We start from the raw sequence: 72,089 nt of genomic DNA, 5'->3' as shown, positions 1-72,089 counted from the left end.
CATTATCAGTGATGAGGAGATACAGCGAGAGCTGATGGAGCAACATGGCCATTGCCATGTGGTCAGCTACAGTGAAAACACAAAACAGGTCTGCAGTTCAGGTACATGTCTGTATGGGTTATGTACGGTTCTAAGGGTACTATACAGAAAGTGATTTATGGAAACAGCTCTTGGCTCTCTCTTCTTATCAAGTAGAATAATACTGGGGCATTGGTGGCTTGGTGGTGGAGCGGGCGCCCCGTGTGCAGGGCTGTTGCCGCCGCGGCCTGGGTTAGATTCCAGCCTGTGGCCCTTTGCTGCGTGTCACTCCCTCTCTCTCTCCCCCTTTCACACTTGTCTGTCCTATCCATTAAAGGCTTAAAAATGCCCAAAAAATATCTAAAAACAAAAAGTAGAATAATACTGAGTAAAACAGTGCTAGACCAACATTAGCACTGCATGCAGCCCTCTCATTCATTTCAGTAAGGATACTGCTCATGCAGTCCTGACGCAGATGGCCCCTTCAAAGAACCAGTGGATCCTCCTGCAAAAAACCTCTTATGTGAATGGTGTATTACTAGGCCAATGGTGAATCTACTGCATTATGCTCAGTGGATGAAATGAGTTATAGAGTCCTGTCTTGTAATATAATAACCCTGCAGACAATGTTTAATCATTTGAAACAAACTCATGGATCTACACTCAAACAGGCCTGTCTGGTGTGTATTTCATTCTCTCACGTGTGCATAAACATTCTTATTCAGTGTGAACACCACCTGATAATGGCTGAAGCCACAGCAGGAGTTCAAACCTACCTAAGAAAGAGAACATTTCACTGAAAACTACAGTAGTATGACAATAAAAACCCACCTATGCCAGGCCACACAATAATTTAATTTGTTACAATGGTCATTGTGTTAGATAAGGCAAGTATGAATCATAAATTCTTGCCTCTTTTGGCTGAAGAAATATGACAGACAATACGTTTGTCCCCAACCAGTCATTACTAGATGCGTGTGATGCCATCAGTGAGAAGGTGCTTTAGAAGAGACTTGCAGGAACAAGAATATAAACAAACAGTGCAGTCCAAGCATGTGTGTAATATACTGGATGTTTTGTGTCTGGAAAAGCCTAAAAACTGAAAGAAAACTGACTGTGAACCCATTCTTTGAACACACGGAAAGGACAGTATGGGTTGTCAACCCTATGACACACTACAATGGATAAAACAATCAATTGTCTTGCCTGATGCCCATTATTGTTCTTGACACAACCCAACACCCAATGTCTGCTGCGTCCGACTTTAATCAGGCCAAACCATCTTTAGATTACAGTGACAAATGAGAAGAAATGCTTGTTAAGTGCACTCAGCTGGGGCTGTCCATTCAGCACCACAAACCAGACATAGTTTTTCTTATTTTTATGTTTTCAGGTTGTTCGTCCGCCCATTCACCCATTCATTCATTCTTTCATCCACCCTACTCTCATGGATGCAAAATCTCAAGAACACCTTCCAGAATTTCTTCAAATTTGGCACAAACGGCCACTTGAGCCCCATTTCCACCAAACAGTTTCGGTATGGTACCTTTGGAACCAAAAGTAACCCTTCAGACATGGTACTTAGGCCTTAGCATTTCCACTGCATGTCACTCCCTCTCTCTCTCCCCCTTTCACACTTGTCTGTCCTATCCATTAAAGGCTAAAAATGCCCCAAAAAATATCTAAAAAAAAAAAAAGAAGTCTGCACCTCATCCACAGACCAAGGTTGCACGGCAACATTTTTCAGAACAAAATAAAACAGGCTGCAGTGGGAGTCTCTCTCCATGGGATTTTTAAAAATAATTTGTTGTTAGTTAGTACACTGAGTCCTTCTCAGGCAAGCTTGGGGGTTTAGTGATGCCGTACCCTGATGCTACGCGACCCTTTTGTTTTCTCCGAGTGAGGATTAGAATATATGCCGTTGACATAACCCACTCAAAATTAATAAATATAAATGTTTGAAGATCCACTCATTACTAAAAGTGTATGCATATGAACGACTACGCAAGAAAACCGGTCTCACAGTACACATCCTCGCCTACAAAGAGCACATGCACCTCTACAAATCATCACTCAACGAAGCTCGCTCTGTCTACTACTCTGGCATCATTCACTCTGGATCCTCCAACCCACACACTCTGTTTTCCACCATAAATAAACTCCTCAAACCCCAGGACAACATATCATCCTCATTCACCCCGGAGAAATGCAACAACTTCCTATCTTTTTTTCCACTCCAAGATAGAAAGCATCCACAACCAGCTTGCCACCTCCTCTGCCACCACCCCCGACACGGAACCCCCACCCCCTTCATCCCCTAACCACCGGCTTTCCCTCTTCTCACCCATAGCCACAGCGGACATCTCCAAAATACTCTCCACCATGAAATCATCCACCTCCCCCCTGGACCCCATACCCTCTGACCTCGTCAAAGCCTGTTTCACCTCTCTCGCCCCACTTATCACGGACACCATCAACTCCTCCCTTACCTCTGGCATCGTTCCCCCACCTCTTAAGCTCGCTGCCATCACCCCCCTCCTTAAAAAACCTGGCCAAACTAAAGTAATGGTCAGAGTTGTCATATGGAATATTTCAGGTGTGTTGATTGAGTCACGCCTTCAGCTCGTGCATTGAGTAACATTACAAGTTAACGTTCCACATTAAAAATCTCGGCAGTCAGCCTAGTGAATAAAGTTATTTTTTTCTCCGACACCGGCTGCTGCAAGAGGCAGCAAAACATCCTTATATTATATAGTTACAGTCTAATAACTAAACTCTCCTCGATATGAACAGTGGCTTCTGACTCAAAACCAGCCACAACTCAGCCCTGAGCAGAGTTACCGTCCTCTATTGACCAATCAACGGACTGCAATGTTCACAGCTCCACCTTTTAATACCAGATCTGTGTGCTAGGTACCCCAACAGAAGGGATGCTGAAAATGAGATGGCACCAATCGGTTCCATTGATACCATCCACAACTTTTCAGAGTGGACACAGAAAAAAAGTGTACCAAACTGAACCGTACCATACTGCTTGGTGGAAACGGGGCTTTGGACTAAAGCATGAACTGAGCGGTCACTGTGACCTCACCAAACGTGTTTTAGGCCATAACAGAATACATACATACAGGTCAATTTTCACTGTGACATCATAATGATCTACAAAACACAATCCAGTGTCATATCTCAGGAACTGAATAACAATAATAAAAATACATTAGATTTATATAGCGCTTTTCAGGATACTCAAAGACGCTTTACAAAGAGCATCAACAGCAATAAAAAAAAAAAAAACTGAATTGGTGACACTAATTTTGAGTGACCACCTTGAAAATGTGCTGATTGTATCAATCTTCTGTGCTGCCAGGGGGGAGATGTGTGTGAAGCAACCATGTTTAAGAATTTGAAGCTTCTTTGCAGCAACATCTGTATTTGAAGCATTGTCAGCTGTCATGGCTAAATTTGAGACTGGACAGACATGCACATAAAATGTAACTGCGAGTTACCTGGTTCACGGAAGCAGACAATCATGAACTTACATCAGCACAATTTGTTAGTGTTGATATGAGCTATATCTCTGTTCATGTAGGTGGTAAAAGAGATGTGTCTGCTGATCTTTACCTTGGCTGGAAACTGAAAAGAAGGTAATGTCAAGAAGACAAATTTGTCTTTCAAACAGCTGGATTGGATTGATCCTCACAGATGTGCACCCCCAGGAATTAAGTGCTGCTCACCCTCTCTACAGCAGCACCGTTGATGGTCAGTGGGGATGGTTGAGTGTGTTCTCTCCTGAAGTCAATAACATCCTCCTTGGTCTTATTTACATTCAGGAGGAGACTGCTGTCCCCACACCATGTGGCGAGCTGGCTAATCTCACACCTGTAGTTAGTTTCATCATTGTTGGAGATAATACCCACCACAGTTGTGTCATCCACAAACTTCAGAGCAGTTATGGGTCAGCAAGGTGAAGAGGAGGGGGCTAAGCACACATCCTTGAGGGGCCCTCATGTTGAGGATGATGGTGCTAGGTGTGGTGTTGTGGACCCGTACTACCTGTGGCCTCTCGCTGAGAAAGTTCAGCAGCCAATCACACAGGGAGGTGTTGAGCCCCAGCTGGGCGGGTTTGTTAATAAGCTGAAGTGGAATGATGGTGTTTAATCCTGAACTGAAAGTCTCAGAACAGCATCATAACGTATGAGTCCTTCTCAAGGTGTGTTGGGGCAGGATGAGGAGCAGAGCAGATTGCATCCTCTGTGGATCAGTTGGCCCGATATGCAAACAGGAAGGGGTACAGGGTGGGGGGAGGGATGGATTTTATAAGGGTCATGACCAGCCTCTCAAAGCACTTCATAAAGATGGGGATGGGATGGGATGGCCTGGATACCCTGGCTCTGTGCGTTTTTCCATGTAGTCGCGTTTGGCTACCCTGATACCATGGGACAGGTTGGCCCTAGCTGTTCGCAGGCCAGCTTCATCCCATCCCAAGCTCTGAAGTCAGCATCTCTGGCTTTCAGTAGTCTGTGGACCTCTCCTGTGACCCATGGTTTCTGGTTAGCCCGAGTGGTGATGGTCCATGTGTGTGTGACGTCAGTGATGCATTTACTGATGTATGAGGTAACAGTCTCTGTGTACTCCTCAATGTCTGTGTGGTTCTTGTGTGTGGCAGCTTGCTTGACCATGTCCCAGTTGGCGTGTCAAAGCAGTCATGTAGAGCAAAGATGGCCCCCTCTGGCCACACACAAACCTTCTTCAAAACAGGTTTGTTGATTTTCACCTTGGGTCTGTATGCTGGTTTTAGCATAACAGTGAGATGGTCAGAAAAGCCGATGTGGGGAAGGGGGAACGCCCTGTAAGTGCCTGTGTGGTTAGTGTATGCCAAGTCCAGAGTGTTCTTTCCTGTGGTTGGGAAATCAATATGCCGGTGAACCTTTGGGAGGAAAGACTTCAGGTCTGCATGGTTGAAGTCACCAGTGACCATCATAAATCCATCAGGGTGTGCTGTCTGTTCTTTGCTGATAGCTTGGTGGAGTTCACTCAGTGCTTCCTCTCTAAGTGCGTTGTTGGTAGTGGGGGGGATGTAAACAGCGACCAGCAGGTTTGATGTATATTCCCTCGGCAGATACAAAGGCCGACACTCCACATGCAGTTAACAGTGTTGACAAACCACCACAGCATCGAGGCACCAGGCATGATTTATGTAAACACACACTCTGCCGCCTCTAGACTTTCCTCACCAGGCCTGTCCATTTGGTGGAAAATTAGCCGCTCGAGCTGAATAGTGGAGTCCGGAGTGTTGGTGTTGATCCATGTCTCAGTAAAAACATAAACACAGCAGTCACTCACATCATGCTGGGCAGACCACCACAGACGTATAATCTCCAGTTTGTTGTCCAGTGATCGTACGTTTGCCAGGAGAATGGTGGGGATTGCTGGTCGATACAGGTTAGCTGCTAGCCTAGCCCCGAACCCCCTCGCTTGGCCCTCTTCTGCCTCCTCTCACACTGCTTGTGGCGCAGCAGTCAAGTCGGTTGTTGTCGCAGGCCAGCTATGCAGTAAGAGTTTCTGTGCTTATAGATAGTCCAAACTATACCGTACAGTATCGTTGATCTGTGTGTGGCGAGGGAGTAGGAATATAATATATATATTTAGATTGCTTCTCCCCAATTTCTCTTCAAGAATTGACTGCAGTGATTTCTTCATCTAAATCATCAACGTGTCTCTTAGACCCCATCCCAACTAGGCTACTTAAGGAGGTCTTACCTTCAGTTAACACTCATATATTAGATATGATCAATATATCCTTATTAACAGGCTATGTACCACAGTCTTTTAAGGTAGCTGTAATTAAACCTCTCCTAAAAAAGCCCACCCTGGATCCAGAGGTGTTAGCCAACTGTAGACCAATATCTAATCTTCCCTTTCTTTCAAAGATCCTTGAGAAAGTAGTCGCAGACCAGCTGTGAAATTTTCTCCATGATAATAATTTATTTGAGGAATTTCAGTCAGGATTTAGAGTGCATCATAGCACTGAGACAGCACTAGTTAAAATTACAAATGACCTTCTGATTGCTTCAGACAAAGTACTCATCTCTGTACTGGTTTTATTAGATCTTAGTGCGGCGTTTGACACTATTGACCATCAAATTCTACTGCAGAGACTGGATCACTTAATTGGCCTAAAAGGTTCAGCACTAAGCTGGTTTAAATCTTGTTTATCTGATCGTTTTCAGTTTGTTCACGTTCATAATGAATCATCCTTACGTACTAAAGTTTGTTTTGGAGTTCCGCAAGGTTCTGTGCTCAGACCAATCCTATTTACTCTATATATGCTTCCTTTAGGTAACATCATTAGAAATCACTCTGTAAATTTCCATTGTTATGCGGATGATACACAGCCAGAAGAAAGTAATCAATTAACTAAACTTCATAATTGCCTTAAAGACATAAAAACCTGGATGAGCACCAATTTCCTGATGTTAAATTAAGACAAAACTGAAGTTATTGTTCATGGCCCCAAACAACTCTCTTCTCTAGATGGCATTGCTCTGGCCTCTAGCACTACCGTAAGAAACCTTGGAGTAACATTTGATCAAGATTTGTCTTTTAATTCTCATTTAAAACAAACCTCATGGACTGCATTTTTTCATCTGCGTAATATTGCGAAAATTAGGCCTATCCTGACCCGAAAAGATGCAGAAAAATTGGTCCAGGCTTTTGTTACCTCAAGGCTGGATTACTGTAACTCTCTATTATCAGGTAGCTCTAGTAAGTCCTTAAAAACTCTCCAGCTAATTCAGAATGATCTAAATGATCAAGCTCCGTCATATCTTACAGAGCTCATAGTGCCATATTATCCCACCAGAACACTGCGCTCTGAGAATGCAGGGTTACTCGTGGTCCCTAAAGTCTCCAAAAGTAGATCAGGAGCCAGAGCCTTCAGCTATCAGGCTCCCCTCCTGTGGAATCATCTTCCTGTTACGGTCCGGGAGGCAGACACCGTCTCCACATTTAAGGACTGACTGACTGTCTGTCTCTCTCTCATTACTGTTAATTTATTATGCTGATCTGTACGACATCTATTGCACGTCTGTCCGTCTTGGAAGAGGGATCCCTCCTCACTTGCTCTTCCTGAGGTTTCTACTGTTTTTTTCCCCATTAAAGGGGTTTTTTTTGGGGAGTTTTTCCTTATCCGCTGTGAGTGTCCAAAGGACAGAGGGATGTCGTATGCTGTAAAGCCCTGTGAGGCAAATTTTGATTTGTGATATTGGGCTTTATAAATGAAATTGATTGATTGATATCTTAGTACTAGTGGTGAGTAGCCAGACAACACCACCTGGGGAGTTTCACCCAAAGAAATACTCTAAGGTAGCTGGAAAATGGTTTATGAAGTTCGATGTTAAGGCACACCGGTTCGTTACTGAGGAAGAGGGGAGACGTGTAGTCACTTTTAAACTAGAAATTTTATTTATAATCAGCAAAATAATCAAAGCAAGAAGCAGGGGCTGGAGCTCCAAAGAAGGAAGAAGAAGATTAATAACAAATGAGAAACAACCCAAAAATGACGGTAGATAAAATTACTTTATTACAATTTATGCTAAAAAAAAGGCCTTATTATAAATTCTAAAAAAGTGAATGATATAAAAGTTAAAAATCAGCCCAACTTAAGCAAAATTGAAGTAACTAAGAAACTGAGCAGAGGCCACTTGTCGAGAGGTAGACTACACAGAGGTGTGCCAAGGGGTGCTACCACCACTCACCACAAGTGGGCACAGCAAACAATACAGCAATCCTCAAACAAAAATGGTGCAGTCTATGGTGTTCCAGTGCAACTGCTCTCATGCAAAAGTGAAGGGACCTCACCATGGGTGCCTAGCCTCTCACCAATCTGGCGCTCCACTCCTGAAATAATGAAAACTCAGAGAATAACTTAGAAAAACAAAAAAATGTATCCCAGCTGGCTCAATAAACGCAAAAATAACTCAAGGCTGAACTATGAAACTCAATGGGGATGACTATGACAAAATAAGCAAAAATGGGGAAAAAAATAAATCACAAGCCAATAGTTCGGCAATAATCAAAGCAATAAGTGACTGAGGAACAAATTAAATAATTAAGGGCAAACAACTAAACTAATAACCAACAAACAATGAAACAATAATGGCAAAGCAATGAACAAAACAAATGGGCAAAGCAACAGTGGTCAAAAGGGCAGGAGAACCTAAAAGAGGAGAAACCACAATTAGCCGAGCTCACCAAACTATATGCTTGGACTCTGATGAGGAAGCCTACTCACCACCACAAGCGTGGGCTCTAATAATGCAGGAGGGCAGTCAAATGGTACCCGGCCAACCAACACATAATTCTTGCTAGAACAAAGGTAGCATTGCAATTCAGGTAACATTGTACACAAAAATAGATGCTTTTGGCACATACCTGGTGCAAACAAACAAAAGCAACCACAGCAGGGACAGGGCATGAGGCAGGAAGAGGGATAGCAAAGGCCTACAGGTGCTATATATTGTCTAGCCCTGATTAGGAGGTTGGCCAAGGAATGAGTCAGGCCCAGGCTGCGTTCACCCTACACACACATGTTCTCCTGCATGAGTTAGAGTATTCCCACCACATGTATCAAAGTTGTCTGCTGTACTTGTACTGGTGTGTGTGTGTGTGTGTGTGTGTGTGAGAACAATTTCAGCAAACTCTCTCTTGAACGTGCAGTAGTAGTAATAGTATTAGTAAAAAAATTGAAAAAAAAGTTTAATATTTTTATTTCCTTCCCCCATTTATTACAGTTTTATTTCATTCTTATTTTTTTCCACAGAATAGCCTACAGCCACAGAGTGCATGCACAGAATACAGTAAACCTACATTTAAATGAAGACGAGTATGAGTGCAGATCTGTTGGGGCTGGAGGCTTTGACAGCCTGTCTTCATCACCGTGATCCTTTTTCAACAGAACTTGTCAGGTTGAGGGGTTACGGGGAAAGTTATATTACCTCAGATAATCATTTCTATCCCTTCAGATTCAATTCAGTTTAAATCATATTTTCTAAGGGTGTGGCTGATTTAATTAAAATATCCATCACATGTGTTATAATAAATAAATATGAAATAAGATGCAACAGAAGTCGTGTAGGATGTAGTAAAATAAGCTGAATGCTTTAGAAAACCATTTTTTGCAGGGTGTGGTGCATCACCTTGTGCACAAACACACACACACACACACACCCTCAAAGGTACACCCAAATTTAATACTCTACGAATTCAGAAGTGAGGCACTGTTGAATAGAAAAAAAACTATTCATCTGCCCTCTCCCTGTTTTATTCATTCATTCAGCCCATCATTTCTTTCTGTCTTCTATCGGCCAGCGGGTGGCTGCAAAATGAGAATGGGGTCAACCCCTCCTCATTTACCTAACAAAGGACTGGAAAAAAGAGAGAGAAAGAGGAGCTGATGGCTGTCACAAAGAGAAAGAGAGAGGGGATCCAAGACAGATGACCTGCAGCTTCACTCTGAAAAGTTTCATTCCATTACATCTCACACAATCCACATCATGTCAGCACCTATCAATTACTGTCTGCATCAAACAGCACAATAGGAACTCTAATCATCACAGAGCATTTGGAGAGTGATCAATAATGGCTTCCTACCTTCCACCACTGAAACAAGAGGGATGACAAGATCATTAGGTTATTCTGGTCATAACGGGACAGTGATGTGTGTGTGTGTGTGTGTGTGCTAATATTACAGTAGCCTATTCTGAATGCCATTTGCTAGATTATTGCCAGTTTTCATCCCTAACTTCACACAATACCAGTAAAGACTAGACATGATGAGCTATTGGTTGACTATATAAAAAGTTGGTAGTAAATGCACATTGGTGAAAATATGAAGGAAAACCCTTCATAAACATAAACATTGGGGTAGCTTTGGCTCAGGAAGTAGAGCAGGTCTTCTTATAATTAGAGGATTGGTGGTACAATTCCCAGCTCCTACAGTCCACATGTTGAAGTATCCTTGCCAAGATACTGAGCCCCAAATTGCTTCCAATGGCTGTGCCATCAGTGTGTAAGTGGGTCTGAATCTTTAAAAAACTGAGTAGCAGGTGGCACCTTGTATGGTAGCCTCGACCACCAGTGTATAAATGTGTGTGTGAATGGGTGAAAGTGACATATAGTGTGAAAACGCTTTGAGTGGTCGGAAGGCAGTGTGCAAGTTAATTTACTATTTCCCATAAATTAATTAGTAGGATGTTGTTCCACGACGGTTCCCCAGACAATTAATAAAATATATTTGTCACAGCCCCGGCTGTGAACTTAAGCCCTGTTTCCACCAAACATTTTTGGTATAGCAATTTAGAACCTAAAGTAACCCTTCAGACATGGTACCTAGACCCTAGGTCTGTTTAGCATTTCCACCACAAACAGTGCTGGGCGGGGTTGTTGTCACTCTGCACTCCGGCACATGCTGTATTTCCTTATCACAGGTAGTAGTCTGCACCTCATAACTTCCACAAATGAGGCTGCACGCCAACATTTTCAGAACAAAATAGAACAGGCTGCAGTGAGAGTCTCTCTCCATGGGATATTTAAAAATAGCATTTTTATGCATTTAGTCCTTCTCAGGCAAGCACAGGGGTTTAGCGTTCCTGCAGCCCACAGGAAAGACACTCTGCAACGTTTTTTGCCCTCCAAGTGAGGATTAGAATATATGCAGTTCACGTAATCTGGTTGAAATTAAGTTTTAAATGCTTGAAGATCCACCATTACTAAAAGTGTATGTCATCCAAGTGAGACAAAAAACACTAATGGAATGGTTGTCATATTGTAATTTAAGGTGTGCTGATGGATTCACGTCGTCAACTCATGCATTGGGTAACATTGCAAAGTTTGCCAGCAGTCGGCCCATTGAATTGAATTATTTTTTCTCAGTCTACAGCTGCTGAGAGGCAGAAGAACATCATTTCATTTTATAATAATAGTTTACTAATATATGTAAGACTTGCCACAGTATTAACAATGGTTACATAAGCCTCGAAACCAGCCACAGCTCAGCCCTGAGCAATTGTGACCATCCTTTATTGACCAGTCGACAGACTGCAGTGTTTCTAGCTCCACCTTTTAGTACCAGATCTGCATGCTAGGTACCCCAACACAGGGGTGACCAAAAATGGAGACGGTAAGGAACGGTTCCATTGGTACCATCCACAACTTTTCACAGTGGAAACGGAAAAAATGCATACCGAACTGAAGTGAACCATAGCAGGCTGCTTGGCAGAAATTGGACTTTTCCTAGTGTTTCCCTGCCCCCCCTCACATTTTTGTCTCTGTGAGTATGTTGATGCTTCTCAAAGTTAAGGAACCTTCCTTGGTAGGAAGAATTTGAGGTACTCTGAGGCAAATTGTGATTTATGATACTGGGCTTTATAAATAAAATTGAATTGAACTGAATAATGAAGTGATGACATTTTATATCCAAAAGGTAAAAGGTCAAAGGTCAACATTATAATGTTCTGCATAAAACACATAAAACACTGGGGAAACATTTTGTCAGATGCTGAATTGGTAACACTAATCTTGGGTGTCCACCTTCAAACTGTGAAGATATGTGTGAAGCATTCATTTGCACAGACTTGAATGTAAATTGTAAGAGAAACTTGACTGGATCACAGAGGCATACAACTGCAGGGCAGTAATTCTAGTTTTGAATATTAATTCCATGCATATGCATCTCCCACTTTGCAACACAGTATGATAAAGTGTTCATGCCATTTATTAGTTTTTTAGAATAAACTGAAGATGGGTAATTGTGATATTATGAGATGCTATGGGCCAGCAGGCGCTCCCAAAGGCCACTCTGGTTGCAAGAAGATGGAAGACAGTATTTCTCCAAAACAGCTTTAGTTTTTTTTCTATTAGATTCTCTAAGTGTGCGTAACTCTATTGGAGGGATAAACAGCATCCTTCAAAAAGACATTCCCATTTGGAGTTGGTGCTCAAGGGCAACAACCAACTTCCCAGTGTTGATGTGCATTAATTCTCCAGAAAAGCAGCAATTTTATCCTGTTCACTTCTTCCAGCCACCATACCTTAACTACTTCTGTACATCTGCATGGTGAGTTCAGTATTTGACAGATGTCACATGACACTACACAATGCAGTGTGGTCTGTGTGTGTTGTAGTTAACACGTTGTTCCAAACTTTCCCAAAGGTGTTTATTGGATTGAGATATGGTGACAGCGATTGCTATGATTATTTTCAGTAAGCCCCATATAGAAGCATTCAAGCGTTCAAGCTTTCAAGCGTTTTCCTTTTGTTTGTCACCTGTCTGAAGGTCTATGTAAACACCATTCTTTGTATGTAAGTGTTAATTGGTTCACTTTTCAATGGTTCCATGGACATGGGACGAAGAGGTCCTGAAAGTGATGCAGCACTCCCTAAAATCAGGAATTATAAAACAATCAGATTAAAATATTAAAGTTTTAACTAATACTTTTCCCCCTTTTCATATGTACAGAGCTGCATCACTCCCTGTTCCCCCGCAAACCATTCTGCAGGTCATGGAAAACAAGGCTGTATTTAGAAAACTCATTGCATTGGGCAACCTTGTCATCATATCATAACTTGTTAATGTGTTGGCACAGTGCTACCATTAAAAATCTTGAAGACAGCAAATAGCAAAAATGCCTTATGTTGTTGTCCATTGAGTTTATGTGCACAGCATCACTGGCTAGAATGGTTCTGACTTGCCTGTGTTGCTTGGGCCTCGCAATCTTCAGTGTACTGTGTGTTGGTTTTATTCTTTGCTTGTGTTGGTTTTGTTTCACTATTTTGTCAAGTTAAGTGAAACAGCAGCGGGCAAAATGGTTAAGTTACAGTTAATTTCAAATCCAGGGCTGCACAGATCTGTCCCATTCATACCACTTTGTATTAAAATCCCCTGCTTATATTAATAAGGGTATGATGATATAGATCAATTAAATAGCCTAGACCTTTTAAAGGCCTAAAGAAATACCTTTAGACACAGGGATGATCAAAGTCTGATAATTATGAGACATAGATAAATATCTGTGGGCCTGTGATATAAAACACAATAAGCAAATGTTGAGGTTAGTACAACAAACAGAATGGCATGTGATTAAGTCACTATGATGAGTGAGAATTAAAACTCCAGAGCTGGAAGACCCACCTGCCAATTCCCAGTGTGCTTGTCAGCTACAACAGCACCAGAGAGAGAGTTATGCATAAGAACGGCTAGTGGATGGGTCGACGTTCAGCACAGCAGTGTTTACCTCTCGTATGAATGTAAAGCCAAACCCTCTTCTTTTTCCTAAACAACAACGTGCATGTGTTGTTGAAGGGAAGAAATGTCAATTCGTGGTGTTGTATGGGCGTAGTGGGTTAATTTTGAAGGAGACTGTATGTTAACAGTATGTTTCCTTTGTAAACAGAAGTGTGTTTTGAAAAAAGATAATGCATGTAACAGGCTAAATTTGACACGCATTACAGAAGTCGGAGTGAGAATGTATTGTTGTAGATGTTGCAGGTGTATTAATGGAAACACACTGAACATGATAACACACCATACAGCATCACCCAGATGTCCTGATCATCGGCACCCTTCTATAATGTTGTCTGTAACGACATGACAACACATAACAACCTTTGGATATTTTTTCTGGTGGTGTACTGGTGGAAGTAGAACAGTGTGGATCAGTGTAGATAACTTAAAAATGAAAACAATCAACAGTATATTTCAGGTGGTAACACGTTATGTGACATTGTAAATGTAATAATATTACCCCATATCCTGTTACTAATGCGTTATGTTACTTCTTTTCTGCTGAAACGTAATAAATTACTCAGATACATTACTTTTGTAACATGTTACCCCAACACTTTTGATGGGCATGCTGACTGACTGCTCGGATAAGGAAATACCATCTTTAGCTGCTTTTGGTGTCCAGCATTTGTCCCTTTGGGCACGAAGCATGGTTCATTTTTGTTATGCCACTTTTTGGTGAGAATGTATTCATGTTACTCTGACAACCTTCACAGGCTTTCTTCTTGGATGAGCTGTATAACATTTTTTTAGGACTAAAATGAAAAAAATAATTATCTTCTTATCTTATCTTACCTTGGTGACTTAATATCTTCACAGTGCAGATGAAACTGTGTCTTTATAAGATGTTCCACCATAAACCTCCAGAACAGGTTCACTGCCTTTTGTCACAGATTCACCAGGGATGGCTCAACAAATGAAACACATGCTATATATAAATCCTTAACAATAGTATTGAATGTACCAAGGAATATAATTGAAATAACTTTATTATGGAAACCCTCCCAGATCACTGGAGACGACAAATACTTTACACTTTAAAATTAGAAACAGATTTACATCCCAGACACAATCTTATGTTCACTTTTAATAAACTAGCAAAGTGTTTGTTCTGCATCCAGTCTTTCAATAGTTGGTTTACTGTTGAACCTCTGGACAAAGGAGCTTTGGAATGAAAACAAACTAGACAGACATAGTTTTCATAGTCAATGAGTCCATTCTGATTAGCAGATCAAATGCAGGTCAGGGTTTTTACAATACCAAACACATATCACCAGAATCCACATTCCGAAATTCTATACACATACTCCAGGCTGGAGATTTTAGAATCTGCTGATCAAACAAATTCACAGCAGATAGTTCATTTAAGTTCTTCCCTTTATGTTTCAGTCAACATATTTTTGCTACAAATACACCAACATATAAATTAGGAACTGAAAGTGGAGGTAATATGTCTGCACAGAATGTCCAAATGGACACTGAGCAGTTTATTCCTGTCTGGAGTTTAGTGTTACCAAAGGATGGGCAACCTTCCTGAGCATCCTGAGTACAGCTCAGGCTAGTGCTTTTCATTCTGGGCTTGTGCCAAAGTGTCTCCACCAACCAGACTTTGAATTGCAGCTGGAGATGATGTGGAGACAGAACTCTCTGTATATTAAAATCCTTAAATCAGAGGAGTGCTCAAACTTCTGTCCTCCTTGTCTCAAGAATTTGGTTTGAACGTCTTCTCGCAAACATTAATGAGAGTATTTCCTTCGTATCCATTTGCTGAGGTGCAGTCTGTTTCAGTCACTGGCAGGTCCTTTTTGACATTCAAGCTGTTAAGTAGGTCATTCCTTTATGTCCAATTCAGTCCAGTTGCAGCAGTGCTGGTGATCACTGCAGGTAAAAACAGTTGCCGTGAAAAATGACATCACTGCAGGCGTGGCCAGTACTGTGACATGTCCGCTTCATTTCCTGGAACTTGGACTGGAACTGAGACACCAGGGGAAATCAGGCCTGGTTAAAAAGAGAACAAAGAGGTCATTAGAGCCAACAGATATGATGACTCAACAAGGTTTAAAGGTGTGTTTTGAGTGACCACAAAGCACATTTTAGCAGCAGCAGCACTTATTGCAAATAAAGAGGAGATCTAAGTTTTTCTATACTGAACTCCATACAAACCATTTGTACTAAAGATACTGAGCAGATGTCATAAAAAGAGCTAAGAGAAGGCCTACATGAGGATGCAACATAGGTTGCAATCAAACCAACACTCAATAAAAATAATAAAAATAAATATAAAAATAATAATAATTTAAATCTAATTTTGTAAAAATGGTTTGTTTGCATCTTTTATTTATAATCTGACCTCTGCTGGACCTTTCATTGTCTAAAACTAACATGTTAAAGCTAAGCATTGTCCAAACCAGTGGAACTTCACTTTAATTACTAATGGAGGTTCCAAGGTTTCCAAAAAATACCAAAGACGGTCAGTGAATCTTGGGGAAATGTGTATAAAAAGATGCAACATTTACAATATTTCCATTGGATGGAATGCAGAACATTATATCTTGTACTGTGGGTTGGCCTCCAAGTCTTCCTTTTTGTTAGTAATTTGTATTTGGAGCGACCAGTGGGTTGCCGGCTCAAGTCCCCATCCGGATCAAATATGGAGCATGGAATAGTAGCTGGAGAGCTGCCAGTTTGCCTCCTGGGCACAACCATGGTGCCCTTGACCAAGACACCAAACCCCCAACTGCTTGGTGCATGTTCATGGGCAGCCCCATGGGCATCTTTCCATTTACTGCATGTATAGGTCCTGTTTGTGCATGTGTATGTATTTTGGGTAACAGAGTGAAAACTTTGAATTTCCCCTTGGGGATTAGTAAAATATGTCTTCTTCATCTTTATGATCCATTCACTGACTGTTTGCTGTTGACTTAAAAAACTGAATCACTTGAAGTGACAGTTCAAGATATACAGTTGTTTAAGAGTTTAGGAGTTTTAGGAGTTTAACTTATCAACCTTTAATGTTCTCAATGGGTCTACCAAAGTTTGCCTATTCCAACAATCCTTTCGCACAGTGAAATCGTTAAACCCAATTTGATCATTAACAGAAGCCTATAAATTTCTGCATTGTCTCATTTAATTAGGTATCAACATGCACCTTATCAACAAAGGCAGAGGGACAGTTATATGGAGAGTCAAACAGTAGTTGGTAACTTCCTACCTGTTGACGAAGCTGCAGAGGATGTCATTGACTGGCTGTTGATGTGTGGCTGCATGTGTGGAGGAGTATATGTCTCATAACTTCTTCCATTTACAGTGGGGCTGGTGGGCAGCATGCAGGAATAAGAGGTCTGACTGGATGCCTGGAAATATAATTTAATATAGCAGAATTTAATAACCTGATGGGCTTTTCACCCAGTGGTGCCATGCAAGATTAACAGTGTTGTTATATGAGCTGCAGCCAACATTCATAGAATTAATACAGCAGCAAACCACTATTTGCTATGAAAAGATATAGTGTAGAAACAGCATCCTGAGCAGAGAATGAAGTCACACTCCCTGTGTGTGTGTTGTAATCTGAGTTTCTCTATGGATTAAGTGGTGGCCATGCCAGCAGTGCATGTTGGTGTGCTGCTCTGCACTGACATTTTGGAAGCATAGTGCTGACCCTCCAGTTTCCCCCGTAGGCTAACAATGTCAGCTCCGTCAGCAACGTTGCCATTGTTACTGCTGCTTATGGAGGTAGCACAGTTAGCTACTAGCTGCTGGCTAGTCAGCTCCATGTTGAAAGCCATGTGAACTCAACACAGCCCCCGACTCCACCACAGATATGCTCTGATTGCTGAAAAAAAAAGCTCCTTTCTTTAACGTTACAATCAATTTACTTTAATACTACCATTAAACTTCAATTAAAGGCCTAGTCCAAATTAAATGTCCAGTCCCTTTTACTAGCCCAGTGTGGCTACAAGTTTTAAAAAAACAAACAAACATCTGTCTCAATTAATCAATTAATCAGCCTAGTCTGGTTGCCAAGCAGTTCATTTTTTTTTGTAGAAGTTCTTCAGATGTATAAAAGCTGGTTGTTGGCTACCTCAAATTATGTGTCCATTCCTTGATTACCTGGTAAGTTATTCATATTCGCTTAGTCTGAAAAGGGCCCTCAGATCAAAAGAATCAAAATGGGTTTTCATAAAAAATTAAGGATAAAGTGGTGTTGAGTTGGTATGCCAAGTGCCGCAATCCTCAAGTGGCGTGACTCTCTCTCTCTCTCTCTCTCTCTCTCTCTCTCTCTCTGATGCACTTTCTGTCGGAGCTAGATTAAATGAATGATTCATTATTGATGTATTATCTGAAGCCTAATTTTTATACAAGTAATAATTATACTCGTTTAAATAAGCAATTTGATTGTATTTCCATATCTTTCCAGAGCAACAGTTTTGTGAAAGGAATTAAAGGCCTGTCTCATATAGACACCTGTCCCAAACACAGGCCTGTTGATTTCAGTGACTTATGCAAAAAATAGCCTGGGCTATTAATTGAATTTTCATGGTAATTACTCAATTCATAGCAATTTCCCACAGGAGAGGTCATGGTCGATTAGCCACATTAGGGTAAAGAGGCATTTTATCATGCTTTAATCTGACACTTCCTCTGTATGTTCAATGAGATCCAACATCACTCTCCAAAATAAAAATGAATACTTGTATTTCCGGAAGACATTCAGCTCTCAGTCCGATATGCCTTCAGCCATGTTGGTGGTCTCAGATCCTTCCAGAATACTAATGTATAAGACACATCATGTAGATTGTCTGGCTCCATAAAGTAGGTGCTCAGACCAAATACAGCCCAGTTAAAAACATGCAAGGTGTTGCTTTGGTATGGGCCTGTGGCTACAGGTCAGGCTGTTCTCACACACTGTTTGTACTTATAGCTATAAAAGTAATGCACTGTAATTCATACGTAACCCATATAAGTATGAGCCAGGGGGCTGTGATCAGGTGACCTTTTTGCTTCAGGCTATCGTCCCCCATATGACAGGAGCAAAGGAGGATGTCATGGTATACAGAGCACCAAAGTGCACATAGAGAGATTGTTGGGGTGGCAGATGGGTCAAACAAATACAGGACTATCACCCAGGAGACAGGGTTTGGGTCCCATCTGAAACCAAATGTCAACGTTAATATGTATGTTATGCACATAACGTCCCGTTGTCACCGCACATCATGTCGTCACATTGTCGTCACGCTGTGATGTTACATTAAGTTTATATCGTGACAACGTCCAGTACTGATTCTTTTCCTAAACCTAAGCTGACTGGAGGAGGTGCTAGCTTCTGAGATATACAAGCAATGTACATAACTTTTTATAAAATATCATATCAACTGCTGTATGAATATATTTTTTACACAAAGGGCAAGTTCTGGAGCTGAAAAATGAAGCCAACATGAAGTGCCATAAACTGCAGTTCCTCTAATGTCCACTTGAGTCTGGCTTTGAAAGTGACTTAATCCCCATAGACCCCCATGTTAAAATGCCCAACTTTACAGCAGAAATAAACATGTTTATGGCCTGGTAAATAGTTTTGGTCTCTATGGCTTATTTCTCTGTTCATTACAACTGTACAGGGTGTGAATTTTGTACAACTTATCCATTTAAATTTTATTAAGGCTTAAAGTTAATCATAATGGAAGGCGTGGCCATTTGAGTGACAAATTGTCTGCTAGGCTTTAATTCAGGCTCTCAATAAGATCCATCCCTCACTCTTCCCAGCTCCACCCCCTCATTCATATATGGTCACTTCTAGCTCCAAAAATCCAAGATGGTGACGGCCAAAATGCCAAACTCAGCGCTTCAAAATGGTAGATCACAAACCAATGGGTGACATCACAGTAGCTACATCCGTTATTTTCAAACAGTCTATGGTTGCACAGGTACAGGGGAAAAGATGAAACATGACCCAGGCAGTCTAATTTGAGATGTGCTGTACATCAGCTTATCAGACACCAAAACACTGCACAGCGGTGTGTGTGAGAATTTTACAACTCTGGAAATTCAGCCACATTTTTTTTTATCTTCCATCACAATAGCTCTGAGTTAATTGGTAGATTCCCTGTGCAAGAATTCCCTGTACCAAGAATTTGGGCTTGCTCATATTTATTTGGCCAATGCAATGCATTCCCACAAAGTCATATTACAAAAGTTGAGCCAGGCTCAAATCTTGTGCCTGGACTGTCTGACTCTGAATTGGAGGTTCATGATGAGCCATGTCCACCACAAACACTCCCTAAAAGATGTTCTAAGCAACTGTAGTCATCAACAGTTGACAAATATATCAGCCAACCTGAGCTGAAGCCAGAGACTGACACACATTAAGATGCCATCTCTAACTTGAGGTGCTCCGTGCTTGATAAGTTGTCTATTGTGCTGTCTTGTAATATAATCTTACTTGCATAGGCAGGCTGGCAGCCATACTGAAGCTGGGCATGGCTGGTAGACTGTAGCTGTTGGACAGAACTGGGTCCGACCTTCCCAACATGGATCCAGATGAGAAGGACACTAAAGAGATAAGGATGGAGAAATAGAGAGATCAAGGAGATTTGTAAGGTATCTCAGACAATATACAGTAACTCACCATATAAGCTAGTACAATATGATATTGGTGGATGAAGGAAGATGGTTGGTCCACGTGATTGTTTTGATGACGTGATTGTCACAAGTAAATCTCAAGTTATCAAACTCAAAACTCTACCTTCTGAGCTCAAGTTGTGGAGCAGGTAACCCATTAATTGTGGGGTTCATGGTTCTGACTCCTGGCTCCTCCTGACCATGTGTCCAGAGCCAGACACCAAACCCCCAGAAGTGTAAATGGGGAAAATTACAAAAGCATCTGCTGAGTAAATGTAATGCAACTTCATGACTCTGGCCCTTATCAAGATCAAAAGCAGCTGTGTAAGTCCTTAGAACTCCACTACTTAACCCTAGTGTCAGAAATGTTATTGGAATTCATGGTGTACAGTACTTTTACAATACTTTTACTACTTTTATAGGAAAGGTTCTTTTCAGAGAAGTTTATGAGTATGGAGCTCTAGATCTGGTTTCCTCCAGGAAGACTGACAGCTAGAAGAGAGTGAACTATCAATGATGTGTAAATATAATGCAAACTGTAGCAAACTGTGTTTGTGTGACCAACTGTCTTATATAATTAAAAACACACAGCGAACACTTTTAGCACATGCAGTTAGCCAACATCACTGAACAACTGCAAGAGAGGTCCATTAGACATTCTGCTACCCATGCTTTGTATTTAGCTATTTTTAAACATCCTGGTCTCACTCCTAAGTCGTTGAAATCCAGCACTTGGTCAGTGACTTCTGGCGTGAGACACTGACGAAAAATAATGAAGTAGTGTTGTGGAAATAGCCATACAAGAACTTTGAAATACATTCTAAAACTGGCAACATGATGATGTGAATAATCTACCCAATGAATGGGTATGAATCTGATCAGACATGTGCCTGCTTCTGGTAATTCACATTTTTTCTTCTATGTACTGTTTATACTATGTGACATTTTGGTTGGTGCCAAAACAGACAGAATGAAAATGGTATCCAGGCAGTCACCACAGTCACTACAGGAATCCACATTGTGCATGATAGCTCACTGTCATACTGCCCTTTACTGGGTTTATTGGGAAAAAATTCTAAAAAATGTTTTTGTGAACTAACAATTAAAATTAGGCTAATAGAGGGTGCAGGTCAAATATGCAGTATATGTATTTGCAGCACAAGTCCTTGCTAGTACCTGGAGTAGTAGGTTGTGGTATAGGCTGGTAAACACTGGTGTTGAAGCTGCTGCTTATGGGAATGTGGTTGGAGGAGCTGGACACCTGTCGACGCTGATTTCTCAGCTTCTCTTCTCTTCTCCACTTCGCTCGTCTGTTGGAAAACCAAACCTGCACATGCCAGATAGAAAAGAAAAAAAAAACATAGGTTGGTATAAGGTTAAAGGGTGGGTTCACATTTTCTCAAGTCTATCTTATGTAAAACAATGCTGACATGTCCACATGTAAACTGGCTTACAAGCCATACGTTATTACAACACACACTCACTGACTTGTACGTCTGATCAGTTATATCTAGCAAAGTTTACCTGTATTCTTGCCTCAGGGAGGTCTATTTTGTTGGCAAGACGTTCTCGGGCAAACACATCTGGATAGTGAGTCCTTTCAAACTCTGGAACAAAAACAAATTGTGTCATTACAAGATAACATTAGTTGTGCCATGTCAAATTATTTGCTCTATTTTGTCAGGTGGACATATTTTAATTACATATTAAATTTCTATCCAACTGAGTCAATTAATCCTAACATGAACCAAAAAGTGCCATTTATGCAGGTCTTATTTTTATGGTTCACTTATACCATTTGTTAACTTACTTTTTGGCGTTTCTTTGTAGTGATCTCATTAGTTGTTTTATATTGCTCATTTTAGAGCTTTTTTTTCATTTTGTATTTTTGTTCTGCGTTGTCTGTCTGCAATTTATGTTGCTGTCTGTCATGGCCAGGACACTGAATTGAATAAAAGATTTTTTTTTCTTTTTTCTGGTTAAATAAAGGTTGAATAAAAAAAAAAAAAATCACATAAAACTGAGATGGATAGACTATGAGAATTTATGTAACTATTGCTAATTGAATTTATGTAATTTACTTAAATAAAGTGAGATGGACAGACACAAAGTGGAAAAGTGTGCTGTGGTCTGATGAGTCCGTCATGGAAGTTGTATCCTCTGGGCTAAAGTGGAAAAGGACCATCCAGATTGTTACCAGCTCAAAGATCAAAGCCAGCATCTATGATGGTATGGGGGTGCCATGGTGCTACGTACAGGTTTTGGAGCAAAATATGCTGCAATCAAACAATGTCTTTTTCTGTCTCCTATTTAAGGTGAGTGATACATTATAACCACAAAATATGACAATAGAGGCCCCGAACTGTTGAGCAACTGAAGTCATATTTAAGTAAGAATGGGAAAGAATTCCAATTACACAGCGCTAAAGCCCTCTTTCCACCAAACATTTTCGGTATGGTACCTTTGGAACCAAAAGTACCCTTCAGACATGGTACCTAGACCCTAGCGTTTCCACTGCAAACCGTGCTCTTAAATGTGGGCAGGGTTGTTGTCGCTCACTTCTCCGTCCTGCACTTGCTGTATTTCCTCATTATCGGTGAAACAAAGAAAAGTCTGCACCTTGTTTATCATCCACAGAACTAGGCTACACAACGACATTTTCAGAACAAAATAACTCAAAACAAAACAGGCTGCAGTGAGTCTCTCTCCATGGGATATTTAAAAATAGTGAGTTTGTACACTTAGTCCTTCTCAGGCAAGCTCTGGGGCCCTATTTGTCACAGCAAGAGGTAGAGCACAGGTAGAAAGTGAAAGCAACATGGCAGAGAAGCGGCTGAGACACGGTTCAGAAGTGGATCCTACCACAAAGAAAAAGCCTGGACGTTCGGCTGAAGGTCTATTAGCAAAGAAGGAAAGTGACCGATGGAGAAGGCAAACAAGGATTTGTATTGGCGTTGCTTTTCCTCGGTGGAGAGCCCTGAAGGAAGAAACTGGGCTGAGGGCAGACACGGATGTTGCCTTGCTGCTGTTGGATAAGTAAGTGACTTGGTTTATGATTATATTACGAGTACTGTGTGTTGCTGTTACATGTACTGGACCTAGTACTTTATTATTTTCTTGGAAATGGTGCTATGAACGTAATGTAATGTTAGCAGCCTGGTGTTCGCCACGTTGTGTAGCATTGTGTACACGATGTGAAGCGAGTGTTACTCTGTGTACATGGTGTGTGGCAACTGGCGGGTGTTACTTTGTGTACACAGTGTGTGGCGAGTGTTACTCTGTGTACGTGGAAGTGCCGCCAGCTTATTAGTTGTAATAATGCATTATCCGCTGGGAGGCGACAGAAGTTACGCACTATAGCTTTAAACAAGTTAGTAATATGCATCTCTAGGCGGGTGCACAACGCACGTGCACTCTGCTCAGACACACACGGAGCAGCCACACATATGCAAACGATAACAAATAAAAATATGTTTACAATGTGAAAGGTTATTATTGTGCACATTAAAATATTTATCAGAAAAACGTCTTAATGGTCAGTCATTAATTAGAATGATCTAATCACAGTAATAATGATCATCATAATTTTTAATAATGACAAATGAAATTGTGAAATTATCTGACCAATCATGGCAACACCGCCCGCACGAGGAGATCCGTCTCCTCAGCTGTAAAACGCTCACTCTTTCCAGTTGGTAGGTCCGCCATCTAACTAGCTCTCCGCCATGCGCTCCAATCGCACCTCTTTTAAAGGGAATGAGAGGTGACACTCTGATTGGCTTATTGAATGATACGCCCAAAACACACCCATGACTAATTCACAGAGTAAGTCCAACCCTTTTAGACTCTCCGCCATGGCGCACAGTCTGAAAACGCGCTGTCTAACTAGCAAGTGACAGGGACACGACCATGCGCCGCACGCCTGGTGCTTCGCGTTTTAGACCATCTAAATAGGGCCCATCGGGTTTAGTGTTGCATTAGCCTGACGCTACGCAACGCTTTTCTTTTCTTCGAGTGAGGATTAGAATTTATGCAGTTGACATAAAATAAATACATGTAAACGCTTGAAGATCCACAAATTACTAAAAGTGTCTGTCATATAAAACTTAAGTAATGGTCAAAGTTGTAATACAGAATATTTAAGGCGTGTTGATGGAGTCACATCGTCAGCTCATGCATTGAGTAAGATTACGAGTTAATGTTCCATCTTAAAAATCCCAGCAGTCGTGAATGAATGAATGAAGTTATTTTTTTCTCCGACTCTGGCTGCTTCAAGAGGCAGCAAAACATCCTTATATTTTATAGTTACAGTCTACTAATTGAACTCTCCACAATATGAACAGTGGCTTCTGCCTCGAAACCAGCCACAACTCAGCCCTGAGCAGAGTGACCGTCCACTACTGGCCAATCAACGGACTGTAGCATTCATAGCTCCACCTTTTAGTACCAGATCTGTGTGCTAGGTACCCCAACAGAAGGGGTACCAAAAATGGGGATGGTACGGACTGGTTCCATTGGTACAATCCATAACTTTTCGCAGTGGAAACAACAAAAAAGGGTAACGAACTGAACCATACAATACTGTACTGCTCGGTGGAAAGGGGGCTTTGGACTAAAGCATGAACTGATTAGAATTTGTTGGTCAGAGTTCACTGTGACCTTTGAAGTGTCGTCGGTTCCCAAACACTTACTGAGTATAAAAAGAAAAGATGATGTCATGCAGTGGCACACATGCCCCCTGTCCAAACTTTTTGGAGGGTGTTGCAGGCATCAAACTCAGAAGTGTATATTTACAAAAAATATAATAAAGTTTATTTTGAACATCAAATATCTTCTCTCTGTACTGTATTCAATTGAATATAGGTCAAAAGGATTTGCAAATCATTCTGTTTTTATTTATATTTTACACAGTGTCTCTGAGACACTGTCTCAACATTTTGGAATTGAGATTGTATTTCAAGTATGCATTTGAATCACAAGTAACAGCTTAATGTGCATTTTGCCATATGCAGAGGACCTCTATCTGTTTCAGGACATCGGGAGAGAATCAAGCTAGCCTGGACCAATTACCAAATGTTGACATGACTTGCTGCTCTACAAATTCCAAAACATTGTTAACAACTAGATAGTTTAGGTTAGATTTTACATTTCCACAACAGGCATGTATGTATTCTATACATGCAGTCATTATGAACATACAGAAAAGGACATGACAGTAGAGCATAGTAATACAACATGTGCTAGGTAACAGTAGACAAGATGTGACAGTTCTCCTTTTCTCTGAGACATCATCATAGACCATTTCTGATTGGATTCAAAGTTTATTGAACTGTCATTATTTTTATTTTTTATTACTGGTATGTAGGGTTGTCAAAAGTATCAATACTCTGAAAAGTATCAATACTCAAACGCTGTATCCGGATACAATACTAATTTACAAAAGTATCGATACTAACAGTGCACGCCACCTCAGCGCCTGTCAGGTGCGCGCGACGGGTCCGACGGACACGCGCTGTGCAGGCAGCGTCTGGCAGGCACAGAGCCCTCGCTGCAACCCGGCTTGTTGTCGTCGCTGTGCATGCATGCACACATTTCTGTTGCTGTAATATGGCCAGTGCGGCTGCAGGAGGATCTGAGCAGCCAGTTTCAGTCAAAAATGATAAAGGAATAAGCGCTCTTTGGACATATTTAGTAAAGTGAGGTACAGCCCCTCCCCTCACTAGCAGCTGAGCAGCTGGTGTTGCTGGCATCAAACTAAAATATAACTTTTAACGTTAATGTGGGAGCTAAGCAGAAAACTTTATCAGTCATGCCCATCTGTAACATTAATAGACAATGTTAGTTTAACAGGACAACACAATTATGTGTGCCTGAAAAGTTATGTTAACTGTAAAGTCACAGATTGAAGCTGAAAAAACGTAACGTAACGTAACCCCTGGTTCTCTGATCACATAGTGAGGTAGAAACAGGAGCATCCTGAGCCTAAACTACCAACTCTATTTGATCAGCAACGAAAATATTGTGCCAATTCACCAGAAGCACAGAAAATAAACAGGGCTGTAGATAAAAACATTTGTATGGACAGATCTTGTTTCTGGTTGTTATTTATTTTGGGGGGATTTTTTGTTGTTATCATTGATGTTACTGTTCTGATCTTTATTTAAAAAAATGACATGCCTCTTAATTTTTTGCTGCTGTATCGAAAATGGTATCGAGTATTGAATATTTTCCTGGGTATCGATATCGAGTTTGATATTTTAGTATCGTGACAACCCTGCTGGTATGGAGGAACATGATGTTTGTTATGGACACAATTTAAAATTCCTCCTTACGTACCAAAATTTTGGATAAAACGATACACATACAGAAAAAACTCAACATTTACACAAGAAACAACACCATAAATCCCATTATTTTGTACTGATGAACCACTCCCAGTTACCTTTCTCCAGTGCCTCTATCTGGTCCTGTGTAAAAGACGTTCTGTTTCTCTGCAGTTTCCTCTTCAGCTGAAGCCTCATCTGAGTCTCCTCTGAGTCTTCACCGTTGGAACTAACTGATATGGTGTTTTCCCCTCCCTCTGTCTGCGGACACTCTGCACCAAGGAAGGAAGGCAGGAAGAAGTTGGGTTGGGCTCAAAGAGGTTTTCACATGTTATAGTACAGAAAAAGAAACTACGTAACACTGTAAAAAATGTTCTACTAGAAATGAAGTATATTGAGATAAAATCTGAATTTTGTTAAATACTTTTTTTTGGACATAATAGCACTGAAACAGCTTTATTAAAGGTAGTTAATGATCTGAGAAATTCAAGTGATTCCAACAACGTGGCTGTCCTCATTTAAATTTAAATTTAAATGCTGCATTTGATAGAATTGATCATGGTATTTTAATGCACAGGCTTGAGAACTGGGTAGATTGCCCTTGTATGGGGTTGTACTTTGTAAATAATAGGGGCATATTTTTTAATGTGCATGGTTTATTGCCCATGTGCTTTGGCCTTTACGCAGAGGAATATACTGCCTCTGGATATTATAATTCCGAGCTCTCTCTATAATTTTAAAAGTAAATTAAAGACCTGCCTTTTGAATCTGGCTTTCTAATGTGATGTGACATTACAGTCTTGATTTTTAAGTTTTAACCACTGTTTTTTTTTAACCTTATTTCCTTCCTCCTCTTTGTTTTTATTTATTTACTTTCTTTTTATTCTAATGACTTTTAATAATATTTTTTGTTAGTTTGTTCTATTCTATTTGGTTTGCTTTTTTAATATTTGCAAAACTTTATGTTTGTGTTAAATTGTGTCATTCCAGTTTTGCCATTGTAAAGCATTGAGTTAAATTGTATGTGGCATTTTAATAAGGTCACACAAACTGGTACTTTTACTTGTTTCTAAGCCTCCCATAACCATGTTTTATGTTCCAACAAGAAATGTTAGATCTTCTGCTGTCTTTCCTTTTAAAGTTTCCCACAGCCCAGTCTCACTCCCAGCTTGTCAAATTCCAGTGCTTTGTCAGTGACCCATCAGCACAGACACATGAGGCACTGTTTAGGCAGTATGAGAAAACCCAGGTGGTGGCATTTGTTGGGCAACTACCATAGTATACAGTCCACATACACTACAGCGGGTGCGAGGGGAGGTCGACAGGTCAAACAAACTCTGGACTTTTGTTCGTGTCCAATGTGAAACCAAAACTCAATAGAGGTGTTCTAACAATGATGTAGTGTGCTGGTATTATTTAGCATACTATGCTAGTGATGCATGTCACCACCATGTAACATTATGTTAGGTTAATAATAAGTGTACTTATTTTAAGCCAAACCATGACATGATGGGTTTTTTCTTTTCTTTTCTTTTCTTTTCTTTTCTTGCAGGCACAAAACAAATGAAAGGCATGGCAGGGACAACACTATGTGGGAGACAAGACAGGTATAAAAAAAACATTTGACACAAAAGACCAACACAGGCATATTGCCACATTGGTACAGTATTTGTTGAGAGTGTTGAATGGCATTTTGTGTGTGTGTGTGTGTGTGTGTGTGTGTCTGTGTGTGTTGATGAAGTTGATGAAGCAGAAAAAACAGGAGAAGAACAGGTGAAAGGAAAAGGGTCAAGGGTATAAATAGATTAAGCAAACTAAAGTTAGAAAAAGAAAGAGAGAACTATAAATTAAAAAGGATAAATAAAAAATTAAAAAAATGTAATAGTAAATTTATCATGTGATTTTAACCTGACTTTAAAGGCGCTGTATGTAAGAATGTGGCCAAAATGGTTACTGCACTCAAATTCAAAATACTGCCGCGAGTCATGTCGGCCCCCCCCTCCCCTACAGATTCGAGGTTGCTGGACAGCGGCCCGCTGGAGACTGATTTGTTTGCCCACGGGCGGCTGCCGTGGCAGGGCCGCGTCGCCGCGTCCTTGATCTTCAGTTTTCCAGCAGACCATTCGAGCAAATCCAGCTTCTCTGCTGCTAACGCTGCTGCCGGGATACAGCTGAGGAGGAGCCGGCTGCTAATGCTGTGTACTGGGACACTGCTAATGCTGCTTGCCGTGCTGCTGTAGCTCAGTCGTAACTGTAACTGATGCTGAGACTCTACTGACTGTGTGACTGGTAGACGGTGGTGGGTGGCGCAACAAGCCAAAACACAAATTCAAAACATAAACATGATTTGCGGACCGTAAAATATTTTTTTAAATGCAAATATTCTGGCCGTACTATTGTTGTCGGTGAGATCAGTATGTTATATGGACATTATTCCTTAGTCTCTGTGACATATTAGGAGGATTTTACGACTATTTGCTTTAGATTTCTTACATATAGCACCTTTAAGTTGGGTTTATTCAAGGTTTCAGTTTTAATCTTTGATATTTATAGAATTGTTCAACTTAATCTTACTGGTATTGTTTGTAATGTTTCATTGTAGTGTTTGCATTTTTTTTTATCATTTTACTCACTGCTATTGTTTATTTTCACTTTAGTGTTTGGCGTAACGTATTAAATCTTGTTTTGAAAAGCCCTTAGGTCTGCACCTTTGCATGACAGGTGCTGTACAAACAGTGGCTAACGCATTTGCTAGCATGTCTGTCCGTCCTGGAAGAGGGATCCCTCCTCACTTGCTCTTCCTGAGGTTTCTACCATTTTTTTTTCCACTGTTAAAGGGTTTTTGGGGGGAATTTTTTCCTAATCCGCTGTGAGGGTCTAAATAACAGAGGGATGTTGTATGCTGTAAAGCCCCCAGAGACAAATTGTGATTTGTGATACTGGGCTTTATAAATACAAAAACAAAACAAAAAAAATTGATGCTGCAGCTCAACAGTCATAGTACTGCTAATAAATGCAAATAATCAACAACTAGCTGACAATAAAAAAATAAGATTAATATATGTAGCCTACTAATTTGCTTTCAGTAACATGTTGTACATGTGTTACAATAATCATATGAATCAGTAATCATTAAAAAATACAAATTAATTAGCCCTGAAGAATGTACAAATTAACTTGTTCAGAAGTATAAACAATAAAATAATATAATAAAATGTACAAATTAACTTTCTAATTGAACTGTCAAACATAACCTTCTTTCACATGAAAACATCTTTTAAAAAATATGCAAAAAGCCTTTTTACTATGTATGATACATTATAATTCCAGCTCTAAAATCTATTTTATAATGTTGTGAAAACATCAACACATCTCTCCTTTAATCCTGCTGAATTTTTCCAAGTTTCTCACCAACAGCTACATTTTACAAGATTACATTGAACACATAGTGAGAACTCGCCTCATACTCATTTTTACTGAGTAGAGCTTGAGCGCTTCACAATGTAAATCAATGCAACCTCTATGAGCTGTTGGTTGCAGCCACCAGCTGCTTAGAGGAAACAATAAATAGCTCCCCTGTTTCTGATTTCATGTTCTTTCTCTCCACAGCCACTCCTCTCAGTAGTGTAGTGATAGTTCAGTGGGCACCAAAGAGTTTTTGTTGTTTTAACATGATAACAATAGAGCGTCTTTCTGGGTTCAAGTGACACAATCTCAACATTAATAAAACCTGCTTTTAGGATACAGGGCTACATATTCCTCTACACTAATCAGTATAATATGCCTGCTGCTCTGTAACTGTGAATACTGCGGCTGACTAAATATTAAGTCTGTGGTTAAAACACATGTGTGTTATCTGGACCATTTAAACCAGGCTTAAATTAGCATGATCTCATTAGCTCTGAGTTGGATCTGTTGGATATCACCCTGGCCTGAATCTGTAAAACTGATCAATTTTTAAACAAAGAAATGCCTACTTTTCTGTGAGTCAAAACTCACAACGTGCTCAAACATGACTGATTGGGCCTTTAATTTGATTGGCCCACACATATTTTAGTGATACTGTTTTACTCCCGATTATTGTTTATATCTTTTTTCAGTTTATTTTAAAATTAGACTCTTTCGTTTTATACTGTTATTTTCTCTGTCCATTTTAATACATTACATTTTAATACCATATGTAACTTGCATAAAATGAAGCCGTATAATGTTTGATGATTGATCCAATAAATGTTTAATTATGTCGCATTGTGTAAATATCAGTATAATATGAGTGCAATATTAAGATAAATTATTCCACACTGAGTGAGACACTGTTTCTGGAAGAACTGCAGGTATTTTTGCAATATCAACTGCATTAACAGCGGCAGTACTTCAATAAAACCCAGGCCTTCATCAGAGTAGAAAACACAATATATAATATTCAAATCCATGAAATGAAACCATGCATGTGAGTTAAAGATGAGCTCTTCAGAGTGGAGATCTCCAGCATGTGATCCCTGAGCAGACAGACGCTTGACTCAAGCTCCCTGTGGAACTCATGTTATTTGTGGTGCTAGCCTAATTATTCATTATCCCCAGCAGACAGAGACTGCAAAACAGAATGAAGCCATTGCTCAGTGTCACAGTCAGTCAGGCAGAAAGAGACACAAATAAGAGCAGACGCCCCTTCTCCCTCCCCTACACACACACTCTGACTCACACACAGGCACAAACATGCTGTGGACTGATGAGGAGGTAGCAGCCGTGGTAGTATAGCATGACTTTGTTTCACTGTTGTAATCCCAGGGTGCTGGAGGAGAAGCAGCAGCATATGAGCCTACTCCATACAGCAAATGAGGCCCTTAGACACACATATTAAAGGAAAAGGAGAGGAAGCTGCTCATGAGTCCTCTGTCCTGTATAATGTGAATTCTGAGTACATTTTGCAAGCAAGCAATTTAGTTTTGTTTTGTTGTTTTTGACATCTTTTTGGCATTTTTGTAAATAATTCAATCCAAAGCAATAACACAATGGGACAAATCTGAGTTGCATGTGATGTGAAATCAAGTCACCAACATATCTGAATCTTGGTATGTTTAAGACAGTACCAGATTCTGTAACAACAGAAATATCTTTGTCAAAATGATAGTTATCAAAATATTTTCAGTTGTCAGTTGAGTTGAGTTGAGTTGTCAGTTTATGTAAAGCAGGCTACACGACTTAGAAAAAAGCTGCACATTAATACAGAGTATCAAAATTACTTCTAATTTGTTTATTTGTTTGTTTGTTTGTTTGTTTGTTTTGGTTGGTTGGTTGGTTGGTTGGTTTTTTTTGTCTGTGATGACTTTTAAATGCAAAGTCTAGCAGGCAGAGTCACACTAACAGTCAGGGGCATGGCACTAAAATCTGGGCCCTGTAATCAGTCTATATGGGCCCCCTGCCCTTACTCTCTTGATCCATACCTCTCTCACGCACCTTTTGATTTTTTATTTATTTATTTTTATTTTTATTTTATTACAACATAAGTTTGCTTTATTTTTCTTTCTTTACCTCATTTCTTTTCTATTTTGAAACCCTGATTTCCCTTTCTTGGGGAAACACATAAGCCATGTTTTTTTGCACCCTTTAATCCATTGTCTTTAATGTAAACGCATGGCAGCGGTGCTCAAATGCTGTTGCAACTCCGTTGCGATGTGCACACATTCCCTTGCGCCTATATTTTAAGACATGGCGGCTGTGCCCTGAGATAAACTGAGTTCAACTTCTGGAATGCAGCAGCAGGCACCACATGTTATGTGACGAGCAAGAACCAATCACACCACCTGGAAGATGATCATCTCTGCACTCGGGATTGCATGTAAGTAGGCTGGTGCTTGTTATGGTTGCTTAGCAACTTCAGATGCAACCTGCCTCTGCACTTGTGAAAGCTGGCACAGATTATGCACAAGAGTTGCACAAAGCGCCTGACCTTGTGTTTTCCAAGCGGTTAAAGACGTGGCATGTGCACAACCCCAAAGCAGTCACTCATTTGGCTCTAGCTGAGTTTAAAGATGAATCCTAGTGCAAGAGTGGACTAAACCATTTTGAGCCTTTCAGGATTGAGAGGGGCCTCAGAGAGTTTCCACTAGTTTTTTATACAAAGCTAATTTTTTTTTATATTGGTTAAAAAAACGGAGCATTTAGCCAACTTTAATTTAATTAAAGCATTAATTATTTAGAAAATTAAAAAAAATAATAATAATTGCAAACAAAGCCAAGTTTTTTGAGGGCCCCCCTCCCATTTTTTTTAATTTAAATATTGAGATCAAGAAAATAATATACAACAAAATAAATGAGTAAAAGTTTAACAAAATAATCAAACTCTGTCTGTCACTTCTAAAGACAATGTGGGCTCGAATGATGCATAGTGTGTCCAAATTCACACCTGTTCTTCTCTATTGATTCTCTCCGTGACCATGCCTCATAGCGAGAAGCCACGCATATCACGTGAAACAGCGGAATTGTAGCTTTCCGACAAGGCCAAGCACTTGTCGGTAGTCCAATGTTTTCACAGCGAAAAAGAATGATAAAGTTACACTAAAATGATGTATAACAGAGCTTTCATACAGCTTTGCACACACATTACTCTTGGATGGATTACTTGCGAATGCAGGCTCGCACAGAAATGCCACGCATATCACATGAAAGTGCAGGACCAGAGCTTTCCAGTGATACCACACACATGCTGTCATCCCATCATGCTATAAATCCAGATTAATTGTCTACAAAATAAAAAACTGATGAATTTCTTTACAACCCATTATACAGATCTTGTTATCAGTCACTTCATATAGTCAGGAATATTGTATCTTACTGCGTCTTAGGCTTGCATGTGTTTCTCCCTGTCTATCCACATTTGTAGTCCGGCTTTCAAGATGCAGATATCTCCATATTGTCCAGTTGACACTCCATCAAACTTTGTATGACAAAACCAGCCACTTCACCTTTGCACACACAGACAACAGTAGCCTAATTATGCATGCATGACAGGGCCGTAGTCACCATATACATTGAGGGGGACATGTGCCCCCCCAGTGCCCAAAATGCCCCCCCAATATATAACTGAAACTGAAAAACAACAACAAACTTTGTTTACTGCAAACAAAGTGGCAAATATTATCTTGGAGGACATCATTGCGCTTGGTTGACTATTTTTCTATGATCTTAGATGTAAATATTTGTTTATTTCAGATAAAACACATTTTTGACTTGTGAATGAGTCAATGGAATTTCTTGCAATAATGAAAAAATACTGGCACTTATGTCTGCCTAGCACAAACCACATGTTTTGGACAGTTGTGAAGTGACAGAATGTCCCAGCATCATGGTTCTTATAATGCCAGAGAGTCTCCCGTCTTCATATATGGCAGAATATGTCATTTTCCAACTTGCTATGGTGAGATACATGTAAAAATGTAAGAATTTCGTAACACAGATTTTTTTTTCATTGGTATAAAAATTAATATAAAATACAGGCACATAGAAGGACATGGAATGATGGCAAATCTGGATAGCCCACATTGTCCTGAAAAAAAAAACAAGATATAGCATGTGTATGTAGCCTTTATAATGACTGTGATATGAGCTTAAAAGTAAAGGCAGTAAAAATACCCCAAAAACACCTAGGGCCCATAGGGTTAAGTCACACATTATCAGATTTTACAAAGACCGGGGATCTTGCAGGTCACTTTTTTCAATACCAAAACTGGATTCCTTCTGAGACTATTTCCCATCCTGCTCCTGGTGGAATATATCACCCCAAACTCCAAACTTAAAGAAATATGACATATCAACAATTCCTCACATATCCACAAAAACACATTACTCTAGAAATACAAGATAAAAGGCGTCATATGTAGACAGTTTTCTTGTCAGTTCTGTCACCGAATAGTCTATAAACATAAAATGCATACAAACTTTATGTTTTGGATTTTGTTGCCTAAACTCACAACCAGCCTCCATTGATAAGCTGCACTTTTTTGGTGAACTGTTTCCAAAATTAAGACTTTTGAGACTTGTTCATGTTTTTGCACCTCCTCGGAGTCCCCTCCTTCTTTACTGTCTACCTAGTTTGCTGCAAAGACTGAAGCTCTTGGTTGTTGACAATGTTCATGTGCTTACATGAGCTTCAGTACTTGCAGGAGCCATGACTAAAATCTTACAATAATAGCCCTCTCCTTTAGCATTTCACCTGTTGCTTACAGTCTGGCACCTTGTTGCTACCTTTTTATAAAGCCAAACCCTCACCTGAGCACTGTGGGGATACACACCCATAAATGTCCCAAGTACAGAAAAAAAAAGAAAATAAAACGAGAATTGCTGCCCCCAGATGTATGCCTCTGTGCACTAGTCAAGTTTCTCTTACCTTGACCTTTGACCACCAAAATCCAGTTCATCCTTAAGTCCAAGTGAATATTTGTGCCAAATTTAAAGAAATTCCCTCATGGTGTTCTTGAGATATCACATTTACAAAAATAAGACAGACAAGGTCACAGTGACCTTGACCTATAACCAACAAAATCTAATCAGTTTATTGTTGAGTCCAAGTGGACATTTGTGCCAAATTTGAAGAAAATCCCTCAATATGCTCTTGAATTATCATGTTAAGGGAAATGAGACAGAACTTTGACCTAGGACCACCAAAACTAATCAGTTCATTGTTGACTGGACATTTGTGCCAAATTTGAAGAAAAGACCTTGAGGCGCTCCTGAGATATCATGTTCACAAGGATGGACAGACAGACGGACAACCCAAAAACATAATGCCTCTGGCAATGGCTATCACTAGCATGGAGGCATAAAAATACAAGCAGTCTCTGCAGAAAAATACACCACCACATACTAAGAGTGGACCAACTGTTGATTTAGAAGTATTATTACTCTGTATGAGTCTATACCTTTTTTTTTCTTGGAAAATCCTTCATAGTTTACCTTTAAGACAGCTTGAACTGAGTTTTATGACCCAACTTACACCAAATGATCAAGGTTATGGAAGCGTGCACCAACTAAGAGAAAAACATTCATGATTTTATTCCAATTTTGTAAATTTGTCTGCAACAGTGAAATTGCTTGAAATATCACTTGGTGTAAGGCCAGCGTGAGTAGAGTAGAGTGGTGTATGATGCTTATGACCACCGAACCTTGTTTCATGTACCAGTTCCATTTGCTGATAAAGACTGTGAGTTGCAGCTGAAAGCTCCAAAAAGTTAGTTAGTGGATCATGATTTATCTTTTTTTTATTTTTTGTACTTTTGGTCAAGCTAAAGAATTCTAGGGCTATTGGCTCCAGAATGAACTTTCATACTCAAAAATACAATTACATCCATGATTTTTTTTAAATGTCATTTTATCTCACAACTTTTAAAGGACATTGTCTGCTATGGACAGCATGTTTTAGGTGATGTATACAAACCTTTGGGGTGTTTATGTGCTGTATATAGTTTATCTCTGTGTACTGGGACATGTCAAAATGTCTCCAGTGAAAAGGTCTATTTGTATGCTGTTTTAAAATAGGATGAAAGGAGCTTGGGTGATTGACAGAAAAATAGAACCCTGAGTATCTCACTGGTGGTAGTGAGTGTAGTCCCAGTACTGTGGCAGGAGTAATGGTGGTAGTAGTAGTAGTAGTAGTAGTAAAGAAGAAGTAGTCATGGAATCAGTTTCTTACCAGTGTTAGTGAGTGTAGTCCCAGTGTACCACCCTGAGCGTCCTCCCCAGGTGGTTTGTCCATTGAGCATCTTGAGTTTGTCAAACATCCCCTCAGCTCCCACTGTTCCCATTTGCTGCTTGTCACTGGCCAGGTTCCTGAGCACTCGATTTATTGATGAAACCTGGTGACAACACAACATGATTACACAAGAGCAGCTATATTGTAGGAAGCCACTGGTGGACAGAAACTATGTAATGGAACCAAACATTGTGAAATGCACTACACCACTGTACTGCTGCTGACACATCACTGACCTACTGTCATCCTTCAGCCGGCCTTGTCATGTCCATTTAAAGAAACACTACAGATGAGTTCTATTAGACCTGTATGGGTAATTTCAAGTCACCAATGAACCTAACCTACATATTTCTGGACTGTGGGAGGAAGCTGCAGAACCCAGAGAACACCCATCCTAACACAGGGACAACATGTAAACTCCACACAAAAGGGCCCCAGCTGGCTGACAGATTGTAACCCAGAACCATCTTGATGGGTTAGGGTTAGGGTTAGGGTTAGTCATTTTTCACAGTTCATTTTACATTAGACTATTAACCAGTAGTGTCTAACAGGAGTTCTGTCTGATTGGTTAATGACTTTTTAAAGCCCAAAGACCCGCTGTACTCCTGCTGTAACAGCGCACAGTAATAAGCACCAGCATTTAGGTTTAAACTGGCAGGACTTGGCTGAAGAACAGAAGGGTCTTACGCTGGGTATATTGTCGTTGGTGCAGACTCCCTCTGCCAGCAGTCGGTCTCTGATCTCCCAGGCGAAAATAGACGGACACTCTCTCTTGTACTGAGCAATCTTTCCTACCACCTCTGGAGTGGCCACCCTGGGTTTACTCCCTCCTATGGCCCGAGGACGGATTGAACCTGTCTCGTAATACCTGCCCAAGATCTTACTTACACAGCCGTTAGACACCTGAACACAAGAAGAGCACATGTCACACATATTATTTATAACTGGGCCAAAACACACTACCATATGCTAAAATTACACACAAACACACACACACACACACACACGCACACCTATGTGTGCATCAAACACTTTGTCAAATCCTCCAAATGTATTTTTTAGAGTAACAGTTAACTGTATTTATGTATGTTAAGCTAAAGCATTGACAGTATGAATGCAACTTCTGTTATAATTGTGCCCAGCGCTCCACGATTCAAGCAGTCCATTCCAGTGGTCCGCTCTAGCACATCTGTCCATCTACCAGCATGTAGAGGCATGTCTCAAAACAACGTGTGCCGGTAGTAGGAGCAGGCTGACGGCTGAGCATGTCGAAATGCTCATCTTCTTAAAAAAGAATCTCCACATCATGCTCGGACTGCAGTAAGGGGAGAATGTGGAGATGGGGGAGTAGCGGTTGATTTAGTTAATTGACTGATTTCTGCTCATGTTTTTTCTAAGACGAGCAAGGTAAGGAGAAGGGACACTGAGGTAGACCAGCAATATTAAGCTTATCAATATACCTTTGCCTCTCTGGTAGGCATAGCGTGCTAAAATAATGAAATTATTAAAATTTGCCATTTTATTATTAGCTAATTATTAGCTAGCTATAGCTAATAACTTTAGCTAGCTAGCTAGCAATTCAGTCGTGGAGACTTGAAGGCATGGCTGCGGTGGCAGAATGACAGCGAACGGCCGAAGAAGCGGAGGGGAAAGCAGGCGTTGTTTCCCCTTTGGGGGTGTGGCTTTCAGATTATGACGCGTGGCGCTCTGTCTCTATACCAAAGTCACACCGCTTTCTTCTTTGTTTCTGTGATGATACAGACGAACAATGTGCAACTGGATGCTGAGCCCCTAACCTCTCACCCTAACCCTATCTATTGTAATGTTTCCCTGTTTTCTGCAAGAACTGTGATTCATATTGATGTGGTTCTTCAACCAGCTCATCATTCCTGTCAGTACAGTATATACTACCACTGTCAGAATGACTGCTGAGAGAATCATGTAAGCATGATGAGTTTACCTGTAGTATTCTGGATATGTCACAGGGTCGAGCTCCACTGTGTGCCAGCTCTACTATCTTCTGCCTTGTAGAATCAGGTAAAGGTCTCCCATTCACAAACACACCTCCCAGCTGGTTTACTCCACTGTGACCTACACAAACACACAAAGTTAAAAAAAAAAACAAAAAAAAAACCAATGATTCAAAAATTGATTTGATTGAAAGCAGGAAAACAGAAAAGTAATGAAAAGAAAACTCAAGCTACGATGAGCTAAAGAGCCACACTTATCAGGCACATACAAGGGAAGCGTCTGTGTGTGTTTTCAGGAAGGGGGTTTGGGGTGGGGGGGTGGGGGGGAATACAGCCAGGAACACAAGTTAGAGGCAACTAAAACAAAAAAGGTATATTAAGCCAGAAACTAAGGTTACGATATTGTAACCTGAGTTTGATTAGCACAGGCTCCACCCTCTACTGAACTCTATGGGTAATACTCTCCTCCAATCACCAGAATAAGAATCAGAAATACTTAATAGATCCCCGGATGGAAATTGCATTCACCCACTGAAATCTGCATAAACATAGCTGGCTATTTAGGGTTGCAATATCATAACCTCTGTTCTATCTCACACAGGCTCCACCCTCTACTGGACTCTTTATATACGATTGGTGGAGCCCGATAAATGAATACTACACGCATCCTGACCAGCTAATGGTCAGTTGCTGCAGCCCACCTACTTCTTTATAACCTAGGCCGCCACAGCAGAGAAATAGGGGGCCGCAGCCAACACAGGTGGAAAGGAACTAAACTGGTCAGTGGGCAAATCGCCGATCACAGAAGAGAAAGGAATGCGGAGACTGAGGGACAGCCCCTATTTACGCTTCACATGTATTTGAATAGGCACGTCCTGATTAGTTGGCTACATTTATGTGAATTTCAGTGGGACAATGAAAGCTTGTGATTAGAGGAGTGTATCACCTGCAGAGTCCAGTAGAGTGTGGAGCCTGTGTGAGATAGAACATATAGTTTGGTCTGTTTCTATGGAAGATCTTTTGGCCTTTACACTACATGCTACTGTAGATTTGAACATTTTAATATGTTATAATCTGGTTTCTAATGACATGAAAAGCATGCTGATACTGCTGATACTTTTTACTTTTTAACCAATTTTATTGGTTATTACAACAATGTTGAGTGATGCTTTGATGCCTTTGGCCCACCCCCTTTGAAAGGACTGAAACTGAATGTTGACAGGCACATTCTAACTCCCAGCTTTCCAAATACTGTCACTTGATCTGTGGCCCTATACCTCAAAATACGATGCTCTAGGTAACCCTAGTGTTAGTTTTGAAAACTCAGGGTGCGTGCGCGCTTGTTACTTGCTCCATGTCTTTTCAAAATAAACTTTATGGTTTGACATAAAATAAGGTTACGTTTGTTATTAATGAATGTAAGGTCTTGTAACATAGATCACTAGCATAGTACGCAACACATACTAGCACACTACGTTGTTATTAAAATAAATTAGTTGACCTTTGATTTCACACAGTAAACAAACTGCAATCTCCCAGGTGAAAGGCCGGTCTTTGTTTGACTCATCCACTTCCCCTCCCATCTACCCTATGCAGACTTTCTCACTCTTTATAAGACGCTGGCTGCTCAGAGCATCAAAAAAATGCTGCCATGCAGTGCATCTCATATCGCCATGAAAGGGTGCCTTAGTGCTGCTGCTTTGTTGGTGGACCTACACGTCTAAATCTGATGCCCTAGGTACCTTCCTGCATCAGTTTTGGACATTCAGGGAGAGCGAGTCAATTTTTTGCTTGTTCCATGCATTGTGTCTTTTCAAAATACATTTCCATTTTCACAGGAAATGTACAGTTTTTGCTCATTAGATGCATAAAGTCTTCTTCAAAATAAACTTACAATGTTGGTGAAAACCTTCATTTTTAGGTTTACTTCCCTTGGTTTAGGCATCTGTGTCTGATCCCAACATCATTGACAAAGTGGTGGTATTTTATGAGTTGGGAATGTGACTTGGTCTCACTCATAGAATACCAACTGGACAGTGACTTCCTGCATCCTTTCATGTTGGTGTGATATGCGGCTGGTAGCCATTATTGTGTAAAGGTGCCCAGCAGTGTCAGGGGGAAGCATGGCAGGACAAAAACGAAACTTAAGAGGGTGAAAGTCCGAGTGGGGTGGGTGGGAGGAATGGTGGATGGGTCCAACAACTACCAACTTTCACAAAAGAGGCTGGTGTTTGCTTCCTGTATGATTGTAAGGCCAAACCCTGTTCTTTTTTCCTAAACCCATTTACGTGTGCGTGCTGGCTAAAAGTAACCACATGCATTTGTTGTTGAAGGAAAAAAGACTGGATGCAAACTGTACATTTCCTGGGAAAACCCAAGTGTATTTTGAAAACACACAATGCATGTAACAGGCAGAAGGTTACATGGCGTTCTTGAATGTCAACAACCAGTGCACCCAGGGTACCATGCACATCATATCTCAGACGTGGAAAGTCCATGACCAAACGTAGATATCTGACAAGGTCAGAATAAAAATGTGAGGAGGAGTGAGAATGTGCTGTGATGCCATAAATTACCTCTCACATTGCTCTGGCTATATTGAGGTCTACAACTTCATCAATAAATTTTATGTTTAACTTGGATGAAAGAATATGATCAACATACAGACAGCTAACAAAATACTGTTCAATACATACTCTATACTATTCTTTTTCAGAAAGGCCACCAAAAATACAGATGTTGTGTTAATTAATTCATCCAAACTAGCCAGTGAATTTCACATGGATATGGACTCAATCAAAAATAAAGTTTTTTTCTGTGATATAAATTCAGTAACATTTTATCTTACCTTCTATAAAAAGGTGTTTTCAAGAAATTATTATGGGATTACAGACCCAAAAATTCACATACTAACAGACGTGAAAAGGACTGAGCTGCCCTGACACCTCTGACACCTGATTTTGTGTGGAGCTTAAAATGCTCTGTCTGCTGATCAACATGTTGCAGGTCTGTCTGACATGTTTCTCTCAGCAGCAGCAGCAGCAGCAGCAGCAGCAGCAGCAGACCACAGTCTGTGCTGTGACACTGTGCAGGTTAAGTAGGGATTTGCACTGAATCAATTGTCTATTGTCTGTTAATGGCTCTGTGGGGGAAAGCATATTGCAGATTTATAAACCTCTCAACAGGACATTAATAAATCATACAACCAGCCAACACACACGCATGCACGCGTGCGCACACACACACACACACACACACACACACACACAAAGGTTAAGCGATGAAGTGGGGCTACTGCAAATCAAAAGATCAAAATGGGTTTCCCTATAGACACTGCGTTCAGTCATCAGGATGACAACAAAAAATATGAATAGCAGCAATATATTCATGTTTTTTCCACAAAAGAATAAGATATAAACAGGGTAGGAAATATGTCGCAAAAATCCCAATTTCATCAAGTAATTTCTGTTCATCACTGAGTCCTAAAAGAATATTATCTGGAGAATTTCACCATTTTTATATAAATATCTGCTTATTCAAACAGTTTTCCAGAGGTGAGTGTCTTTTTCTTTAAACAGAAAATAAAAAGGCACATTGCAGCAATAGAATAGTGAGTGGCTGGCATGCTGACGTTACTGATCCTTCCCAATTTCCTAACAAAAAAATGAGAATGTGCAAATCATTTTAACATGCATGATCTGTGACATGTGTATAGTTAAAAGATATTGTTCATCTCTCACAGACACTGACTGTTGGATCCTTCATGTAGATGATAAGGTTCAAGGCTATCAAATGTTTGTTATTTTGTAGCATGCCTGTAGATATTCTCATTTATCCAGGTCATAGTTATCTCAAGGCAATTGAATGGAACGCAACTGGACTTGTTTTTTTTCAACTGGACTAGTTCTGACAAGTCAGACTAGTTCCAGCCTAGTCAGACAGGCATGAACTGATGAAGCCTCTTGGATAAGGGGTGAAACGTCTTCTAAGACAAAACTAAGTCCAGTTGCGTTCGATTCATTTGCCTTGAGGTTGTATTTTGTATTTATTTTACTGCTGATTTTTAAAGAAAACATGCCTTCAAAACCCCCTTGCTGTATGTTTTGTATAAAAATTGCCAGAGATTACACCATTTATTATGGCCATAAACTGTGAAGACAGAAATTATCATTGGATTTTCAAATTTCCAATGGTATTTGGACACATTGTGTGCGATGAATACTTCCTTCAGAAATAATAACAATACTAATAATAATACTAAGAAAATATTTCATCAAAATCACTTCACTTTAGGTCTCTTTAACATTCGTCCAAAAACAAATTGCTTGCAAAAACTAACCAGCATGCATGACAAGAGTGAATAACTGAGGCAGGATTTTGTCTTCAACTTTTAACTTTCAAACATCAAAGAGTAAGTAAGTAATTTATGGTGCGTGGTGGGTCATGTATTTTCTGCCAGTCACTCAGGGAAACTCAAGGAAAAATATATGTAGCTTTGGGGAAGGTCAAAAAGAAAGCCGACAAGTAAAGAACAGTCCCTAACCACTGTCATACTGGAATTGCTACAAAACATAAAAACGGTGGTGGCTGGATGTTCTTCTTAAGAAAACACATAACACGAAGCAAATGCAATTAAAAAAAAAACTGCAGATAAAAAAAATGCAAGGTAAGAAACACATTCACCATACACCAGAAAACTGGCTTACAACACCACAGAAATTTACTGATGGATGCTAAAAAACAATGGCATTTAGTTAAGCTAATGTCTGAAAAACTATACCTAAAAACTAGAAGAAACATTGTTAGCTCGTTCTTCAACATCAGTAATGAGTGTTTTACTTTTTTGAAGTTGCGTGTCTCGTCTCTGATTCTTTAGTTTTAGTGTCCCAGTAATTCTTTTGTTCTGTACAACTAGAAGCTTTGACCATTGAGACTGTCCTTGCAAGAAAAGTGATAGCATCCTTTTCTCAAATACGATATATATGTGATTAAGGATTTGATTTGAAGTTACTTTATAATAACACGCAGTTATAAGAGAACTAGAATGGATGAACACGGCATCTTTATTGTTAAGAAAATGAAACTTTGCTAACTAAATCAAGCCATTTAAGGAGCATAACAGCATTATTTGTAACCTTGAATGAAAAAAAAGTCTGCGCTCCTGACTCATGCATTTCCAAAAGTGAACCTTCTCTCAGTTGACCTACTGATGAAGATTTTAAGCAGGGTCGAGACATCGCTTTCATCCATAAGGTCAGTGTGAGCGTTCGTAATGGCCAAATGTGTTAGTCTCTCCTGCGTCATGGTGTTGCACAGCCAGGTTTTCAGCCTATGCCAGATGCCAAGGGTACTGTATGTAGTCAGGCAGGCTGCATATCACATTCAAAAGCATAGATCTATGCATTAATGATATGAAAGAGATAAATGTAAGTCAGACAAATTGATGGGGTGCGGGGGGGGGACGTCTATGACATCTATGACTGTATGTCAACAAAGCAAGTAATTTGAAAATGGGAGACAGCTGTTTCCTATTTTTCTGCCAACAGTCAACATGACCATGATTGTTCCTACGCTGGGTGATATGGCTTAAAAATAATATCACAGTATTTTTATCTTAATACACAATAAATATAGTGATATCTTGAATTCTCCTCCAAAGTACTTTAAACCACTAAAATACAAAATTATTAAACATATTACAGTTACAGTCACTACTGTCATAATAACACAAAGTACTGTTATAATAAAGTTAAATAAAATACTGTTATAATAAAGCTAAATGAAGTACTCTTGTAATTAAGTTAAATAAAGTATTATTATAAGTAAATATATCAAAGTGGAACCACGGGTGCCGGGTTGGCCAGGCCAGAAGTGCTGATGTTTTCGCTAGCAGTTAGCAGTTTGCACAAAGTTAAAAAGTTGCTATTGTGCCTTTAAACTTTGAGGATTTATTCACTGTGAGCTGGTAACACACTAACAGCTCTCTAGTCCATATATTAATAGTATCTGAAAGTCACACTGGGGCTACATGGTCGCAAAATGTGACTTAATAGTCACAGTCTGGAACCCTGCAGGTTAGTTATGGAAGGTCTGGCTCTTTTCAAAGATTCGACTCTTTTGGCTCGGCTACCTAAGAAGAGCTGGCTCTTAAGGCTCCGAAACGGCTCCCAAATGGCTCTTCATTTAGTATCATGCGGAGCCTTCTATTTTAGCCTAAGTTAGCAATTATGAATGTTTTGTGTGTTGGTAAGCACTGTCATTCAGTGTTTCCATAAAAGCCTTGTTTTCATGCTTTTTTTTTTTTGTTACAAAAAAAAATACACTGTTATTATTTTTTAACATTTTAATCAAACCTTTAAATTAACAACTGAACACAGAACCACAGCAAACAAATCAGATGCTGCTTCGTTTTTTGGTTTTTGCTAATTTCTAATTTTTGCACTTTTTCCTGGCGTGTTTGCGTTTAAATCTGTCTCCCCCATCTCTCTGTTGCTCTGTGTGTACCTGGCCTGTACCACTACAGTCGTTGTCTTTGGAGCGGCTGCCCCCCTTCCTTCTTTCACATAATGGTATGATCCTAGACTGTCCTCGCATGTGATTGGCCGCCTGGTGTGCCCATCAAAATAAAGTGCCACCCCTGCGTGCATGGCTTCTCAGCAGATCTGAGCAGGAAGATTTGGCTCGCCCCAACAGGAGTTGGCTCTTCTCGTTCGTACAAATAATCTGCTCTTAGAGCCAGCTCATTCGTGAACGACGACATAAATACTGCAGGTACAAAAAGACATGCTTACTCTGCTAAGGCTAACATTAATTTCATTAAAAATAAACTGTTACCACGGCGCCATTAAACTTGAAGATTAAGGGCTCTAGTTTCGCAGACCGGGCGAGGCGGGGGCGCAGTGCACCTGCGCTTCGCCAACTGGGTGTGGCCAGGCGAATTTTGTAAGTTTGGCACACCGTGCGGGCTGGCGCAGCTACTCGTCTGTCCCACCTCCCCCCCCCCACCTGCGCAAGTCAGAAAGAGGGAGGAGAGAAGGCGTGGAGTGGGTTTTACACACATCACACCAATCAAATGAGCCCCTTTCCTCGCCCTTAAATGCGCCGCGGGAAGGCATAATGAGAGTTTACTCAATTCGCCATGGCAGAAGAGAGCAGCAGCGTCAGACGGCCAAACTTCTCCCAGGAGGAAACTGATGTTTTGGTCCGGGAGGTCTGCTCGCAGTGTCCGAATATACGGAACTGCAAGCAGACCTCCACGGGCTGATGATGCAAAGGTAGCCTGGGAGGAGGTCACCACAATTGTAAATCAATGTTGCATTTCTCTCCTGCGCGCTCTCTCTCTTTCTCTCTCGCAGTCTCACTCTGTGTCTTTTCTTTTGACTTTTCTAAGATGACAGATGCTGAATATATACTCCCTATCTGATGCTGTGGCTGTTTGTGGTTGGCTGAGAGGGATGTGAACTCATTAGTTTGCAGCTGTGTTAATCAAATCAGGTTGGGTTTCCATTACGCGTGCCAAACGTGCCAAACGGTGCCAATCCCCTTTGATCTGACATCAGATGTGACGGGACAGTCGATATAGAGATACATTTATGTGCTGATTGCAGATAGTTGCATTGAATAGTGGTTTTGTGGCTATTTATTGCATCGTTAATGTGCCTGATATTCTGGAAACCTGCCTGTGAGGTTTTGGTGACGTATGCGCACTGTCCGCCGGTCAGCCAAACTTCGGCTTACACCGGCTGCGCTCCCCCTGCGCTGACAGTAGACGTAGCTTTTAGCGCACCTTCGGCGAAGCCTTTTGGCACGAAACTGTCACTGCGCCAAGCTGGATCTGTCGACACCTCCCCCTGCTGCACCACCACACCCACCTCAGCACACCTCAGTCTGCCAAACTACCAAACTCAGTGTGCCTCGGGTTGCGCTGCTCGAAACTAGCTCTGCGTGGGGTTCGCCACCCTGCGCCACCCTGCGCCACCCTGCGCTGCGCCGGGAAACTAGAGCCCTTAGTCATTGTTTGCTAGAAACACACCAACAGCTTTCCAGTCTATTTATTAATTATATTTGTAAGTTGCAGTGGTTCTCCATGGTTGCAAAATGTGGCTAAATGCTAGCAGCCTGTAGTGCTGCCGACAGGCCCATGCTTTGCCTGCTCACATACTGCTGCTCAGGAGAAAATGACCTGCATGGGCAGAGGAGTGTGTGTGAGTCTTATCGTGTTTGTGAGTCTTTCTTTATGTGTGTGAGTCTTTCTTTATGTGTGTGTGTGTGAGACAGAGAGGCATAGGAGAGAGCAGTAGAACCATAACATTGAAGCGAGTCTCATGCCGGTGGCTCCAAAAAAAGACATGACTATTTATACTTGGTGTTTGCCATAAATTATCATCTTAGATATTGCACGTGGAGTCTATCAAATACATCACCTACCCCTAACTGTTTCTAACAGTCATGCAAATAATTTTTGTTGCGGCTATTTGCAACGACACCGACAAAGAAAGGGTGTTGGTCCGAAAATTTTCATGTGTTGGCACACAACATATTTTGTTACAGGCTGTGTGTGTTGTCAAATTGCTGAATGTCAACATCAACAATGGCTGTATAATAGCATTAAAATGGAGCTAAAGGTAATCTGTTTTATTCATTTAGATCCATACATAGGGCAGAGGCCCTCACCCCCAGTCCCACCCCTCCTCTTATTTAGAAATAGATGGATAACCCTAATCACAGAGGGTTTACCTTCCAACACACCTCACACTGTCATGGCTTTGAACTTCTCTCCTGGTTAATTAAATTATAAGGAGAGTCATGGCCCCCTGTAGAAGCTGCTGTTGACTCTGAGTGTGATGGTGGATTATTTCACCCTCCAACTCTCCCTTGTGCTGCCTCACATCATGTTCACTTTGTGTTCCGGGGTCGATCGCTTCGCTGAAGAAATGTTAATCACAGTGTCATTTCCCAGAGGAACACACCCAGGCTTTCCTCTGCTGACACACAATTAATAGACAGACATATGGAGTCAATTTGGCTGTGGTCCCTGTGTGACACACACACACACACACACACACACACACACACACACACACACACACAGTAGGTGGGCCCCTGGGTGCAGCTCAGCAGCTTTCACTTTCACACTGAACCTGACTTCAATTAACTTTCACTTTTAACCATGAACTGTAATTTTCAGTGAGTTCTCCAAATTAGAATTAAAATATGTTGTTTGTCCATAAACAGCACTGTCTGTGCCTTCAAAAACTGCTACAAATTACTGTTGAAAAATTAACCTGTTTCATGATGTGACACTATGGTCACAGTTAACCCAATCACCAGTAAAAATGTTTGCTTTACACGTTTCTGCAAACCACAGATCAGTTACATTTGTGTGTTATTAAATAGTGGATATGTTGAAACTTTACACTTCTTAACTGTTTCAACAATGCTGCAGTTAGCATGTGTTTAGGTTCAGAGACAAAAACCACTTAGTTTTGCTTAGGAAGAGATCATGTTTGGGCCTAAAAAACAATTTAATCACAGCAGGACACAGAAATGTTTCTGTAAAAAACAACTGCCTTCTCAGAGCACTATCTCCAGTGGATAAACAGCAACGGGTCACTAAAAAACAACCCAATTTTGGTGCCTGAAATGCACTTGCTAAAAAACAAGCTTTTTTTTGGTTTGGTTTTGGGTTTGTGGGTTGTTGTTTTTTTCTTTCTTTTTTTGGTGTCCAAACAGTGGTCTACAGTGTCCTGCGGACTGGCAGGTGTTAACTAAGTAACATGCCATCCACCATCCCCTCCACCTTCAGATGACAAAGACAGCTCATACACTACCTCACTTTAGCCCTCTATGATACCCATTATGACGACAGTTGGTAAAAATAAATTAATAAAAATAAAAAATGTTTGTAATGTTTGTTTTTTGTCACAAAATAGACAAAATATAAATATGTGCTAATTTGCTTTTAGTAACATGTTGTACATGTGTTATAATAGACATAAATCAATAATTAGCTTGTTCAGAAGAATAAACAATAAAATAATATATGAAATTGTAAAATAATAATATGTACAAATTAATTCTGAAATAAATTCTGGGCCAATATTGATACCAATGTTTAAAATAACAATTTGGCCAATAGCCCATACCAACATTTTTATATTGGTGTTTCTTTTTCTTTTACTACATAAATGAACACTTTTAAAGTCATTCAGTCCTTCATTACACTACCTTTGAATAAGCACAAATTCAATGATACACATTTATGAAACAACCTTTAACATAACCTCCTTTTACCTGAAAAACATCTTTGAAAAATAAGCAAAACGCATTTTTACTTTATATGATACAACATAATACCCTCTCTAATATCTTTTTTATAGTGCTGTGAAAACATCAACACATCTCTCCTTCAAACAGCTGGATTTAAGTTTCTCACCAAAAGCTACATTTTACAAGATTACATTGAACACATCATGAAAACGTTAGAATTTACATTTGCCCAATACTAATTTTTACTGAACAGAATTTGAACGCTTCACAGTGTAAATCAATGCAATCTCCGTGAGCTGTTGGTTGCGGCCACCTGCTCCCTATAAGTAATGATAATGGCAGGAACCCAGAACAAAAGGCCTCTCTATTATTTAGTAGGCTTTGCTATGTAGTTATGTTTTCATGGCCTTATGTAATATTTCAAAAATAATAGTGGCAATAGTATTAGTAATAAATAGTAAAAGATAAATATTTTGAGTTGTGGTGCCACCTATTGATGATGGTGCCCTCAGCATTCGCCTATATTGCCCATGCCATGGGCTGGTACTGTTTAGGGTACTTTTGGGTATGTTATCTAAAGCAACACCAGAAATTAAAAAAAGAGGGTTGTTGTTTGTTCAATTAAATGTATACAGTACTTGTGAAAAATATTCAGAAACCTTTGAGTTTTAACTCCATGTCATTTAATATTGAAAAACATTAAAAATGAATTTTTTCAAAAGTTGGTTTGTCTCAACGTTCCCCTCAGACAACAGCCTACCACTGTGGAACAGCCCAGAGGAATGCATTAGTTAAAGAGCATAAACATATTCCAGCAAACTTTACATCAACAATTTATCAGACTAAACTATCATAACCCTCTTCAAAACAAGATGGTGAGTTATATTTCAGTGTTTGATTATTGGTTTTACATGTTTAACCTGTTTTCGGTGTACTGCTGCAAATGTCCTGCTGCAAATGTTGCCCCTATTTGTTGTGTTGCTGCTGGGTTGATAGCAGCGTGTTGTCTTCCAAACAACTAAATTCGTATTCGTCCTCATTAACATCAACTAGTAGCGCTAATTTTACCCTTGTCTTCTTTGAAGAGCCCTAGAACAATTTTGTAATTCTGTAAATGGAAAAAAATGTGTGTAAAATATAGGCATACAGTCTGCTCTGCAGAGAGGACTCACAAAGTACACTGTTACATGAGACTATACAGTGCCAAAGCCTGAACTGTATTTCCACTAACATTATTAAATGTATCCAGGTAAATTTGTTGAGATAAAAAGAAAATAATGATGACTGTGATGTATTTGAACAATATATAAACCTAAACACACAGTACTAATAACTGTCATGGTGGAATTCATAAACGTATGGTGTTGCTTAAGGTAACATTTGCATTTTAACAATTTTCTATGACTTAATTATCAAATAAAGTACATTAAACAATCAAAAATTAAACCTTGCTTATTTATTATTGTGAATCCATTATTTCCAGATTGTAAAATGGCAGAAAAAGATTATTTCAGACCCTTTTTGTGGAGAGAGATGATGGAGCTGAACCATGCAAGGAAGGCCCCAAAAAAGGGACTCAACATTGTCAGAGAGTCATGTGACAATATAAACAGTACTACTGGTTTCCATGGGGCCCTGGCTCTTTTTTAAGGTATTGCAACATAACTGAGGATGTATCGTGCGTGTATAAACTACCCAAAATAGGTATGTTACACAGATGCAGCACAGTACCATTGAGGATTAGAAACACTGATATGATATCTATAAAATGTATCGTATTCATGATTGCAGATATGTGCAATGCCATCATTTTGTTCTGGTGACTGGACTGTTAGGATTTGGTTGGGCACAACAATGACTTGGTTAGGTTTAGGAAACATTGTGGTTTGGGTAAATATGATTACTTTATTAAGGGTTAGCAGAGCTTTGTCATCATGGTTACAATTATTAACACCTGGTTAAAGTTAGGGAACAATTGTGGTCATGCTTAAATATAACCAAAACTCCCATTGTAAATTCTGATGTTTTGTTGACCAATCCATCCACCCCAAATTTTTTGCTACACAGATTTTGTTGCTGTATAATAGCATATAATAACTTCCTCCTTTGCTTCCATCAGAATAACTTGGCTCACTAATAAACTTTGTCATTTGGGAACTAGCTTAAATGAGTGTTGCTGTCATTCCTCTTGAGAGGACAGCCTTGTTATTATACTTTTGTTGGGATTCACAAGACCACAGATGATTTATCATTTGGTAAAATCTAGACTGGACATTTAAAGGCTTCCTTTTCTGCATGGTCTTTATTCTTCAAACAAAGACAGCTATTTGACACCCATCTCCAGGATGTCTCACCTCACACCTCAGCGAGACACAAGTCTCACAACTTGATTGGACAGTACTTTTACAGTGACATGTGACTCTGTGATGTCACAGGCATCTGTAGACGGTTTGCTCCCTTCAGACAGTCTCTCTCTTACAGCCCACACCTCTCTTTCTGGCTGGGCCTGGACCAGCCCAGATGCTCAGACCCTTGCTCCTTGCCCTGAACCATCAAAGGTGGGGCAATTCCTCACAGACTCTCTAACCTGAACCAGAAAGTTAGGGGTGCAAGCACAAAGTTTGCAACTAGCTTTCCAGCAACAAGGAGAAGTAAGTGAATTAGCACCCAGCGTCAAACTGTGTAAAGACCTCGAGCGACCAGCTTCCTCAGAGTTCCACCTTTGGAACAAAGGACAAACCAAGATTGCATCTGGAACCACAGCTCTTTTCGGCCTTCTTCCGCTGGCTAACAAAGCAGCACACCACCAAGTGACTCTTTCTTTAATCCATTCAAGGATCGGTAACGTAACAACTGGGCATAGCTTATCACAGCTTTACAGGCTAAGCAAGACTGTTTAACTTGTTGTATGTGATTTAATGCTGTCATTGAGTTATTGTTGTGATTGTTTGCAGTTAGGTCATTGATTGGTTGGCTTCGCCAAAGCTAAGTGTTTAGTTTGCTAATGCTGATCACAAACAGATTCTTGCACACAACTAAACAATCTCTGCACTAATCCAGACCGTTTGTAACACAAATCACATTCACATAGACTCAATAACAAATAGGCTTTAAACAGAGCTACACCCAAACAGGCATCTCAAAGTTCCAGCTTCTTTTCCTTTGTCTTTGTCATGATCACATGGTCAGACAAACACAGTTCTCTGTTGTCAGCCATTTTGTTTTGTAGGCCAAACGGCTCTTTGATCACCACACCTACCTTTGTCTTTCTCTCTCGCGCGCGCACGCGCACACACACACACACACACACACACACACACACACACACACACACACACACACACCAAGCTTGTATATAGTTAGTTAGAATGTGTGTGTTTGATTTTGTTTTGCTTATTTTGTGAATAAATATAATTCTTTGGAATCATACCTGCTGTCTGTTTAATGTTGCACAAGAGTGAATGAATAGTCAACCTCTGCTGTGTCAAGAACTCCGAAATCCTTCAGGCTTTACTGTTAATTTTGGTTATTGTCATTAATTTAATTATTAATCAAAACTCCAAATTAATAGTTTAGCATATTTTATGAGACTGATATCTCTGGCTATCATTTTCCCTTTACGGGAATGGTGCCCCACGAGGTGATTTAATGTTAATTAAATCACATTATTTAACAATTATTAATTATTAATAATAATTATTAATTATTTCAGATAGCCAATTAACATACATACAGACCAACATAATTGGTGCCTCCGTGTGATGCCCTAAAATATGTTGACCACAACATATTTGGTGCCCCTTGGTGAGGCCTAATATATTGATCACTACACTTTTATAAGCTATATTTCTTATTTTTTCACATCCTACAATATGTATGTCATTCTATGTCTAGTCTAAATCATACATTACATTAAACTGAATGATTGCATGTAGTGGTAGCAGAGAATGAGTAGCTGCAGATGTGTAGAGACAGTGTTTTCACCTCTGTTGGAATAAAGATGGAAGGATGTGGCTGTACAGACAACACTGTCATTCATTTTTTAACATCATTGGGAAAATTCTTGAAATCTTTGGAGACAATGAACATTTAAAATCCTTTTAAAAGATTTTCAGTGTTCTTGCATTACACATTGATCAGTCTATGTTGCAACCTATGCCACAATGACATACAATTTCCAAGCTATTTACCTCAGAGAACCAAATGACAGACTGTATAAAATGATGGACGTGGCTATGGGTGATGTCACCCATTGGTTTGTAGACTCCCATTCTGAAGCCTTCAGCAATGGATCAGCAACACAGCCATCACCATCTTGATTTTTCTTGAGCCAGAAATGGCCATATTTAGACAAGAGGCTGAAGCTGTGGAGGAGCGAGCGTGTCTTAACAAGCCAAAACACAGCTTGAAAAAATGCTTACATCTCCCACACAAGGACAACAATTCTTTTAAACAAATGTGACAAGCAGTTTGGTTCTGCTCTCACATGCTGTGTGCAGAGAGCGCAAAAGAAGAGAGGAAGAGCGTGGAGATGCAGCTGCTGCATGCATCTGTTCTCTGGCATCGTTTAGCAAAGGAAAGTTGTTGAAAGTAAAGTGACAAGGAGAGCAGAATGCACTTAGCCTGATTGTTACAACTGAACGCAGGCCTACTTTGTAGTTTGGAGGGTAGATATGTTGGTTTATTATTTATTTATTCAGATAACAGCATTTTCAAATTTTGTGTAAAGATTTGTTGATTGTGATGGTTATTTATTTGATAGAGCACTAAAGTGTCCGCAATATGGCATTGTTTTCTATATTTCCTGTAAATAAATGATAATTTTAAAAAGTGAATGTGTATGTATGTAAGCTGCTAGGTGTCTGCAGTGTAGATATTTAGACTCCTCATAATATGAGTAAGCTAGACAGACATTTCCTCTACTCATTATTGTGCACGCATGTTCTGTATGTACCTCAAGAAACCTCCTGGCAGGTTGCATATTGCGTGTGCACTTTTTTTTCTCTCTCTTTGGCACCAGCACTTTCAGCAAAAAAAGGGAAGGGATGCCCCTTTTTTAACACCTGCCCTGCAAAATGTCTGTGCACAGCACTGCTAAAAGTCTAATTCATCTTTAACTTTGTTTATTGTGCCTTTTGTCTCTTTTTTGGCAATGAATTACACTCAAAAAAACAAGTGGAGGTGGAGGGAGAGTCTGTAACCACAACTGTACAAAATCGTACAAAAAGAGCAGTTACACTCAATAGATAGTGAAAAGGCAACCAGAGGAGGACAAAGCAAGAATGTAAAGAAATGGAAATGAGTTGAGAAATGCTGGATTATTTACTCTATATTAACATGATATCGATATTGTATTTTTAAATATTGGTTATCATCACTATTTTATTGGGACCCCACTACCCCAAATGTAAATGCATTTGAACTTATATTGGCATTAGCATTCTCAATGTGCAATAGTGACTTATGGTAAATTATTACTTTTTTTTAACATGTAATAATTGCTGCAATAATTCACCTGCCACAATAATCTGTGCAATTACTTATTCCTTTTTTTAGTCTATTGATGTATATATTGTAGTAACCAATATAGCACAACACATATTTTATATTTCAGAATTTACAGAGTAATGTAGCACAATGCACATATTTGTATATTTTTACACACTTACAGTCTCAGCACAGTGAAGATATGTATTTTATTCCCACTATTGTAAGTACTACTGTTAACATTGTAGCATAATGAACATTTTATTTCTATTTTATTGAATTTATTACTTTATACTGACATACTACTATTTCATACCCTTATTCTTACTTCTTATAATTCTTTATTCTTTACACCAGAGTGACTGTAACAAATGACACTTTCCCCTCAGGGATCAATAAAGTATATCTGATTATGATTTTGATGTTTTTAGAAAGGTCTCTGTCCACAATGAAAGTTGGGGAAACTGCTTTGAAATTAATTACAATTAACTTTTGTTATTTTTTTTTAATTCAATGCATTATACTGCTGACTTTTACGTAATTCCTGATCATATTACTATGTAACTCCTCATCATTCTTTCGTGTTATTGGTTCAGGAGTCTCTATCTATGGTGTATAAAAAAAGAACTTACAACAGCCTTTGTTGGCCTTTTACATTGAAACAGCTTTCCAGAGAACAGCTACATTGAGAGACACTTGAGTGCTCAAGTATGAGGTGCATAATTATTATTGAGAATAGTTTGGGTGCAGACAGGAGCAGATTATGGCAGTGTGCACTGCAGGAGCCTGCTAAGCATGCAAACACTAGTAATAATCAAGCTCAATCCAGTGATAATTTTTAGTTAAGCTGGATTCTTATACTCTGGCATTCCTGTTATCTGTCATATCTAGTTTTGTTAGATTTTGTTGGCATTTTTGGCATAATGTGTTTGTATCAAATACAGAAATAGAACAGAAATGTTGTGAGGTACAGAGAAGGGGATGACATGGAACACCAGTCCCCATGGGAATTCTGTTGCTGCTTTGGTTCAGAAATTCAACTGTAATTTATTTTACAGCAACACCTTAATGGTATCATTCAAGTCTACACAGTACTTGGAGAACACATTCCGTTGCTCGTGTTACATAAACTAGTCTCTCTCTTACACACACACACACACACACACACACAGACAGACTAACATATATCAAAAAAGAGTTGGGTGCTGCAGAGAATGTCAGCCCTCACTGACTGAACCGACTTTCATTCCAATCAATTCCTAATGTAACCTGTGCTTCATTCACTAATGATCTCAGCAAATGAATATTGGTGTTCACCTTCAGTTACTCCTCAACAACCTCCAGCTGCTCCATTGTCACTAATTGGAATTGATTAAAGTGGAGGTGATATGATAATAGCACCCAGTCTGACATTTAACCCAATGCTAGAAACCTGGCTGAAAACTAATGTCAAGCAGTATCATCTAGAACCGCAGGGTGTAGAGGCAGTGCAGTGTGGGACCGATCAGAGGAGAGATGCAGGACAAAGAAACAAGCACAGACACAGAGAGAGAAGTAATCCACACACCTTCACCGCAGACAGCATGGACCTCTTGTCCCGCAGTAAGAAAGAAGAAATCAGGTGGAGTTCATTGTCAGTTCCACCCAAAATATTTTATACAGCCCAGCATTTTGACTTCATCATTTACAATGATATTCAAAGGTCCAATCACTAACTTTGGATGAGTGTCTAAATTTAAGTTACATTCAGATACATGAATGAAAAGTTTGAGCTATTGATGGAAGATCAGCATTTTGTATGCAAATCAGAAATCAAAGTATAGATCTGTTTCACGCCATTTTTTTTTTCTTTTTACACAGCAATGGTGCTATTGTGCCAGTACAAAGTCCCTTCTTTATGTTGCCTTTACATTTATTACACAGAACCAAATGATGGCAGCGTCATGCTGCTCCAGTGGATGATTTTAGACAGCATGCCGGCATTGCAGAGTCAAAAGAGGCATGACTTAACATATGTGTCAGCAGTACATTATAAACAATAACAATGACATTAACATGGCAATAACAATCATTTACCATTTCTGATATATGGCGGCTGATCTTGTCCTCTCCTCAGAGGGAAAAGAACTCCTAAACCTCATTGTTTTATCAATATGTGGACATTTTCAGCCACTGTTCTTGTTTGAGTTAGCTGCTAACTGCTATCAGCTACTTTATAAATCTCCTGCAGTGGATCGCAAGCATTATGTTGTGTTCAAACCAAGCACGAATAAAACAATTTGCATAAGCAAAATGCATGTAAAGTCAACATAAAGATGTGATTAGATGTGAATTCCCATGGGGTGGCGCAATGGACGTGATGGACGCAATGCGATGGACATGAAATACGTAAATTAAACAGCGTGAATTAAGCAAGTAATGCAATTTCACATCATATGCTTTTGTGCGAGAGTTGAAAATTTTGAACTTCAACAACAAACTCACTCCACCATAGCCAATCACCATTGAGATTCTCCAGGGACATATGATGCCAAGGATGTACCGGCAGAAGTTCATTCATCAATTCAACGATTTCATGCGTGTATGACATGAGTTATTCACACGTATGAAACGAGTCAACACAAAATACTCTAGTGTTCAAACACGCACAAGTACCACAACGCGAAAATTTGTTTGCTGTGAACACAACATAACACACTGTCAAAACGTCACACCTGACCTGCCTATGATCCTGTCCTGACAGTTGTCCTGTTTATACAGACGATGTTTCCACGCTGTTACTATCTCCCATGGCTGCTTAAAGATGAGACAACTTTGTCCCCCATTCCATGATTATACATTATATTCAGTACAGTTAGACAGAATACCGAGGGGCTGTTACAGTTCATTACAGATTGGGCCATATTTTTGTTGTTTTGTCCATCATTCTTATCTGTAGTATTAACACTGTATTCATCAATCCACATCATGTACACATCCAGCAGATACGGTCTCTTTAGCTGATAAATGCTCCACTATGTTCAGCATCTAGCCTCACTGTGTCTGTCTGATGTTTGCTGTTGAGCTGGTAGTGTAGAGTGAGTTTATCACAGTTTTCTTACTGAAAACAGCAGCTGCTGTGGCAGGGAACCACACTATGACAGGAGTGAGAGTGAGCTGAAGCTCAAAGCTCTGTAAAGTTCAGAGAAACTGCAGACTCTCTGTGGGTTCATCACTACAAGTGACCCTGTATAGATTCTCACATTGTCATTTGATATGTTATAATAAAAATATCAATTATAGCCACTTTAAGACCAGAGTTATAACAAACTGAATTGATTAATGTTAACTGATATCTTACAGCATCAGTAAATATTACTAGCAGATTTTCAGATGGTCCAAATGACCAGTAATGAAACAGAGGTTCCAGTTTTGAATGAGGTGGAGCTATGCTGTGCTTCGCATTTGATTTTGTCAAATCAGCTTGCCATTTTTATTGAGGGTTGATTTTATTTGACCCGGGCACCTTTGTCCTTGGCAGGCAAAATTTTGTCTGACCCAACGCATATTTTATTTGAAGAGTATCAATTGTTGCCATCCAACAGGAGATATAGAGTCCCCAAAGTTAGATTAAACAGACTGAGGAACTCTTTTATTCCTCAGTCTATTAAAATGTTGAATAGCTGTTAGTGCAGGGACTTGGAGGCACCACAGCCACTTTGATGTTGGATATAGCACATGTCACATGTCTGATGGTTTATTTTGTCTGATGATATGTCTTGTCTGATGGATATTTAATGTTATATTTTTGTAATTTGTAATGAATTTTGTGATGAGAAACAAGCGTCTTGGATGCAAGACAATTTTCAGAATGAATTCTGATAATAAAGTAACCAATCAATCAATCAATCAATCTAGCGGTATAATATAGTTGCAATATTTATGTGGCCCGTTCTCATTCCCACCCCATCAAATACTGTGGCTTTATCAGTGATTTTGGGGTCACACAAAAAGGCATCTTTCGCCAACATGTTCTCCCTCTGACCTTGTCACATATAGAAATTTGCTCATGGAATTTCCACATTGAGATATAACGTGGAAAGTACCCTGGGTGTGTTGGTTGCTGACGTTCTGGGACATTGTGTCAATTTCAGGCTGTTACATCCACTGTTTGTTTTTAAATTACACTTCTGTTTACTCAGGAAATTTACATTTTGCATACAGTCTCTTTCAAAATAAACACACTACATCAGTACAACTCCGCAAATTGATATTTTTTCCATCAACAACAAAAGCATATGGTTGGGTTTAGGAAAAAAGCACAGGGTTTGGCTTTGCAATCTTATGGTAAGCGAACACCCACCTGCCGGGTGAAAGTTGGTGGTTGTTGTTAAACTGCTAAACAACGACAACTGGCCTCATATCATGCCGACATAAAAGGATGGCTTTTTTTCATCAGTGTCTGACACTGGAAGTCACTGACCAAGCGCCAGTATTCGATGACTTCAGAGTGAGATCACGTTGCTTTCGCAGCAGTATGTTACACCACAGGGCAGCGTCAGTTTATAACACTGCAGGACAGCATCAGTTTGAAACACCACCAGTAACAATGAAATATAAGGAGCTGGAAAGTCCCTGTAGGGTGGGTGGAAGGGGAGGTGGATTGATCCAACAAACACCAAACTTTCGACCTTGAGCCCAGTGTTAACTTCCCATATGAATATTGAGCCAGGATGTTTTTTTGTTTTTTTTTTAAACCTAACCAGGTGCTTTTGTTGCACAAGGAAATAAATTATACTGACGTTATAAATGTACTTTTAAAAAGACTACATTTTCTGTGAAAACGGAAGTGTATTTTGGAAGAAGACAATGCATGTTACAGGCATTAGCGTCCTTGAACGTCAGCAACAGAGGCAAGAGGTTACCTGGCGCATCATATGTAGATATAGAAGTCCACTGACAAAGTGGCGTTATGTGACGAGTTGGGATGAGAACGCATTAAAATACAAGTTGTTTATGTATGTATATAATGTATTATTAAAACATTGTTTAATACAGTTATCCACTGCACTTATAGATACAGTAACATGAAAAGCATAAATGATAATAACAACACATAGTGTTGAGATGTAACTCACTGTTTTGCATCATGGAGGCCACACCAGTTTCCCAGCTTGTTTGACTTCTGAAATCTGTGCAGAGAGAGAAATACAGTTTTACTGTGTGACAATATAGAATACATGGATAGACAGTACAGCACACACATCTCTCCCTACACACTGAATCAGAGTAAAAGAAGAGAAAGCATCCTCTTGAATCTCCACAGATCTACAGCAGTGAGAAAGACAAACACACACACACAAATATATATTTCTTAAGGAATGTGTCTGTAGGGATTTGGAGGATATAGTGAAACTTTTTTTTTTGCAGATATAAGCATATGTTGGGGTGAAATGAAACCCTAAAAACTGACTGGAGAGAATGGCCGAATGCCAAGCCATCCTGTGATTGGTTCATATGGTAATGTATGCTAATGTCCATAAAGTTATGAGCACAGACTTCGGTCCCACTCTGGGAGTCCAGCTCTCACAGTCACAAACTGAAAAGCACCACAGCTTCTTGTCTCGCACAGACAAGGAGTTGCCTTTTATTTTTTTAAAGATTTCTGCACCACTCTGAAGTTTTGAACCACGTTTCTGTCTGTCCTGTTCTATTACCTAACTTGCTGTATTAAGCATTTGTATTCTTTCTCTTGAAGACATTACAAACTGTCAATGAAAGACAACCTTTTGTTTATCAGTGCAAGCTGTCCACTTCTGCAGAAGAAATGCACTCTACTCTTTTTCTGTCAGTTAGAAACTGATTCTGTGTGTGTTGCTGAGCAAGTTCTGCACAGCTGCATACATGCAGCATATAAACTAGCATTCCAACACCATATAGGAATATAACCTGTTTTGGTAAAGCCTCCTGATAGCACCTTTCTGACTGATAGCTGGCTTGGCCCAGTTTGTCGTGATTGAGATATCAATAACATGAAATAAAATAAAATAAAATACATGGTTGTCTCCTGTATATTGTCTTATTTATTTACTTATTTAATTTTCAATTATCTGTTTTTTACTACTAAAATTTGCCAGATATTACTAGGGGCAATTGAAAAAGAAGGAAATCAGAGGTATTTCTTAATGAAATCGAGCTCTATTATTATCATTATTATTATTATTATTATTATTATTATTATAATTATTAATAATAATAATGTAGAATTTCCATACAAACAAATAAATAATAAATAAATAAATAGAATTACTGATAATGAAGAAACTGTCTGTGTCCTGGTAGAATAGTTGTTGAAGTGTGATCGCAAAGTCCCCAGTTCAGTTCCAGCCAACAACCTTGTTTCCTGCCTCTCTATACTAATTTTTTTTTTTTTTTTTTTTAAAAAGTTAAAAAAAAAAAGGCATGACAGACAGATAGTTGATAATTATTAACTAAACAATTTATAATTTATAATATTTGTATTGTATGTAAAGGTCCTCCATTATCACTAAAACTGCACTGTTGTGGAAGGATGATCATAGGCATACCAAGTTCACCAGTTTAGCCATCTTTAGCTATCTTGTCATTAATGCATGTAGAAAGCACATGACATTCATTATACCTCATCTCAATACTCTAAACCAAAGCCCTTTTAGGTTGGCTTAAAAAAAGCTAACCAATAAAGGCTTCAAAGCAGCTACTTCTCTGAAGCTCTTGTCATTAACAACCTGCATAATGAACATGAAGCAGCTCTACACACACACACACACACACACACACACACACAGGCCGGCTATAGGCACCTTCTACCCGCTATAACTCAGCGCCTTTCTGCCTGTGAATGGAGACAAAGAGCCGGAGGAGCGGAGCCGCAGCTCTGCTCGGTAAATACCCGCCAGGCTTTGTGTGTCCGCGGGATTTTGGTGTCGTTGCCTCGTTAGTTGCGGCTCGTTAAAAAACTTGCGACACAAAACCGCGGCGGGGAGCCCAATTTGACCAGTAAAACTGACATAAAGGAGTTCTGTTGAACACACTGATGACAATATAAAAGTTTCATTCAGCCGCATTCAGCGCGCTGATATGAGGAGAAAAGAGCCCAGAGAGACACACAGAGGCTGCTGCTGCCGAGCACTGACCATACTGCTGCTACTACTGCTGCTGATGAGTTAGTACTGCATCAGTCCCACTGCATGTTCATAATAATGATAATGATAATAATAATAATGATTACTTTTTAACATTGGAACAATTTTAATGATTCATGGGGTTATAACACAATGAAGTTTTTCAGCATTAAAAAATAACGTTAGTTTCATTAAGATATTTTAGTCAGTTGACAACCTGTTTTAAGAAGTTCAAATCACAAACGTTTTGGAGTAAGATGGAATTAAAATAAATGTTATATCTTAAAAAAAATAGGTTGATCACTAAATATCACCCGCTTTTGGATAAATATTAAATTGGTTCAACTTATTTAAGTTTTTCAAGGACATAGCAGATGTTGGTTGTACTTAACTAACTGAATTTGTCAGATTATCAAAGAATCTCAATAATGCCAGAGTTGGAGCTGCTTAAAAATGATGCATGCAAATTGTTACCTATTTTTTTTTTTTTTTTTTTGTTTGTTAAGTTGAACAGCTGGATTCTTTTTAAGAGTGAAGGCTATGCTGCAGGCAATTAGACATTTCAGGTAAAATGGGACAAATAAGGTTTTTCATCTTGGACTCTTTAAACATCATCAGCCAGTCACCAAACATGTTATTGTATTGTTACTACAAATGTGCATTTTTCAGAAGTGAGACCAACATGTTTTTAGGCTACCAAGTGCCATGAAATCGTAACTTGTGCTGTTGTGCCCTACAGACAATTTTAAAGTATTTGTTGTCATTTAAAACTGTTAAAGATTATGCAGTGCGTCCCTATCAGCCACAATAGTGTAGAATTAGCCATAATTGTTACACACATTGATGTCCTTGTAGACAATACGGCACCAAGGAAACAGGGAGCAAAGGAACAGGGCAGGAAAGTTGGACGATCTTTTTAAAGGAATAGCCACAGGTTAGTGATTTAATAAATTAATAAATTAATTGATAAATAGATTTAACCATTAAAAAACAAACAGTGCACACTATTATGACGTGCTCTAGTGCATGCATTCATGCAGGTATTGTCTTGACACAAATAGAGACTTGACATTAGACAACATCAACATGTATATTTCCCCAAAATACTCACTGCATATCTGACAAAAATATCAGTGTAAGAAATTAATTATTTAATTGAATTATAATATGCTATATTTATAGATTTTATACCTTATATAGAATAATTTTATTTTAGATAGCTACTGACTCTTCAAGAGAGAAAATCATGCCTTTTTGAGGACATATAATGGCGCCATTCTTAAATTAACAGGCCTAATATGCTTTTTTAAAAATCAGTTTTCTTTGAACACAAGTATATTTCGAAGGTGGCAATGGCAATCTGAATCACTTCCAAGGGCCGGTTCTCTCTACGGGCCCCTCAACCCCAGTGGCCCCAGTGGAATCACACTACTTGCACTGTCTATATTAACACGCCCTTGCAGTTGTCCCATTTCACCTGAACATGTCATTGGAGTGAGGTAGTAGTTCTCAATGTGTTTAAACACCCAACTTTTCTAAATTATTTTACTTGTCAACATATTTTCATCAAAGAAATACAGAAGAGAACCAGAACAAGTTCTAAAAGTAACCCTTAAGGTAATGTTCAGAGTTTGAGGTGGTTTTCTTGATAGTGTCCCACATTACCTGACTTCACCCCACTGTTGGTGTTTTACCTTACATTAGTGGTAGGCCTGTAAGTTATCCAAAATTATGAGCAATTGTGAGCCGTCCAAAAGAAGTGCGCTGGATGTTTTCTCTTCAATGCTAAATCTGCACTGAAAAAGTATAAAATTACAAACAAAGAAAAGGTTAGTTAACCTTACTGGGATATATTAACTTGTATTTATGTATTTATTTTTAAGAAAGAAATAGCATTTATTTATTGGGTTTTTCTGCAGTTTTTAATATAATTGTTTCCATGATGCTGCTATGGTGTCCTCAACAAAGCAAGTTGCTTAAAACATTTTTTGGATTGATGGCAATACATTTAATCAACCTAACTTCATTTGAAAACAGAGCAAAAACAGTAAGAAAACAATAAAAACTTTTTACAGGGAAATGAAACCAGCTGACTGAGCTGAATGTGAACCTCAGTGGATCAAAGTCAGGCTGTAATGCTATGTATGCTGTACAGTCTTCACCCTAATCAAGATGAAGAGCTTGGATCACCCAGCGAACTTCAATGTATTTAAGAGGTCTGTTTCCTACACTTGGAAAGCTGCTGAAAAATTAGCCAGCAAACTGAACAATCCTGGATGATCAAATCTTCTATGAAGATAGTCTGGATTTAGATGATGTAGCAGCCAATATATCACTTATTCTGTAATTGAGTATTTGATTTAATTTAGTGTTTTAGTGCCCACGCAAATAAGCTTTAGCGAGAATAATTCATTAGCCTAATCTGTATTCAACCAGTGCAACTTTTAATGATAAAATCAAATACAATTTAAACATTTCGAAAGAAAGCCAGTGCAGAGTTCTGAGCTACTTCTGAGCTCTGTGTTGTAACATATTAAAGTGCTTGTCGGTAAGGTTGGATGTCTTCCCTGCTCTGCTCCTCAAAAATAAACCGTGGCTCAGGTGCGCGCGGCAGATACACAGAACATCTCGTGTGTTCACCAGAACATATGGGAGCAACGCGCTCGCGTCCCTCTGACACACACACAAAATGTTCCAGATTCACATGTTGGATGAATTCATTTCTGACCTGATTAATCATGCACTTAATTGGATTCGATTTAATTAAGACGTTAATTAACATCGGGTTTAATTAGATCATCAATTCTTGTAGATTTGCTGGTTCGGGATTTTAAAAAGAGACCCCCCCCCCCCTCCCCCAGCCACCACCCTCCAAGACAGCACGCATTGTTGTAGCATTTTCATATTCATAATCACATTTATAAGGATTTTTTTTAATGTGATTCCAACACCGACTATTAAAATGTTGTTTAACTTTTTTTCCTTATCACAGAGAGTTCGTGCAGGCCTTTCACTTCTTTTAGTCTAGGCCTCCATAAAATAAAATAAAAAACGGAAGGCCTTCGCTGGATTACCCGATAGCTTATTATAGATTTAAATAAAGTGATGAGGGTTAAGACTTAAACCAGTCAGAGGCTATCCGTTTACATATCAATTCAATCAAATATTTTAGATGACAATAATAAACATGTGATGGTATTTATAAGCTACAAATGACAGATTTAAATGTGTGAGCTGGAGTTGAGGTCAGATAAAACAGTGTTTCCTCATAATATTAAAGATGAGCTGTTTGCATGTTTTAATAAACAACAGAGCAAAGAAACAGGCCTGTCGACTGCCCGAGAATAGCTGAAAAGGAGTTTCAGAACAGTCACTTGACATTTCGACTCAGTCTGCACATACAGGCAGACACTGACAGTGAGTTCATGCCCATATGTAAAATGTGAATTTAGTCATGTAAATAATTTCCTCAGTACAATTGACTAAATGAGATGTCCCTGCTGGTATTGTAATGTTTGTTCACTCTTGAATGTCATACATCATAGCTGAATCACTGGCTCAATTATGTTTTGATTTTCAAGGATGAATCAACATAGTTTTAAAATGGTTTCAACGCTGAAACAAATCTTTCGGAAATCTCAAAGTTGATTTATGAGAATTAACCTTTTTACAACCACAAGATTTAAGCGTTTTTCAATGTTGTTTTAATGTTGAAACAACTGACATCATTTCAACCACATTTCAAAGTTGAGGGTCAGTCGTGTGCCAGCTGGGATGATGTGAGTCAGGGTGGACGACAGAAATGGTTAGTTAGATATGTATCAGTAAAAGGTGAAATACGACAGTCCTACATGTCGTAAAATCTTTGATAATCGGGTTCAATAAAATCTCCAAACTTGCAATGATCCAGTAATTTTAGTGACAGATTAAAAAGTGGACTCAAAGAGCAATGCAGCGGGAAAATACTCAATACTTAATATGTCTTTAAATATTTAGGTGAAAAATCGCGACAGGCGTTCTCCATGAACGAGGATTCAAAAAAAAAAAAAACACACACACGCGCCTAAACTTTTCAGAATAGGCTACATTTCGCGTCCTGCGTTTTCTAACATGGAGTTTCTCCGTTTCCTCCAGCCAGGCCGGCCGTTATAATCCAGCAGAGAACACGCTGTGAGTTTAGGATGAATCCACACTGCTGAATGAGCGGGCGGCGTCACCAAGTGCTCTCAGCACGAACGTCAAAGCGGCAGGAATTCGGGATTGTTTGTTTGTTTGTTGTTTTGTTTTGTCAGCCCTGAGTTGTAAATTTGCAAAAATCAGGAAATAACCCCGAACCGAGGACCGCAGTCCGCTGGTGAGAATTAGATGCAAATACAAGAATTCACATATTCACACAACAATCGTCATCTCTCTGTTTAGCCGCTGATGATGGAGAAGCGACTAGACAGCGCGTGCTGAGCAATTTCTTTAGGTTTTCATGAATGTGCGTGTTCTTTTCAAGGTGATTCAGTGTCCTAAGAACTTGTGCAGCTAAGCATCTGCTGATTTCCAGACAATTGGTGAATTAGTTAAATTAAATAAATTCTGAGGAAATCCAAACTTTTTCCACTTCCCCTGTCGTTGTCTATTTGAACGGTTGCTTCCTGAAACATTTCTGCCACCACAGAGGCAAACTGCCTTTCTCCCCTCCTCATTCCGATTTTGTTTCTCTGTCCTTTAAAAATAGTCACCTGCACCTTCTCTCTTTTCTCCTCTGTTGTTAAAGCTGCTGAAGTGCTCACGTCATATTTTAATTCCTAAATTTATCCTTTTTTTATTTTCCCCGTTTCTTTCATTTTTCTGTCTTAAATATTTTTGTCTTTCGTTCTCAGCTAGGTTCCATATATGTCCATCTTGTTCTTATCTGCTGGATAAACTTTTAAACTCCATGCTCAAAGTGATGGAGTGAGATGAAAAGGAGAGAGAGAGATGAGAGGGATAGAGGGGGAGAGGGAGTGAAAGAGAGAGAGAGGGAGGGAGCGGAAAGAGAGAGCGAGCTTACCTTTCTGTGGCATGCTGTAAAGAAGTAAAGTTTTGGTTCGTTTAGTTTTCCAACAGCTCCTTTCTTCTATTCTTTCCTCCAATTAGTTTCTCCTTGACTGAGGAGACAAGTGCAGAGAGAGACAGAGCTGCTCCTCTGTGGAGGAGGAGGGAGGAGGAGAGAGGGAGGGAGGGAGAGCAAGTGGGAGGGCCGAGAGAGGATGGAGAGAGAGGGAGAGAGGAGGGGAGGAAGGGTTTGAGCTGGAGTGGTGAGAGCTGAGAGTGTGTGTGTGTGTGTGTGTGTGTGTGTGTGTGTGTGAGAGAGACACTCCTGGGATCACTCTCCCACACTTCATCCCTCGTTCAGCTTCAGTTCACTGTGCTTTAGTGGCGTGAAATAAGTAGGCTAAATATTCAAGGTAAAACACTACAGTTCAAATACAACTAACAGTATTTAAACATACTATATAGTAAAAAGTATGCGGACACATGCGCTAGTGTACTTTCAGTCTGGGGGCCTTTTCATGGTTCGGGTCAGGTATCATAAGGTCTCAGTGTGCTTCAAACTAACTACAGTGGCATGCAAAAGTTTGGGCACCCCTGGTCAAAATTTATTTAACTGTGAATAGTTAAGTGAGTAGAAGATGAACTGATCTCCAAAAGGCATACTTTTAAAGATGAAACAAGCTTTTCAACCTTTTAAGCAAGATTAATGGGTTTTTTTTGTTTGTTTGTTTGTTTGTTTGTTTTGGTTTTGTTTTTTTTACAGTTTTAGGGTGAAAGAAGGAAAGGAGCACCATTCAAAATTTTGGGCACCTCAAGACATTTGAGCTCTCAGACTTTAATTAGCTTGTTAGGGCTCTGGCTTGTTCACAATCATCATTAGGAAAGGCCAGATGATGCAAATTTTCCAAGCTTTATAAATATTCTGACTCCTGAAACATTGTCCCAACAACCAGTAGCCATGGGCTCCTCTCAACAGCTGCCTTGCACTCTGAAAACTAAAATAATTGATGCCCACAAAACAGGAGAAGACTAAGAAGATAGCAAAGAGTTTTCAGGTAGCTGTTTCCTCAGTTCATGTTGGAATTAAGACATGGCAGTTAACAGGAACTGTGGAGGTCAAATTGAGGTCTGGAAGTCCAAGAAAACTTTCAGAAAGGGCGGCTCAAAGGATTGCTTGAAAGGCAAGTCAAAACCCCTGTTTGACTGCAAAAGACTTGCAGGAAGATTTATCAGACTCTAGAGTGGTCATGCTCTGTGCTACTGTGCAGCACCACCTGTACAAATATAAAAGACTCATCAGAAGAAAACCTTTCCTGTGTCCTCACCAAAAATTCAGTGTTTCAGAAGTTTACAAAAGAACATAAACAAGCATGATGTTTTTTGGAAATAAGTCCTGTGGAATTGAAATAAAACTTTTTGGACTCAATGGGCAAAGGTATGTTTGGAGAAAAAAAGGAGGAGGAAAATTTCAGGAAGAGAACACCTGTCCAACTGTTAAACACAGGGGTGGATCAATCATGGTTTGGGCTTGTGTTTTACAGTTAGAATTTTTTTTACACTTACAATTTTGTTTTTACAGTTACATGTCAAATTTTCACGAGTACAAACAAGTTTTACAGTGCACTGAGTCCACAGTTATGGGATCAGACCTACAGGTACAAATCAGAGCTGCGAGTACAAGTCGGTACAAGTAGTTTTGACTGTTAATGCATAGGCTATATTAAGATAATAATAATAATAATAATCCAAGATAGATAGATAGATAGATAGATAGACCACAAATTGGCGTTGCTAAAAGTTTTACATTTTAGCAATCAATAATATGTTTGTAATGTTAGCTAATGAAGACGTTAAGGGTATGAGAATAAGTTAATGTTGTCGTGGTTGAATGGTAAAATCGCTAGTATTCTCTGGTTATGTCTTCACTGTGTTAGCAGGCTAATTTAGCAAAGTAATGTTACACTGGTTTTGCTAAAATAAATAAAAGTAGCCTATGTGATAAAACGACACATCATTCATATTTACATTTGGCTGCCGGTTTAGTGTTCGTATAAATGTTTTGTGTGTGTTTGTCTTCATAATAGTTAGTTATTTTTCTTTTTAACTACAGTCAGACTGCGTGTGTCAGTGTGTGTTGCAATGGATCCTCCAGGAGATATGCTGTCTGCCGAAGCACAGGTGGGTTGCTGTCTGGTCATGCTAACCAAGCTAGTTCAGTAACATTAGCCGTCTTATTTAAATAGCCCCCTTTATCATAAGCCATTTACCCACATAGATAGCACAGTATTGCCACAAAGAAGTGCTTTCCAGGGCCACTGTGCGGTCAAGCTATCCGTGGTCAAATTAGCTGCCCCTACATTTCGAGTGCACTCGTATTGGAAATGTTATGGTAACCGTATTGAAACGGATCGAAAGAGCAGATTGCCTCAATAAGTAACTTCTTTCTTTCCTTTTTCGGACTTTCCAATGACAAGTGTTGCTGTATTCAAGTATTACCTAAGAGGCAGAGGCTATGAAATCTAAACTGTACAAGACGTGAACACAATACATAGGGTGTCGGCAGAGTATATTTGTATTACTAAAAACCATCATTGAGCTCTAGGTAAGTATGGGATTAAAAAATATTGGTTCTGTGTCGATGACGTCACTTCTGGGGGCGTGGCTCACCATATTCAACTCCCTCTGTGAACCAAGATGGTAAGTAAAATGACATAGCATATTGAGGTGAAAGATGTTAGTATTCTAGAAATTATGAAACTGGTGGATAGTTTGTAATTGTGATATATTTTGTTAAGGGGTGTAATGGTGATTCATAATTTTTAAAAATCACATCCATGTGAATCTTACTCTTTTTTTAAAATGCCATTTTGCTACTGTCCCACTTTAACAAATGGGACTGTGTTATTGGCAAACTGGGACAACACATAAGGAATTTGACTTGGTATGTCGGTGCTGAACAATTAACATAAAGCTGTAAAGATAAACACACAAAATCACACTATACTTTGGAGGAGTATAAAACACAAAAATGCAATTAACAATTAAATATAGCAACTAAATAGAAATATAATATATATATGTACAGTAGTTATATAGGCCTAAATAGACTTATTGTGCATTATGTGCAAAGTGTTCTTGTGTTTATTCTAACAGTTCAAGTTCTAATGAGTGAGTAGTGTAAGTTTAAGAGTTGATGTTCGTAGTTTGCATTTTATCATTCACTGAAACATCAATTGTTTTCGGTTATGATTACTGTGCTCCAGTGGACTTTAGGCAGTCATAGTAACGTTACACATGAATTTAATAGTAGCTTAGTACTGTATGCAGTTATTTAGCTACCTACGAAGAGAACATTTCCCTATTAGGATTTCAGGAAGAGGGTAGATAGGTGATGACAGTGTTATGTTGCTGAACAAAGAGTTATTTTCTGCTTTATGCCACAAGGGGGAGTATACCATTAAGTGAGCGCTTCTGTCATGTGGCAAGCCACATACATTGTATTATTAATTATATTACCAGAAAGCTTAAATTTCACATCTATATACCTAGTATATTAGTACATTAAAGCTGTGCAGAGCCCTAACTTGCCATACATGACACTGTAGTGATATTTACGACCTGTGTTACAGGCTTCAGTACCAACAGCCTGCTCTGAGGCATGGCAGCAGCCCTTTGAAGGTTAGCTGTTAGACAGAATGAAATTCAAAAGTTTAGTAATTTAAGGTAACCCTTTGTTTCCCTGTTAAATTTATTAAAATCTGTTTCACTATTTTTTTAATACTGAAATTTGCCATTAGAACCTGTGTATGTTTAGTGCTGATTTTATATTGTGATACTTTGTGTACACTGTATTTACACTGTAAATGAGTAAGTTGTGGAAATGAATCAGTGTTTTTTTCTAACGTTTAAACATGAAGGAGAAAAAATGTTAGCCATTTATGAAATATTTTGCAGAGATTGTGAATCATAATGTCACCACATTTACCTGTGTGCGTTGTGTAACATTAGGAAGACATTTTGAAGTTATATAATACTTAATTCAATACATTCTACACATTTCTCCTGGACATCTTGTCAGGCTCACAAACATTGTATATCAGCAGTTCAGTGACAAAAATCCCCATTCCTGCTTAAATTTGCATTTGTAGTACAATCTCATGTGTCAGCAAGAGAAATACATTAAGGTGATGTAATACACTTTTCCTGGAATGTTTAATTTTTTATGATTTATTGTCTTTCCCCATGACAGAGCCTTTAACAAAGACGTATGAACTAACCAAACCCTGTTTTTTTTCTCCTTGTCTTTAGGTCCTTCTGACCCAGATGTTGATAGGGAGGTGGCAGTGATGACCCATGATAGTAGAGAGAGTGGAGTTATGTTCCCTGAATTTGAGTCAAAGTTATGCAGGACAAGAAGACAGCACTTTGGTCTCTGGAAACCCCATATCAGCTTTGGATTCACATGGCCACAGTCTGTACTTGGAGATGCTGCAATAGCAGCACATAACATAAACTGCTTTCTACACTGCACAGTACTGTAGTACCAGTCATGGTAACATCAATGTTCAAAGCCTATAATGGTCTATGTTTATATGCACAGATAACAAAGATGATATAAGTATTACAGTAATCCAGTTATTGCCTATTTTGCATATTCATGTGAAACTGGTGTTTGACTGGAGTTCTTATAAGAAAATTAGCAGAATACTCCTTTAACCTGAAGCCTTCAAAACACACACACACACACACACACACACACACACACAAACAAATGTATCAATCTGCCAAAGCCTCTTGGTGTTTGAACAATATGCAATTACTTTTAAGAATTCAGAAATTAATTATTATTCATCTCCCCAGAAATGAGGAGTGTTTATGAAATGTGGATAAAAAAAATCTTAGTTAATTAGTTAGTTAGTTCCCCCATGATTCATATTATAAGCACATGAACAACAGTTATGTACAGTATATACTTGCTTACAGTGCCTTGTGTTTCATGCAGGTAGTATGAATATTTTTTATTTATATTGAGTTTTTACACAGGATACTGTGATTGTATAGGCCAACCTGTTTTTCATGTGTGCTATGCATTCAACTCTTTGCATGCATACTTTTATGATCCATAAAAGTATGCATGCAAAGGGTTGAATGCATACTTTTATGATCCATACCTGTATAGAAAGATACCTCACATAGGGTTCATGTTAATATTTTTCATAATCCTACAGGTTGTTTTTTTCTTTATTTTCTTTTTTTCACCTCACCTATGTAAAGTTGTTATTTTATCTCTTCCAATGTGTGTGTACAGTGTGACACTGTAATTTACCTACAGACACTTGACAGTCTGTAATCAACCTAGGAGTTGGCTCAACATTCAAAAATATCTTTAAGCACATTTTCACAGACAGTATACCCTCCAATTTACTTCTGCCTTCAACCCATCCAGCATGAAATATGACATTCTGACATTTTCGAATGCAGTAAAACTAACTCCCTCATTTTTGCAGTCTTTACAATAAGTTACACTGGTCAGACCTTACATCACACTGTCTACAGTCAGTTATGATAAAAGTAATGAAACCATGATCAAACTGGATGTCTACTTGTTACGGTGTTTGTCACTTTGTAAGTATTTATTATGTCTGCAATAATGGGGATTTCACGAGTAATTTTCCTGTGTTCTTTTTTCTGATGATAGGTGTCAAAGTAATTTCACTTCATGGGCCACATACTGCCCAATTTGATCAGATGTTGGCCAGTCTGGTCAATCCATTGAATATTAACCAATAAATAACACATTCCAATTTGTTCCCTTTCTTTTAGTGTCAAGAAAAAAAATAGCCTATATTCTTAAAGTATTAGCCATTTATGAACCATCCATTTACAATAAAAGATATAAAAAAGCCTGACAAGTTGACAATGTGAGACTTTCATTTAAATTGGAATTACTTTTCTGCAATTTTCACAAAACAGTCTCAGCCCATGGGCTGGGCTACAGAAGTACATGTATCACAACTATTATGAAAACATGCATGTTTGTATGTCTGTAAGTTTCTGGACGTGACTGTATAAGCGTAATACATTTCATGTACAGCACAGCAGTAAAGCCCTCGGAGGCAAATTACAATTTATGAATAAGTTTTCTATGAA

At 39.3% G+C, this 72,089-nt stretch overlaps 1 protein-coding gene across 1 annotated transcript; it reads right to left on the bottom strand.

The window, feature by feature from the left end:
- Positions 1-14,331: 14,331 nt before the first annotated feature.
- On the bottom strand, positions 14,332-66,260 carry LOC117261900 (paired box protein Pax-6-like). The gene is made up of 11 exons (XM_033634467.2): positions 65,956-66,260; positions 58,890-58,943; positions 38,007-38,137; positions 36,734-36,949; positions 35,987-36,149; positions 26,418-26,570; positions 21,500-21,582; positions 21,152-21,302; positions 19,797-19,906; positions 16,572-16,713; positions 14,332-15,358 (listed from the first exon to the last, which is right to left on the bottom strand). The coding sequence occupies exons 1-11, from the start codon at positions 65,966-65,968 to the stop codon at positions 15,273-15,275; spliced, it is 1,302 nt and encodes a 433-aa protein (XP_033490358.1). The 5' UTR covers positions 65,969-66,260; the 3' UTR covers positions 14,332-15,272.
- Between the last annotated feature and the right edge of the window lie 5,829 nt (positions 66,261-72,089).

This window comes from Epinephelus lanceolatus, chromosome 5 (assembly GCF_041903045.1).
Source record: "Epinephelus lanceolatus isolate andai-2023 chromosome 5, ASM4190304v1, whole genome shotgun sequence".
NCBI lineage: Eukaryota > Metazoa > Chordata > Actinopteri > Perciformes > Serranidae > Epinephelus > Epinephelus lanceolatus.
Note: the sequence above shows the minus strand (reverse complement) of the source record. Positions and strands in the feature narration are given on the sequence as shown.

What these genes read in the sequence shown, in the direction of transcription:
- LOC117261900 (XM_033634467.2), bottom strand. An exon ending in GGCCTCCATGATGCAAAACA is followed by an intron (nt 38,138 to 58,889) that starts GTGAGTTACATC and finishes GTGTTTGTGTAG; the next exon opens with GTCACAGTGGAGTAAACCAG. An exon ending in ACATATCCAGAATACTACAG is followed by an intron (nt 36,950 to 38,006) that starts GTAAACTCATCA and finishes TCTTGTGTTCAG; the next exon opens with GTGTCTAACGGCTGTGTAAG.